The 72,089-nt window shown below is 41.5% G+C and overlaps 2 protein-coding genes and 1 long non-coding RNA gene across 6 annotated transcripts in view; all 3 read left to right on the forward strand.

Moving 5' to 3' along the window:
- Positions 1-17,741: 17,741 nt before the first annotated feature.
- LOC138952199 (ADAM 17-like protease) lies at positions 17,742-51,144 on the forward strand. Its single transcript, XM_070323806.1, has 12 exons — positions 17,742-17,900; positions 23,118-23,250; positions 25,795-25,928; positions 28,922-29,010; positions 29,669-29,778; positions 30,405-30,493; positions 35,932-36,053; positions 36,619-36,711; positions 44,545-44,625; positions 47,024-47,162; positions 48,022-48,132; positions 50,687-51,144. Exons 1-12 carry the CDS (start codon positions 17,849-17,851, stop codon positions 51,142-51,144), a joined length of 1,611 nt encoding a protein of 536 aa, XP_070179907.1. The 5' UTR covers positions 17,742-17,848.
- On the forward strand, positions 18,341-22,384 carry LOC138958395 (uncharacterized). Its single transcript, XR_011453390.1, has 2 exons — positions 18,341-18,722; positions 21,907-22,384. It is a non-coding gene; the product is annotated as an uncharacterized lncRNA (long non-coding RNA).
- A 1,786-nt stretch (positions 51,145-52,930) lies between the features above and the next one.
- Positions 52,931-72,089, forward strand: part of LOC138958381 (ADAM 17-like protease) — a 32,300-nt gene continuing 13,141 nt past the window's right edge. For all 4 annotated transcript variants that reach the window (XR_011453385.1, XM_070329514.1, XM_070329512.1 and 1 more), the window contains exons 1-10: positions 52,931-53,041; positions 57,335-57,404; positions 59,337-59,475; positions 60,511-60,612; positions 62,752-62,814; positions 64,030-64,124; positions 65,656-65,774; positions 68,995-69,073; positions 70,910-70,998; positions 71,622-71,684. Coding sequence is in view for 3 of the 4 variants with exons in the window: in XM_070329514.1 (XP_070185615.1) it covers positions 53,000-53,041; positions 57,335-57,404; positions 59,337-59,475; positions 60,511-60,612; positions 62,752-62,814; positions 64,030-64,124; positions 65,656-65,774; positions 68,995-69,073; positions 70,910-70,998; positions 71,622-71,684 (861 nt within the window). In the remaining variant the exon portion in view is untranslated. The remainder of the gene's footprint in view (positions 53,042-57,334; positions 57,405-59,336; positions 59,476-60,510; positions 60,613-62,751; positions 62,815-64,029; positions 64,125-65,655; positions 65,775-68,994; positions 69,074-70,909; positions 70,999-71,621; positions 71,685-72,089) is intronic.

Raw genomic sequence — 72,089 nt, forward strand, 5'->3', positions numbered from 1 at the left:
GTGCTAACACGCACCACGAACACCACGACTATGGTCCGGGCATTTCTTCTGACAGTTATGGCGTAGGTCAATTCCCAGAAGATTCTGTTGCTAGTGACGCAGGCCACATAGTCAGCCACTGGCGTTATTCTGAGTATGCAGGTTCTGTCCATGGATCACAGTTTCGCATTGAGGAGGAGGGGGAAGCCGACTCTGTCCATTTCGACTATCAGTGCGCCAAAGACCTCGAGAAGGATAGTCGTCGCTGCCGTAGCATCGATGCTCAAGGTGCTCAAGAGCACTCTGATGATAACAAGCAGCAACATGACCAGCACAAAAAAGGCGAGCCTCAGAATAAGGACCTTCAATCTGATGAACAGCATGTAATTACTTTATTTGGTTTCAAAAACGTCACTGAAAAGTTCAACCACGCGCGTTTTTAGATCCAGACACTAAAACCGTCGTATTTGCTCAAGCCTGCTACGCAGAAACACATCATTACCACAGTTGGAAGGCTTATTGATTGTTTTACAAGCTAGTAAAATTTCGTTGATTAGTCAAGGATATCTATGATTAGTCTGAGTGGATTTTGTGTATAAAAATTGTTATACGATAAGCTTAGTGTTATAATGATAGTTACGTTATTGCGTCATTTGTCAGCTACGGTGCTTCAGTTGGTCATCTTACAGTGTAGATCTAATCAGGCATGGGAATTGTCCGCCGAATGGCGGATTTCCGCCGAATTTTTATTTTGTTCCGCCGAAAAAGCAAAAGTGTCCGCCGAAAAAATAAAGGGGGGAGGCAAACAAATAAAGCACCGGTTACTTTTGCCTTTGCGCAAAAGCCCGCGAAAACTGTCCGTACTTTGTTCACGCACTGCTACCGCCCGCCTCAGTTACTTGAACTTTGAGTGAAACAGCTCGCTGTTGATTCGCGGGCACGCTATAGGATTCGTAGTGTACCTTTGTCTCTAAAAGTCACAAGGCTACAACGATCTGTGTGTGAGGCGAGATCAAAGGCAGGTCCATTGTGATAGCTGGATGGCCTTGTTTATAGACACTGACCTTCTTTCTAGGGGTCATTGACTCAGTTTTAGCTATGAGAGGTGGTTCCCCTTTCATATGAGAGAGGAAACACTTCCTGCACCCGGGTCAGTGACCGAGTTTAACCTATGGGGAGTTTAACCTATGGGGCGGTCTCTTTGATGTCTTGAGAGGAAACTTGGCCAGGGTAGTACATGCACCAGAACTGGTGGACACCATGAAATCGGAGATTGATCGGAGATTGATCAGAATGTACATGTACATGCTTTTACACGACTTTTTAAATTTTACTTCTAAAATTGTGACAGTAAAGTGAACATTTGAACTATGCCTCTCTCTATGGATTATATTATGAAGCTGTTGAAAACATGCAGAGATTGTACTCTCCAAGGAAAGATCGATGGGACGATCATTTGAAGGTGAGTGGGAAAACTTGTCTTAAGACCATTTAGGGTTGAAAACTCCACAGCGAATTGCTGATATAACGAACTAAAATTTATCTCCCTTGAGATTCGTTGTACCCGGACTTCACTGTATAATACATATATATGTATATAATTTTTTTTTCTTCAAAAAAGCAAAAATTGGTACTAAAAACTCTGATTCTAAAAACAGAATTTAATGGCAAACTTGGAGCTCAGATGACACCAGATTGCACCATCTGGGTTCTTTGGAGAATTTTTTTTCCGGGGGGGCATGCCCCCGGACCCCCCTAGTAAGGCTAGGCGCTTCGCGCCGTCGACTTGACGCTTCGCGTCTTCAGTTATACATTTTCCGCCTTTTTTACAATTTTCAATTCCCATGCCTGCTAATGACAACGAAAGATTTTTTCTAACAAAAACACCAATTGTTTTACGAAAAAGCCAGAAAGTGGTTTTCGTCTTTTTTGAAAACCAAGTGGTCGCTACTTGAGAATGAGTGAACTGTGCCTTGTCTGTTTTCCGGTCACCCTCAACATCCACGGTGTGTGTGTGTGAGTGTGTGTGTGCCCAAAACTGCGTAACCCCTAGGTGTAGGATATATTTGATTGCAGTTTTGTGTTTAGAAAAGAGCAAATTAATTTTTTACAGGAGGGTTTGCTTGTGACAGGATCTTAGATTTTTCTCCTTTTTTTGTGTGGCAATAACCCGTGATTAAATGAGACCAATTTTACATTTTAAATCCATCGAGGACAAATGACATCGACAAATGCTTCTGTAACATTTGAGAATAAAGTCTGAAGTAACACCATGCAACATTTCAAGGCTGCATCATGTTTCTGAACAAAGAAGATCTCACTGAAAGTTAACAACTGGCTGCAAAACTACAAAACTGAGAAAATCAGGAAAGAAATTTGAAAATGCATTTCATCAAATTTCAAAATATAACAATGACTGTAAAAGTGGTTTGAAAATAATGCTAGCATGGTCTTGGCACAATGGCACTTCTTCTATGGAAAAATAGGTCCAAGGACTTCTCTAGTACGTGTTTTGTGAATCGTTCTTTACTTAAAGTTCTCTTGTAATTACTTTTAAAATCCACTAAAGTGTGCCGTTTTAAATGCCCTGCCAGTACTCGGCAGCAAATACACGTTTTTGGCTCACGTAAGTGTAGCCTATGCGATCGTAACTTTGTCTGTATGTGCGTGCGTGCGTGCGTGCGTGCGTATGTGCGTGTGTATGTCTGTGGTAGAAACTCTAACATTTGAAGACGTCACTACATTGACGTCACATTATGACGTAAGAGGGTTAGACGTCACGCGAAGGAAGTACTGAAAGTCTCGGTCATTATTATTTTGAGCGCGCCGAGACTAGTTGGCAGTCGTGTCCTTGTAAGTAGGCTACATGCAGACAGACAGATCTAGATCTAGTGTCTCGCTTTCTTGCACAGTTTCACCTATGCTCTTTCTGTGTGTGTGTGTGTGTGACGGAGTGATTGAGTTTGTGTTACTGTTTGTCGATTTCTTACGTGAGCCTTGATGGCTTCGCCTCTTGTTACCGAGTTAAAACAATTGTCTCTTGATAAATATAATGTAATGTAGCTGTCTACAGTATGCTTCAGCATCATGGAAATGTCCGTGTCCTATCTCCTCTTTGCGAACACTTGACGTCGTAGGGCAACGTATTCTTTCTTGCGTCTCAGTGCCATTGTGGAGTTTCCTGACTCCCCGCGCCCGATGATTCCGCGGTCGTATTTCGTCAGAGTGTTTGATGTGATGAAGGTAATGTACCTGTGCATGTTGTTTCTCAAAGTGACCATCTAGTTAATTGCTCCTCCGTTGAAGACCGATACTGCCCTGGCCACACGGCCCTGCTCTCAAAGCGTGCAAACTGTCTTCAGACAACCCAGTCAGATGGTCGAATCGAGGAATTTCTAAGTGTTCTTATTCCCCGGAGAACCATCATCTGTAGCAGCTTTTCAGACGTAGTTACAGATCGGTAGATGGAGATCAGCTTGTTAACCACAGCTGTTTATAAGAATGTTTGAGATGGGTGGTCCGTTTATGGAGACTATGCCATGCCAGTCTACCGCTGGTAGCCTGGCGCTTCCTGCACTCGTCGTCGTACAGGAGCACCGACTGCCAGGAGAATCTTGCGCCGAGCTCGCCCACCATCTCCGTATAACCGAGGTAGGCTTCGTGGTCGAAGTCCGGTGAATTCATTAGTTTTGCCATTATTCTTGCATTTGCGACGATCCAGTGGCAGGGGGATACTTTGTCCAACTTTGGTTTGTTGGCCAGCTTGAGCGTGACACCTCCCCCGAGTGTCCCATCTTCCTCCACCGCCATAGAAGCCGGTACGAAGTCAACAATTCTTAAAAATGTCTCACCTAGTGAAGCGGTAGACTGTATGGCCATGTTGCCAAGAAGGCCCACTTGGTCGGCAGCACGCAACGGCCCTCCCCCGTACTTCTTTTGCAGGTCTGCCACTGCTGCTTTTAATTCCACTATGTGGCCTCTTTTTAACTTGAGGCTTTCCAGGTCCTTTTCTCCTGCATATTTCAAAGCACTGAGGGTTGTGAACTCCTCATTTTCCAGAACCTCAACCACAGGTTGGGGCAGATTCTTTGCCCATGAAGTAAAATTGAACTCCATTTTTGCAGAACTGAAAATCGCTGAACTTGCTTGCTGGCCGCTGCGCTGCTACTAATGACTTCGGTCCTCGCTCTCTCTCGGACTCCCTTATCTGTTACCATTGTTTCATTCCAGATGCTCTCCTTCACTCATCACCTCCCCCCTGCCCTCCAACCCTCTTCCATTCCCCGCATTCGTTCCCACGGGACTCTGCTATCACTTCCTCCTGCATTACCTCTACACCTCCTCTCGCCCCCCTTTTTTTTGCTGCATATCTGTCTCGTTTAAATAGAGTTTATGGTCGCTGACCGCTCCCTCTAAACTCACACGTTTGAGATGGGTGGTCCGTTTATGGAGACTATGCCACGGAGACTGCTCTATTAGGGCTATGGCCGCCTGGTCAAAGCACTAACTGTTCTCGCTCCTCGGTCGGACATTAACAACGATGGTGTCCTGCATCTTTGGACATGAAGTGAATAAGCCCTAGACTACTAGAATTGCTGAAATATCTTTGTCCCACTTCAATAAGATGTTGTTCTAGACAGCTCAGCAGTTGAAGTTCTAATGAATATTGCACATGTCTTCTGTCCGTCCAGAAGCTGTTCTGTTGGTTACTTATGCAAGGCAGACCTCATCGGCTTATTGAAATGGTTAATGCATATTAAGAATAATGACACAGGCTTCAGATGTGTTCAATCCTATCTTGTAAATGTGCCGCCCCGCACACCTTTTCTTGCTAACAAAATTGACCCACTGACCTTTATAGATCACTCATTATTACAGAAAGGTTTGTATACTAATATTTGCTGAAACTCAGATGTTTCAAATGGTATACAATACAGTGTCAGTTCTATCCTCTGCATGCCATGAACATGATCAAACAACCTTTATTTTAGGTATAATGACGTCAATCAGTCCATAGAAAAGCTTCAGTGTCCATATAATTATGTTGGCGAAAAAAACCTTTCCATGCGTTTTTTCGAAAATGTGACTCCATATACCGTGATTGTTTGTATACATATGTCAGATTCATCATTTATCTAAATTCTCAAACACAATAAAACACGATTTTGGTCAAATGTGTACCCCCGTGTCTGGCCTTAAGAAAAATCAAGCTTTTATAGTTAAAATGAACCTTATCTTCCCTTATTTCACGCAAAAGCCAGATGTGTAATCTGGCTTGAAGATAAAAGAAACTTTGACGCCCAGAACAAAGCAGCTGTAACACGAAGGCAACATAGGAGACTTATAAAGTAAAGAATGTTTCGCTATTACGCACAGGAGACGTTGAACCATAATTCTGACAGTAAACAATGACAAAAATCACAAACGTAAGAGTGAATAGTGGAAATAAAATGATGAATTCACAACAAAATGACACGAGACGAACTTTGGTCGAGTTGCCGATTGCAAAATGGGGAAACAGGTTATCTTCTGTACAGTGACGAATTTGTACAACTGCAAGGACGTTGACGTTCATATTGAATTTAAATGTGTAAGTGTATTTGCGTGAAGATCACAAAAACGACATTCATTCACAAACACGGTTGTGTAACGGGATGAGATTCTCCGTCTGTATCTCTCTCTCGCTCTCTCTCTCTCTCTCTCTCTCTCTCTCTCTCTCTCTCTCTCTCTCTCTCTCTCTCTCTCTCTCTCTCTCTCTCTCTCTCTCTCTCTCTCTCTCTCTCTCTCTCTCTCTCTTCAATTTCAGTCACAGAACACAAACAACACAAATTCTACACTGAGCAGAGAATGCATCTTCAGACAAATCTTCAGACAATTTCATTCAAATAAGAGTCATATAAAGCAATGTGTACATGTGTAGTTGTCAAGTACGGTATGGTGAATTCACACAGACAAATCTTGAAAATAAAACACACACACGATCATTCACTGTGTTTTTTTGGTGCTATTACTCACAGCCCTGCATACACAGACTGGCAGAGGCACACCCAGCGCCAAAACTACTCTAGGCGCACCTCAGGATGGGTGGGTGCTAACACGCACCACGAAGACCACGACTATGGTCCGGGCATTTCTTCTGACAGTTATTGCGTAGGTCAATTCTCAGAAGATTCTGTTGCTAGTGACGCAGGCCACATAGTCAGCCATTGGCGTTATTCTGAGTATGCAGGTTCTGTCAGTGGATCACAGTTTCGCATTGAGGAGGAGGGGGAAGCCGACTCTGTCCATTTCGACTATCAGTGCACCAAAGACCTCGAGGAGGATAGTCGTCGCTACCATAGCATCGATGCTCAAGGTGCTCAAGAGCACTCTGATGATAACAAGAAGCAACATGACCAGCACAAAAACGGCGAGCCTCAGAATAAGGACCTTCAATCTGATGAACAGCGTGTATGACGAAGGAAGTTTGTGTTGGTGAGTCAAGTTTATTGCATGGCTGAGTAAAGCACATCATTTTTATTGACACTGACTGACCTCAACTACAGTCTGTGATGACTTGGGCAGCTTAAACATAATCCAAACGTAGGGCAGACCTGATGCCATGGTTTTCTTTGACTTTTCGCCCCTCTCACCCTCCGCCCACACACATCGTCCTGGGTGCAATGAGTGGCAGTATGTACATAACTCGCCCATTGTCAGTAAGGAGCGACCATTTCGTGTTTTCTTGGTCCGGGGGCCCTGCAGCTAATACAAATAGATGTCAAGGATAAACTTTTATTTCCTCTGATATGGTCGGCCGTGAGCTAACTTCAGGACATCGATTTATGTCAATTCCTTGTTACTCCTAGTTCTGAGAGCAATAAATACTACCAAAAACGTCATCTCCGTTACTGTCCGGGCGTCCTTTTTAAGAAATTCGGCTTGTCGTTTATGCTGCCGCTGATTTCGTGTGTGTATCTGCATGTACCGCATTTACTGAAAAGTTGCTGAGCTGTATGATTTCTCTTTTACACCCAGCGTGTAAGGAAAATATTTAATACATTGACCTTTTTCCCGACAAACAGATAACTACAGCCTTTACTTGTATGTAGATTGGTGTTTTCCCTTTTTATATTCCTTTTAAAATTGATAAACATTTTTATACCCTTCTCGGAACGGCTTTCGCAATTCATGTCCACCCACAGGCGCCGGACTATTCTGAATATTAATCAATCAATCAATATGAGGCTTACTATCGCGCGTATTCCGTGGGTACAGTTCTAAGCGCAGGGACTTTTTTTATTTATTTTTTTTATGCAATTTATATCGCGCACATATTCAAGGCGCAGGGATTTATTTATGCCGTGTGGGGTGGAATTTTTTTTACACAATACATCGCGCATTCACATCGGCCAGCAGATCGCAGCCATTTCGGCGCATATCCTACTTTTCACGGCCTATTATTCCAAGTCACACGGGTATTTTGGTGGACATTTTTATCTATGTCTATACAATTTTGCCAGGAAAGACCCTTTTGTCAATCGTGGGATCTTTAACGTGCACACCCCAATGTAGTGTACACGAAGGGACCTCGGTTTTTCGTCTCATCCGAAAGACTAGCAATTGAACCCACCACCTCAGGTTAGGAAAGGGGGGAGAAAATTGCTAACGCCCTCACCCAGGGTCGAACTCACAACCTCTCGCTTCCGAGCGCAAGTGCGTTACCACTCGGCCACCCGGCCAGTCCATATAACAGCGACTGCTCAAAGACCAACAGCAGACAATTTTAATGATGAACTCGAACTGCCTGAATCTGTGTTGCCTTTCTCATTGCAACTCGGCTGCATGATCACATTCCTGTATTTGTCATGTAAATTCTTACAACCCCGGATACAAAAACAAAACCAGAAAATGACGCCACAGTTTAAACAAAAAAAGCATGGCTTTAATTTAAAGTAGCAGCATGAACACTAAATGTTTGTTATAATGCAGTAAAACTATTATATATATGATTATTCTTGTTCACCTATTTCGTCTCCTCTACCACTGCCGTGCGTGTATTGTATGTGCCTCTTGTTTTATGGACTGGGCAAAGGAGCTGCGCCTTCGGCTGTCAGTGTCAGGTTCCCAAAGGCCGAGGGGAAGTGTTTAACTAACCGTATCAAGCACACGCTTATCGTGCATTCCGAACGCGACGTGTAGGGGAGACCGGGGCTAGTCCGCCTACTTTTATGCTTTTGGTAGCATAACTGGCGAGTTTGATGAACTAGAAGACTGATTTTTGACTCACATGCGAAGCAAAAGTGAGTCTATGTACTCACCCGAGTCGTCCGTCCGTCCGTCCGTCCGTCCGGACGTCCGGACGTCCGGACGTCCGTCCGGCCGTCCGGAAAACTTTAACGTTGGATATTTCTTGGACACTATTCAGTCTATTAGTACCAAATTTGGCAAGATGGTGTATGATGACAAGGCCCCAAAAAACATACATAGCATCTTGACCTTGCTTCAAGGTCAAGGTCGCAGGGGCCATAAATGTTGTCTAAAAAACAGCTATTTTTCACATTTTTCACATTTTCTCTGAAGTTTTTGAGATTGAATACCTCACCTATATATGATATATAGGGCAAAGTAAGCCCCATCTTTTGATACCAGTTTGGTTTACCTTGCTTCAAGGTCAAGGTCACAGGAGCTCTTCAAAGTTGGATTGTATACATATTTTGAAGTGACCTTGACCCTGAACTATGGAAGATAACTGTTTCAAACTTAAAAATTATGTGGGGCACATGTTATGCTTTCATCATGAGACACATTTGGTCACATATGATCAAGGTCAAGGTCTCTTTGACCCTTATGAAATGTGACCAAAATAAGGTAGTGAACCACTAAAAGTGACCATATCTCATGGTAGAAAGAGCCAATAAGCACCATTGTACTTCCTATGTCTTGAATTAACAGCTTTGTGTTGCATGACCTTGGATGACCTTGACCTTGGGTCAAGGTCACATGTATTTTGGTAGGAAAAATGTGTAAAGCAGTTCTTAGTGTATGATGTCATTGCTAGGTTTAGGTCAAGCATGTGAGTCGTATGGGCTTTGCCCTTCTTGTTTTACATCAAGACAAATGTGTAGCTGATATCAATGTGCAGACAGTTTTTATGTGCGCATGAACATTTGTTGTACATACTGCTTTAAGTAGACCTACCCTAACGTAGGCGAACTTGCCCCAAGTCGGGGTAAGTCCGCCTACAGGGTGGGGCAAGTCCGCTGCTCTCATCCCATAGTAAGTACAAGACTAGTAGTGGGCAAGATTTAGTGGGAAAGCTTTTTTAATTCCCTTCAATATTTAGGTTCAAAAATGCCAATGACAAAATACGAAAAAATGTAACACAAAATTACGTTAGGGGAGACCGGGGCTAGTCCGCCTACTTTTATGCTACTTTTATGCTTTTGGTAGCATAACTGGCGAGTTTGATGAACTAGAAGACTGATTTTTGACTCACATGCGAAGCAAAAGTGAGTCTATGTACTCACCCGAGGCGTCCGTCCGGACGTCCGTCCGGAAAACTTTAACGTTGGATATTTCTTGGACACTATTCAGTCTATCAGTACCTTTCTTCTTCTTCTTCTTCTTCTGCGTTCGTGGGCTGAAACTCCCACGTTTTTACGTGTATGACCGTTTTTACCCCGCCATTTAGGCAGCCATACGCCGCTTTCGGAGGAAGCATGCTGGGTATTTTCGTGTTTCTATAACCCACCGAACTCTGACATGGATTACAGGATCTTTTCCGTGCGCACTTGGTCTTGTGCTTGCGTGTACACACGAAGGGGGATAAGCCACTAGCAGGTCTGCACATAAGTTGACCTGGGAGATCGGAAAAATCTCCACACTTAACCCACCAGGCGGCCGCGGCCGGGATTCGAACCCTCGACCTTCCGATTAAGAGGCCGACGTCTTACCACCACGCCACAGCGCCCGTCGTCTATCAGTACCAAATTTGGCAAGATGGTGTATGATGACAAGGCCCCAAAAAACATACATAGCATCTTGACCTTGCTTCAAGGTCAAGGACGCAGGGGCCATAAATGTTGTCTAAAAAACAGCTATTTTTCCCATTTTTCCCATTTTCTCTGAAGTTTTTGAGATTGAATACCTCACCTATATATGATATATAGGGCAAAGTAAGCCCCATCTTTTGATACCAGTTTGGTTTACCTTGCTTCAAGGTCAAGGTCACAGGAGCTCTTCAAAGTTGGATTGTATACATATTTTGAAGTGACCTTGACCCTGAACTATGGAAGATAACTGTTTCAAACTTAAACATTATGTGGGGCACATGTTATGCTTTTATCATGAGACACATTTGGTCACATATGATCAAGGTCAAGGTCACTTTGACCCTTATGAAATGTGACCAAAAAAAGGTAGTGAACCACTAAAAGTTCTTTCTTTCTTTATTTGGTGTTTAACGTCGTTTTCAACCACGAAGGTTATATCGCGACGAGGGAAAGGGGGGAGATGGGATAGGGGAAAGGGGGGGGAGATGGGATAGAGCCACTTGTTAAGTGTTTCTTGTTCACAAAAGCACTAATCAAAAAATTGCTCCAGGGGCTTGCAACGTAGTACAATATATGACCTTACTGGGAGAATGCAAGTTTCCAGTACAAAGGACTAAACATTTCTTACATACTGCTTGCCTAAAATCTTTACAAACATTGACTATATTCTATACAAGAACCACTTAACAAGGGTAAAAGGAGAAACAGAATCCGTTAGTCGCCTCATACGACATGCGGGGTGCAGAGAAATAAGGATGTGGAAAAGAAGACTTTTGGTAAGTGAAATAAAGGTGATGGATCCAGTCAGGTAGAAATAGGACAACAAGAAAAGAATTGGAAAACTGCAGGGAATAGTAGGGAGAGTTTTCTTGGAAGGAAATATAGGTGAAAGGACTGGTAAGGCAGAAATAAGACAAAAGAAGAGAAGAAACAGAACCGTTAGTCGCCTCTTACGACATGCTGGGTAGCATCGGGTAAATTCTTTCTAGTCCCAACCAATATGGGACTCCCCCTAACCCGCGGGGGGTACCACTAAAAGTGACCATATCTCATGGTAGAAAGAGCCAATAAGCACCATTGTACTTCCTATGTCTTGAATTAACAGCTTTGTGTTGCATGACATTGGATGACCTTGACCTTGGGTCAAGGTCACATGTATTTTGGTAGGAAAAATGTGTAAAGCAGTTCTTAGTGTATGATGTCATTGCTAGGTTTAGCTGAAGGTCAAGGTCATGTAAAGGTCAAGGTCAAGCATGTGAGTCGTATGGGCTTTGTCCTTCTTGTTTTATTTTACATCAAGACAAATGTGTAGCTGATATCAATGTGCAGACAGTTTTTATCACTCCGTAGACTCCTTCTCAGCGGTGTGTTGCGTGCCGCACGGGTGTTTGCACCCCGCACGCTGGAGCGGTAAGTTGAGTGGGGTTTGTGTCTCGATAAAACAGCTTCTTCTATAAACATTTCGTAACTTTGCACATTAAGATATGTCTTGTTAGATCTGTTAGTGTTTCTTCTACACGCCGATGTACTTTTTGGGTGCATATTTTGTATATTATAGCCGTGATTCTGTAAAATATCACGCCTGTAACTGCACAGAAGCAAATTTCGTAGCATTCGCAACAAATTACTGGTGTAAACTTTAATGTGAAGAACTGCCATCAGTTCCACAAAAACCTGAACCTTTCTGCAGTACTGAGGCCGAGTTTCAAGCTTCTAGGACCTTGCAGACAGCGAAAAGCATTCGGAGAATGAGAATTATCCTACAACTTCTGTGTTTGCCCCCCGAAGCTGCCGTGTTTCGCCCCCGCAGCTGCCGTGTTTGCCCACCGTTTGTGTTTGACCACCGACCCTGCACACTCATGTGCGAACATTGTGGAAGCACTTACAAACACCAGAGGACGCTGACACACCACATCAAAACCAAGCACATCGAATAAGGGGATGGAAAGAAGTTTGCTTGCAGTCAGTGCACGAAAAGGTACTCCAGAGAAGTTGATCTGAATGCCCACAACAACAAAATCCACTTAGGGCAAAAAACCCACACTTGTAAAAAATGTGGGAAAGGCTTTGCCTGCCATGGCGCTGCCTGCAAGTACTGTTTCCATGGTTCCTACAAAATAGCTCCAAGCCAATTAGAGGACATAAACATGAGTGTGCAGGGTCGGTGGTCAAACACAAACGGTGGGCAAACACGGCAGCTGCGGGGGCGAAACACGGCAGCTTCGGGGGGCAAACACAGAAGTTGTAGGATAATTCTCATTCTCCGAATGCTTTTCGCTGTCTGCAAGGTCCTAGAAGCTTGAAACTCGGCCTCAGTACTGCAGAAAGGTTCAGGTTTTTGTGGAACTGATGGCAGTTCTTCACATTAAAGTTTACACCAGTAATTTGTTGCGAATGCTACGAAATTTGCTTCTGTGCAGTTACAGGCGTGATATTTTACAGAATCACGGCTATAATATACAAAATATGCACCCAAAAAGTACATCGGCGTGTAGAAGAAACACTAACAGATCTAACAAGACATATCTTAATGTGCAAAGTTACGAAATGTTTATAGAAGAAGCTGTTTTATCGAGACACAAACCCCACTCAACTTACCGCTCCAGCGTGCGGGGTGCAAACACCCGTGCGGCACGCAACACACCGCTGCGAAGGAGTCTACGGAGTGTTTATGTGCGCATGAACATTGGTTGTACATACTGCTTACGGCGAACATGCCCCATGACAAATAGGCGGACTTGCCCCTGCACGGGCAGGCAACTCTAGTGCCAGATAACGAGCACAACATGGGAAGGAAGAAGCAAAACTTTCGTCAGAACTCGACCTTAATTAACGCACTTTCACTCGACACCAAGACTAAGTATTTGTTCTCAGAGGTAATGCATCAAAACCTAAGTCAACTCCGATGCATTCATGTTACAACAAGAAGAGCAAACGCTCGATCGAGTCACTTTCGCAGTTCTGAATATTATATGAGGCATCAGATGGACAGGAAGAAATTGCTATTCACAACACAATGAGTCACGTTCACATAAAATTTGAGCCCGGTCACTTTTATAGTTTCCGAGAAAAGCCCAACGTTAAGTTGTGTGTTGCCGAACAGAAAAGGCTAGTTATCTCCCTTGTTTTTCTGATAACGTTCGTAAAAGGCTACAGATGTAAATACTTTGATGTAAAGAATAATCCTACAAATTTCAATCACATCCGATGAACTTTGTCAAAGATATAAAATGTCTAATTTTTCCTTTGACGCTGACCTGTGACCTTGACAAAGGTCAACGAAACCATCGTTAAAGTGTAGAGGTCATTGGAGGTCACGACTAAACAAAATATGAGCCCGATCGCTTTGATAGTTTCCGAGAAAAGTCCAACGTTAAGGTGGTGTCTACGGACGGCCGGCCGGACGGCCGGCCGGACGGCCGGCCGGACAGACTAACACTGACCGATTACATAGAGTCACTTTTTCTCAAGTGACTCAAAAATGAAGAAAAACACTTTTTGTGATCTGTACTCACGATATATGGGCGCGCAACCTCTGAACTTCTGCAGGATATGGCGGGAAGAAGGGACACCACTCCCACATGGTGGGAATGACTAAAAGGTGGCAAACGTAAGACTGAATAAACAGACAAAGACGGATGTGCCCCGGGGGCGGACTAGCCCCGGTCTCCCCTACTGGAGTGACTGACAGGGGCTCAAATTCTCACTCCCTTACAAATAAGGGAGTCTGGACTTGACTGCGCCTGAACTGGGTTGGCGGTGTCAATGTTTTCATGCACACAAGACAGGCTTACTTGTTTGTTGATACACAGCGTGCTATCTGGGTCAGGTGTGTCGTCATTCATGCGTGGAGCAAGCTCTGCGGCATTCAGAGGGGCGAGCATTGACACAGTGGAATGTGGTGGGGTGGACAAGCTAGGGTCACTTGACGTGAACTGACATCAACATGGACGCTTTTTCTGGTTTGACCTAAATCAGACTTATTGAGCCGGTACACACTGGTTAATATTGTTTTCCTCGTTCTGATGGTTTGCATCAATTTGAGCTGTAAACTGAACATTGTTTCTGTTCATGCCTACCTTGGCACTGTGCTGTTCTGCTCTTCGTTGGCCTCTTCTTTGTTGGGCTGGTGGCTTGCGTCTCCATGCACAGCGAGAGAGAGAGAGAGAGGCAGAGAGAGAGACAGAGTGAGTGAGCGAGCGAGTGAACAAGAGAGAGATAGAGAGAGTCACACACACGGCACACACACACACACACACACGGTGACTGAAACAGACACACTAAAACAGACACGCACACACATACACTGACAGACATACATATTCACACACAAACCAGGAGTGAGAGCGAGAGAAAAAATGAGAAAGAGAGAGTCGTCAGTAAGTAGTGGTATTGACACGTAGCGATAATGACACGTAGCGCTAAAAGATGTAGTGCTGTCGACACGTAGTGATAATGAACGAATGATAGCGACTCATCGACAAATTATTTGTAGCACTAATCAACGTAGCGATAGCGGCACGTAGCACAAAAGCTTGAAAGTGAGTGAAGATAAGAGTTGAATTGAAAATTGTGCTATACTGTAACTGTGAATCTGACTCTGACGTTGGTGGCGGATAAACTTTGGAGTTATTCTGAAATACGTATTCCTTTACTGTTGCAATTGGGTTTTTTTAAACATGGGTATGTGCGTATGTATAACGTGTATTTAATCAATTTATTGGAAGTCTCAGGAGCTAACGTTTGAGGATTGGACTTTATAATCGTTTTTTTTACTTCTTTTTTATTTAATACATGGTTTTACATTTTGTGACTGCTTGAACACAAGCGTAAAAAGACAGTTTCATGCTGTTGTTGTTTGTTTGGTGATGACTTTTGTATTTGCCTTAAATGAAGAAATTTTGCTGGATTACATATCAGTATACTTGTTACTAGAGACGTGCCTGTGTTATGTTGGAATTACCGTCGATAAAATTAATTTGCTGAATCAGCTAAAAATGCCTTGGTAACTTGTAGACATTTTTTCTTGGTTTGTATGCATATTGGCAATTATTTTTACTGCTTCGTACCCTTTGTTTTCTGTGTGTATTACTATTATAATATTTTGTAAATGCCAACGACTCCACTGTTGTATTAACAGTGTTGCTATCATGTCTCATCAACTGAGTTGGATCACAATTAAAACTGTGTTCATACAAATGTGTGTGTGTGTGTGTGTGTGTATGTGTGTGTGTGTGTGTGTGTGTGCTGGCACGTTGACGTTCATTTTGAATTTCAGGGGTGGGACTTTTCACAACTTACGAATTCCGCTGGAGTAATCTATTTTTCTGCGTCCCATTTCATCACAGTATCTATAACTTGTTGACTGAATGATATGGAGAGAAGTGAAGATGGAACAGAACACTGGAGGCTTGAGAGTTAAATTGTGCTGACTGAAAACTCCTGATAACTAATAGTCATTTGTGCTTCAATGCATTGAATCATACTATTGCCAGTATTGGATTATGAATACATGGTTCATTACGTAAGTATGCACCATTACAATGTTACCATTGTTGTGTGAAATTTTTTTTGTATGGAGAATGTCTTTTTTTTTACCTTATCCAAACAAGTTGAATTGTAGTCTCTCAGAATGCACCAGATTGTACAGATTTTAATGTACCAAAACCGAACCCCCCTAGAAAAAAGGGATTTCCTCTTTTTTCATCACAAGAGAGTCCCACCCCTGAATTTAAATGTGTTGGTGATAATTGTGTGAAGCTCCAAAAACGACATTCATTCACAAACACGGTAGTACCTAACAAGAACGTATCTGGGGGTAGTGTTTGGATTTTCATCAACATAATTTTAAAACCACTGATACACGAGGGGTACATGGCACAAAATGGACAGAGTAATTCACTCACGAAACCATTGGAACCAAATGCAAAGAATGGTTTACTAAACACAGACACATACATTAGGCCAAACAAAAATATATGCTGGTTTAGGGTAACCCGACCGACCCTATTTTTTTCCGCCGACCCTTAAACTCTTCTTCATTTCTCAAAGAAACTAAACTTTTGGCACATTTTGCAAACCATACCGAGACTAAGGGAAGTAACCTCCTTTAAAATCGACTAAATTGAAAAATAACTTCTTTTTTGAAAAAGCCGACCGTCGACCCTATCTTTTTTGGTCACGTTACCCTAAACCAACATATATGTTTGTTTGGCCTTATCTATGAGAAATCGGGAGGTCGTGGGTTCGAACCCCGGCCGGGTCATACCTAAGACTTAAAAATTGGCAATCTAGTGGCTGCTCCGCCTGGCGTCTGGCATTATGGGGTTAGTGCTAGGACTGGTTGGTCCGGTGTCAGAATAATGTGACCGGGTGAGACATGAAGCCTGTGCTGCGACTTCTGTCTTGTGTGTGGCGCACGTTAAATGTCAAAGCAGCACCGCCCTGATATGGCCCTTCGTGGTCGGCTAGGCGTTAAGCAAAAAAAAACAAAAAAAAAAAAAAAATCTATGAGAAGGATTCTTACATGGCAGAAAAAAACCTTGGCTGGGCATGGGTGGCACCCCCTTACATCAATGTTTAATCAACAAAGTTATAGACTTATTAATACGATGATTCACTGAACTTCCAGAAAAAACCCACTACTGAATTGTTTCACTGAAAATCAAAAGTATGTAATGTTACCCTGAATTCATTAATATCAAACTTACGTCTAGCACAATGCGAAACCCGTTGGGTTTTAGGAAATCAAATTTGAAATCTGTCAATGTTAATTTGTTGTCACGGGCGAAGACGATGGTCAAGACGCGAAGCACAGAGAACCATTGGCATGGACACTGACTCACTATCGCACTTTTAATAACTGGAATAACTGATCTACAAATAATTATTATTATTAATCTTTCTTTTTATTTGAAAAATGAGGACAAAAGGACGGACTGACACGATTCAACTTTACGTGCAGAATAAGAGACGGTTTTAATGTACCACTCGGACCCCCGTGTCACCGCTGTGGCACTAAAAGTCCTCGGTCAAAATTACAGGTGGCCCATCACACCTAAACACACACGCATCTGGGTAGCAGAACTCTCCTTGCTGCTAGCTGACTGCTAGGAGATAGCGACCCGAATTTTCCAGCATTTGAATAGGCCTAATAAAGTAGGCTAATGAAAATTAAGACATCAACAACAACAAAAGTGATCAAATCATTTCAATGCTTTTTTAATCTCTCAGACGTCGGGACAGTTCCGCATAATAACTCTCACGTACTTTTTTTCGTCTATATTTAGTGCCCTTACGTCCCTTTGTTTCTTAGATTTGAAGGAGAGGTGTCACGACATGGCATCTGCACCCCTCTTTTTTTCTCGTCAGTATCTGAAATTGCTTAAAAGGACACTGCCTTTTTGTAAGTTGAACAATGTTGATTGCGATAAAATTATTTTGCCATATCCAAGGGCAATGATTGAATCCTTGCGTTGCATGTAGAACTTTTGCAACGCGCATGCGCGGCGCATCACGCAAAAAACAATTGCACAACCAAAAAAAGGTCCTTCAATTTACTGTCTTTATCATCTTGCAAACCTTACTATTCTATACTTCTACACATGTCATACAAGTAATATTCTGTCAGGTGATAAATGTGCCTACTTTTAAAGTGTATTGCGATTTTATTTGGGTTGATTTCTTGAACTGGGTTACATTACTTCGCCGCACAACTGTCCCGCGGTGATTTTGAATGATCTTGCCGGACTTCTGTGACGAAATTATGCTTAGTTACATTGTTTTTACTACTGATTTAGGCAAATGTTTTCAACGAGCTCTACTCCCTTAGCATCATGAGACTGGGTCGTGCATTTCTGTGCTTCTTGTTTGCTGTCAGTGGTTCAGGTGAGTAAATAAGTAAATTTTGTTCAAGTTTCATGTAACTTTGATTTATCGTCTGCTTCCATTCTTACAGAAAACCAGTGACTGGGGAGTTATCTTTCTGTTATGTGCTTGCTCATTCATGTTGGTTTGTTTTGTGTATTCTCAGTAACTGTTTAATGTTCATCTTCAGCAGTTTTATGGTGTTGACTCAGCCTTTTCTAAGCTTTTTCTGCAAACCGGGGAGCACCCCATACCATGATCATACCATGATACTCAGATACTGGCTAAACCGGCCATGATTGGTCGGTATTTTTGTTCGACAATCACGCATAAGCTTACATGACTTGAGAGAGAGAGAGAGAGAGAGAGAGTGAGAGACAAGACAACACAGATCAACACAAGACAAGACAAAATCTTTATTTCAGAGGGTAAAAGATGAGGACAATATGATTATGCTTTTTGACTCACATGCGAAGCAAAAGTGAGTCTATGTACTCACCCGAGTCGTCCGTCCGTCCGTCCCCCCCGTCCGTCCGTCCGGACGTCCGTCCGTCCGTCCGGAAAACTTTAACGTTGGATATTTCTTGGACACTATTCAGTCTATCAGTACCAAATTTGGCAAGATGGTGTATGATGACAAGGCCCCAAAAAACATACATAGCATCTTGACCTTGCTTCAAGGTCAAGGTCGCAGGGGCCATAAATGTTGTCTAAAAACAGCTATTTTTCACATTTTTCCCATTTTCTCTGAAGTTTTTGAGATTGAATACCTCACCTATATATGATATATAGGGCAAAGTAAGCCCCATCTTTTGATACCAGTTTGGTTTACCTTGCTTCAAGGTCAAGGTCACAGGAGCTCTTCAAAGTTGGATTGTATACATATTTTGAAGTGACCTTGACCCTGAACTATGGAAGATAACTGTTTCAAACTTAAAAATTATGTGGGACACATGTTATGCTTTCATCATGAGACACATTTGGTCACATATGATCAAGGTCAAGGTCACTTTGACCCTTATGAAATGTGACCAAAATAAGGTAGTGAACCACTAAAAGTGACCATATCTCATGGTAGAGCCAATAAGCACCATTGTACTTCCTATGTCTTGAATTAACAGCTTTGTGTTGCATGACCAAGGTCACATGTATTTTGGTAGGAAAAATGTGTAAAGCAGTTCTTAGTGTATGATGTCATTGCTAGGTTTAGTTATTTGACCTTGACCCTGAAGGTCAAGGTCATGTCAAGGTCAAGCATGTGAGTCGTATGGGCTTTGCCCTTCTTGTTTACATCCAGTCATCGCCTAGACGAGAGAGAGAAAGAGAGAGAGAGAGAGAGAGAGAGAGAGAGAGAAAGAGAGAGAGAGAGAGAGAGAGAGAGAGAGAGAGAGATTCAGATTCAGATTCAGAATCAAAACTTTAATACAAAGGGATGAAGGTTTTAAGCGATGCCTAATCTTCCAACCTGTCCCTTTTAGACATACATGACATTATACACTCTTCAAAAAAAGTTAAGGATCACTTTTTTACAAGCACGCCACACAAAACAGACAAGACCGAATTCTTTCATTTTTGAGTCACTTGAGAAAAAGTGACTCTATGTAATCGGTCAGTGTTAGTCTGTCCGGCCGGCCGTCCGGCCGGCCGTCCGTAGACACCACCTTAACGTTGGACTTTTCTCGGAAACTATCAAAGCGATCGGGCTCATATTTTGTTTAGTCGTGACCTCCAATGACCTCTACACTTTAACGATGGTTTCGTTGACCTTTGACCTTTTTCAAGGTCACAGGTCAGCGTCAAAGGAAAAATTAGACATTTTATATCTTTGACAAAGTTCATCGGATGTGATTGAAACTTTGTAGGATTATTCTTTACATCAAAGTATTTACATCTGTAGCCTTTTACGAACGTTATCAGAAAAACAAGGGAGATAACTAGCCTTTTCTGTTCGGCAACACACAACTTAACGTTGGGCTTTTCTCGGAAACTATAAAAGTGACCGGGCTCAAATTTTATGTGAACGTGACTCATTGTGTTGTGAATAGCAATTTCTTCCTGTCCATCTGATGCCTCATATAATATTCAGAACTGCGAAAGTGACTCGATCGAGCGTTTGCTCTTCTTGTTTAAAAATTATATAATTGAACAACCAAGGAGTAATGACAAACAAAGCAAAGATCGAACGCGGCAGCAACAATTTAGCTAGAGTGTGTCAAACGTGACAACCCTCGAAAATGGAATTCACAACAATGTGAATCAGTGTCAAAAACGCGTGTGCCCTCCGTTGTGTGCCAGGCATTCAACACATCGTTGGCGCATGGAGTGGATCAGGTTGCATATGAATGCTCTGGGAACTCCATTCCACTCTTGCTGGAGCCATTGCAGCAGTTGATCCAGATTGGCAGGAGGAGGATGATGTTGCTGTATCCGACGACAAAGCTCGTCCCACATGTGCTCTGTGGGGTTCAGGTCCGGGTTGTTGGCTGGCCACAGCATCCTGTTGACCCTGGCTTGCTGGATGAAGGTGTTTACAGCTGCAGAGCGGTGGGGAGGTGCGTTGTCATCCTGAAGAATCGCACGAGGGCCGATCACTTGGAGGACTGGAACGACCAGGGGTTGCAGGATCTCATTCTGGTAGCGGACACCGGTCAAGTTGCCCACTACATGGTACAGAGGTGTCCTTAGACGTGTGCTGATCCCTCCCCAGACCATCACAGAGCCTCCGCCAAAACGCTGTCGTTCCAGAACAGCGCCTTCTGCGAAGCGCTCTCCGCGACGCCTCCACACTCGGATGCGACCATCAGCAGGTTCCAAGCAACTCATCTGTAAACAACACCTGAGCCCACTGCTGACGTTGCCACCTCACATGTGAGTGCACCAGGCTCGGCGAGCTGCTCGGTGATTAGCAGTCAGGGTTGTTTAGTCCTCGGACTGGACGCCTTGCACGCAAGCCAAAGTTCGGATCGTCTGACCACTAACTACAGTGTTGGTGGTAGCTTGTAGGCGTTGCCTAATGTTGTTTGCCGTAGCCATTCTTTGTTGCATGGCCTGCCTCTGAATGAAGCGATCCTCTCTTTGTGTGGTGACTCTGGGCCGACCAGAACGTTGTCGCTCCTGCACTCTTCCAGTTGCGTGGAATCTTTGTTTTAGTCTGATGATGACAGAGGGAGCCACTGCAAGCCTCTGGACCACTTGCCTGGCAGCAACACCGTCTTGTAGCCATCCTATTGGCCTTCCTCTATCCAAATCGCTCAGTTTTCTTCGTGGGGGCATGTTGTAACTGTGCATAATTGTGTCAGCGTGTCAACCTTTAAGCACAAGCTGGTGAGCAAAGTTCATAGCCAGGACCCTGTTGTAGCACGTGCATCACAACCTTTTGCCCTGGCATGCGTTCCGCAAATTTCATGGGGCTATAATTTAAAAACACCCTTTTTCTTCCAAAATGCAGAAGCTTTTGAGAAGTCCCACAAAGGTAAATAACTCTGCCTGCCAAACAAAATTCTAGGTCACGACTCATTGTTCATTTGTTAATTCAAACACATTAATCTTTTAATTATTATGTCGATGTTTAATTTTTTGGCAATTTTTCATAATTAGATTCGTTTTTTAACCGATCCTTAACTTTTTTTGAAGAGTGTACATTACATTTATATATTTATATAACATGTTTTAAACAGCCAAACGAATAACTAATTAACTAAGAATTTGTAATCAGGTTAAAACTAACAAAAACACTATAGTCTATAGCTATAATAACGTGGTTCATGGATTAATAAAATGATGATTAAGATGTGATGCAGTAACCGAGTTATGATTTTTGAGTCACTTGAGAAAAAGTGACTCTATGTAATCGGTCAGTGTTAGTCTGTCCGGCCGGCCGGCCGGCCGGCCGGCCGTAGACACCACCTTAACGTTGGACTTTTCTCGGAAACTATCAAAGCGATCGGGCTCATATTTTGTTTAGTCGTGACCTCCAATGACCTCTACACTTTAACGATGGTTTCGTTGACCTTTGACCTTTTTCAAGTCCCGCAGTGGGGCACTGCGGTTATGAAATTAAAAGCCCCTCCTGTTTTTGGAACCGCAGGAGCTTTCTAGTTTGCTGTTAGGTAGATTTTTGGTTCCTCTTTCCTGTCATGCTCTCTTTTTCTTCATGAATTCTTTTCTTTTTTCTGCCTTCTTGCTCACTCACCTGTATTTTTTCCAAAAATCTCTTCTCTTGCCGCTTGTCTCGCGATTCATGTATAGTTTAATCTGTTAGTGTTCTGATGTAAGTCCAGCAGTAGATAGGTTAAGCCTATTTTAACATACTGGAAACTGGTAATCTTCCAGTAGGTATTAATTTAGTTTTACTAAAGCCTGCTGGGACACAAGTAATGGGTTAGTGCATTTGTAAACAGGAATCGCTTGACAAGTGGCCCCCTTCATCCCCCCCTTCCTCGTCCTGATATGGCTCTGCGTAGTCGGCTGGACGTTAAGCAACAAATAAACAAACAAACAAACAAACCTTTTTCAAGGTCACAGGTCAGCGTCAAAGGAAAAATTAGACATTTTATATCTTTGACAAAGTTCATCGGATGTGATTGAAACTTTGTAGGATTATTCTTTACATCAAAGTATTTACATCTGTAGCCTTTTACGAACGTTATCAGAAAAACAAGGGAGATAACTAGCCTTTTCTGTTCGGCAACACACAACTTAACGTTGGGCTTTTCTCGGAAACTATAAAAGTGACCGGGCTCAAATTTTATGTGAACGTGACTCATTGTGTTGTGAATAGCAATTTCTTCCTGTCCATCTGATGCCTCATATAATATTCAGAACTGCGAAAGTGACTCGATCGAGCGTTTGCTCTTCTTGTCAAGTGTAGGGAGAGAATTATTGTTGACAAAGATATTTTTGAACGTTTTTTTTAAAAGACGAAATGGTTTGGCATGTTTTAAAAGAGAGACAGAGACAGAGACACAGAGAGGGAGAGATTATACGTTATTTGCGTGTTTGACCAAATCATGACTTATATTTGACACAGATCGAAACAGCCAATGTTCCAGGAATGCGCGTCGAGGTGAAGGACTGTCAAGATTTGTTTCTAATGTACAATGTTATAATAATAATATTATTACGTCACATGGCTCAAATAAGGGAACTCCAGTGTTCAATACTATAGCTACATGCATAAAGCTTCTTTTCCAGCATGAACAAATTTGTCTGTTGAATTTCCAAAGCTCTACCTTTCAGCTGATCTTGACACAAATGTGCGATACTTTGAAACTTTGGAGTCAGATGACCTGCATGTTACGTCAATAACTAAAAGGAGTGCTGATGGAAAGCTCTCTCGTACCAAGCACATTCGCTTCAGAACGCTTGGCAGGTATGTGTGTCATATTCGTTTTTGGCTCATCTGAGTAATCAGTGAGTCACAGTAATGAGCAATATTCGTCTATGGACGGGCGGACAGCCAGCCGAGCGGCGTCCGTTCAGGAACAAAAACCTTAAGGTTGAGGTTTTCTCACTTGTTTACGAAGCTAGTGCTTTGAAACTTCGCAGTTTAAGGGTTTGATTGCCTCACGATATGATCCTAAATTGATTGACCTTTATCAAGTTTTAAGGTCACAGCGAGGTCGCCTTGGGATCGAAGAATGAAAAATTATCAATTTCTTACATGTTTTAGAAGTCAGGGCTATGCTATGAGTATGATCATTATATTTAGTCAAGTTTTGACTAAATATTTTAACATCGAGGGGGAATCGAAACGAGGGTCGTGGTGTATGTGCGTCTGTCTGTCTGTCTGTGTGTGTGTGTGTGTAGAGCGATTCAGACTAAACTACTGGACCGATCTTTATGAAATTTGACATGAGAGTTCCTGGGTATGAAATCCCCGAACGTTTTTTTCATTTTTTTGATAAATGTCTTTGATGACGTCATATCCGGCTTTTCGTGAAAGTTGAGGCGGCACTGTCACGCCCTCATTTTTCAACCAAATTGGTTCAAATTTTGGTGAAGTAATCTTCGACGAAGCCCGGACTTCGGTATTGCATTTCAGCTTGGTGGCTTAAAAATTAATTAATGACTTTGGTCATTAAAAATCTGAAAATTGTAAAAAAAAATTAAAATTTTCAAAACGATCCAAATTTACGTTTATCTTATTCTCCATCATTTGCTGATTCCAAAAACATATAAATATGTTATATTCGGATTAAAAACAAGCTCTGAAAATTAAATATATAAAAATTATTATCAAAATTAAATTGTCCAAATCAATTTCAAAACACTTTCATCTTATTCCTTGTCGGTTCCTGATTCCAAAAACATATAGATATGATATGTTTGGATTAAAAACACGCTCAGAAAGTTAAAACAAAGAGAGGTCAGAAAAGCGTGCTATCCTTCTTAGCGCAACTACTACCCCGCTCTTCTTGTCAATTTCACTGCCTTTGCCATGAGCGGTGGACTGACGATGCTACGAGTATACGGTCTTGCTGAAAAATGGCAGCTACTTGACTAAATATTGTATTTTCGCCTTACGCGACTTGTTTTCTTTTCTTGTTAACATTTTGAATGTGAGTGAAAAGCATATTTCAAAAACTGTGGAACGGATTTTTATGAAAATGTGTAGACAAATCTTTCCACGTATATTTACGCGAGCACATTATTCAGGTGTGCGTGCGTGCGTACGTGCGTGCGTGCGTGCGTGCGTATATTATCACATGGTCAGTATCGACAACACACACACAAAGTTTCCAGTCTGTAGGTTATATGGTCCGATTTTTTCCGTCTCTCCAAAATGTGTTCCAAATTACAACTCCGAAATTGTCAATGACACCAACGCTTTCATGTCCTCGCGATTGCCTTGAACCAAGCTGTAACTTTTTTCTTCAGATCACCGATTATCTGGGGGGTGACGGTGGTGTTGTGTTGTGTATACTCAGACATTCAAATAATCAAAAGGGTAAAAGTATGAAGGATTTAAATTAGGTAAGTATGGCTACCGCTCAATAATAAACCTCGTTCTGTTGATGAGTCGACCCCCGAATTTGGAAACTTTTTTTGAAATCGCACAAAAATCAGACTAATGTAATCTACAAAATTACGACTTTGTGGAAAGTCCATGCATAGGCTGAAGTTAATATATAAACCAAATATTAAGCAATAATATTTGGTTTACATAATATGTAGACGTTATTAGTATTGTGTGTAGCAGGGCCGGACTAGGTAAGTACTAGGGGGGGGGGGGTTACATATGGGGGTCCAGGGGGCGAAGCGCCTTGGTGGGGGTCCAGGGGGCGAAGCCCCTTGGTGAGGGTCCAGGGGGCGAAGCCCCCTTGGTGGGGGTTGCAAGCTGAACGTTTTTTGATGTTTCTGGAGGGAAAGGAAGCCTCTCCTTGAACGAAAAAGGTAAATTCGACAGCAAGCTGTATAGGCAATGAAGAAGAATTGAGATTGTAAGGACTCATACTTTCCATCACAAAAATCGTTGAAGAAAAATGTCTTGAGGGGGTGAGAGGTGCGATTTCTCCTCGGATTTCATGATGATCCAGATGCAACCCCCCCTCCCTCCCCCACAGAAAAAAAGCGTTTGGGAGGTACATGCTTAAGCCAGGGGGGGGGGGGGTGCGCAACCCCTGTAACCCCCCCCCCCCCCCCTAGTCCGGCCCTGTGTAGGTGGCACAGTTTGGAGGGTCACACGGTACTAGGCTAAAGCTTAAAACACAAAATGTCATAAAGGGTGGGTCAGGGTAAGTGTTAGAATGTTTTTGGCATGTCCTGATGTGAGTATGTGTTCGTCCGTCTGTCTGTCGGTCTAATTGTATGTTTGGCAGCGGTTTTAGATATCCAGTTCATCTTCAGAGGCTATAGAAGCCATACAACAAAATTTAGTCGTATTATTTTTGTTTCTCTTTCTTATTTGTAACAGAGAGTTCAACTTAGTGCTTTACCCGGGATCTTCCGTTCTAAGTTCGAAGTTCAGAGCAGTAACGGTTGACAAGCATGGAAAAAACGAGCCCTTTTATATCAACCGTAACGACTTCTACTCTGGCCACCTTGCAGGTTTGTTCCACAGTGTGAGAGAGTGAACCGATTTTTTTCAGCAGTAATTAGCATGTACTAGTTTACGTTTTCCCTCTGAAGAAATATATTCACTGTATGAATGTAGAAAGTGACAAGTCACAATACAGACAGTTATCGGTTTTTGACTCACATGCGAAGCAAAAGTGAGTCTATGTACTCACCCGAGTCGTCCGTCCGTCCGTCCCCCCCGCCCGGACGTCCGTCCGGAAAACTTTAACGTTGGATATTTCTTGGACACTATTCAGTCTATCAGTACCAAATTTGGCAAGATGGTGTATGATGACAAGGCCCCAAAAAACATACATGGCATCTTGACCTTGCTTCAAGGTCAAGGTCGCAGGGGCCATAAATGTTGTCTAAAAAACAGCTATTTTTCCTATTTTTGACTCACATGCGAAGCAAAAGTGAGTCTATGTACTCACCCGAGTCGTCCGTCCGTCCGTCCGGAAAACTTTAACGTTGGATATTTCTTGGACACTATTCAGTCTATCAGTACCAAATTTGGCAAGATGGTGTATGATGACAAGGCCCCAAAAAACATACATAGCATCTTGACCTTGCTTCAAGGTCAAGGTCGCAGGGGCCATAAATGTTGTCTAAAAAACAGCTATTTTTCACATTTTTCACATTTTCTCTAAAGTTTTTGAGATTGAATACCTCACCTATATATGATATATAGGGCAAAGTAAGCCCCATCTTTTGATACCAGTTTGGTTTACCTTGCTTCAAGGTCAAGGTCACAGGAGCTCTTCAAAGTTGGATTGTATACATATTTTGAAGTGACCTTGACCCTGAACTATGGAAGATAACAGTTTCAAACTTAAAAATTATGTGGGGCACATGTTATGCTTTCATCATGAGACACATTTGGTCACATATGATCAAGGTCAAGGTCACTTTGACCCTTATGAAATGTGACCAAAATAAGGTAGTGAACCACTAAAAGTGACCATATCTCATGGTAGAAAGAGCCAATAAGCACCATTGTACTTCCTATGTCTTGAATTAACAGCTTTGTGTTGCATGACCTTGGATGACCTTGACCTTGGGTCAAGGTCACATGTATTTTGGTAGGAAAAATGTGTAAAGCAGTTCTTAGTGTATGATGTCATTGCTAGGTTTAGGTCAAGCATGTGAGTCGTATGGGCTTTGCCCTTCTTGTATTGACTCACATGCGAAGCAAAAGTGAGTCTATGTACTCACCCGAGTCGTCCGTCCGTCCGTCCGGACGTCCGTCCGGACGTCCGTCCGTCCGTCCGGAAAACTTTAACGTTGGATATTTCTTGGACACAATTCAGTCTATCAGTACCAAATTTGGCAAGATGGTGTATGATGACAAGGCCCCAAAAAACATACATAGCATCTTGACCTTGCTTCAAGGTCAAGGTCGCAGGGACCATAAATGTTGCCTAAAAAACAGCTATTTTTCACATTTTTCCCATTTTCTCTGAAGTTTTTGAGATTCAATACCTCACCTATATATGATATATAGGGCAAAGTAAGCCCCATCTTTTGATACCAGTTTGGTTTACCTTGCTTCAAGGTCAAGGTCACAGGAGCTCTTCAAAGTTGGATTGTATACATATTTTGAAGTGACCTTGACCCTGAACTATGGAAGATAACTGTTTCAAACTTAAAAATTATGTGGGGCACATGTTATGCTTTCATCATGAGACACATTTGGTCACATATGATCAAGGTCAAGGTCACTTTGACCCTTATGAAATGTGACCAAAATAAGGTAGTGAACCACTAAAAGTGACCATATCTCATGGTAGAAAGAGCCAATAAGCACCATTGTACATCCTATGTCTTGAATTAACAGCTTTGTGTTGCATGACCTTGGATGACCTTGACCTTGGGTCAAGGTCACATGTATTTTGGTAGGAAAAATGTGTAAAGCATGTGAGTCGTATGGGCTTTGCCCTTCTTGTTCCCATTTTCTCTGAAGTTTTTGAGATTCAATACCTCACCTATATATGATATATAGGGCAAAGTAAGCCCCATCTTTTGATACCAGTTTGGTTTACCTTGCTTCAAGGTCAAGGTCACATGAGCTCTTCAAAGTTGGATTGTATACATATTTTGAAGTGACCTTGACCCTGAACTATGGAAGATAACTGTTTCAAATTTAAAAATTATGTGGGGCACATGTTATGCTTTCATCATGAGACACATTTGGTCACATATGATCAAGGTCAAGGTCACTTTGACCCTTATGAAATGTGACCAAAATAAGGTAGTGAACCACTAAAAGTGACCATATCTCATGGTAGAAAGAGCCAATAAGCACCATTGTACTTCCTATGTCTTGAATTAACAGCTTTGTGTTGCATGACCTTGGATGACCTTGGGTCAAGGTCACATATATTTTGGTAGGAAAAATGTGTAAAGCAGTTCTTAGTGTATGATGTCATTGCTAGGTTTAGTTATTTGACCTTGAAGGTCAAGGTCATGTAAAGGTCAAGGTCAAGCATGTGAGTCGTATGGGCTTTGCCCTTCTTGTTGTAATTGTACATATATTCGAAGTTTTATTTTTGTTGCACTCTGAATTTGCTATCGTTTTTGAAGACTCACCTTAGCACTGAGCGGTGTCCGTTTGGTGGGGGGGGGGGGGGGGGGTGCAAGTTTGTATATGTGGGATATTCTCAAGGTTTGATAACTAAGAAGAAAAGAGGGAAACTAGCTTCCATTAGGGGAGGGGGGGCCCAGGGGTCAGTTTCCTAGCCTTAATAGCACTGACCGGTGTCCGTCTGCTCAGTTGGAGGGGGGGGGGGGGGGGGTGCAAGTTTGTATATGTGGGATATTTTTAGGGTTTGATAACTAAGAAAAAAAGAGGGAAACTAGTTTCTACCAGGGGGGGGGGGGGGGGGGGGGTCAGTTTCTTAGTGGCATACGAATGGACTAAATGCTTTGACATCGCTTTACTTGTTTTTGTGTGTGTGTTTTCTTTATTTGTTTACGTTTTGCAGAAAACAGCTCTGTCGAGGTTACTGCCCATTTTGAAGAAGGAGTTCTGTCATCAAGTATACATTTCCACAATGACACATATGTGGTTGAGGTGAGGTTTTCTTTTCCTTATATAAGTGAAGTATAAGTCTAATTGATTATCAGTGTACGGCTGGCACACTTAACAGTTAACGTTCATGCTTTCTGAAAATGCTTCCAGGGTTTTATGACGTCCATACTTGATGGAAACCTGGTTCACCCTTATCAAATGTTAAAGCCATATGTACTCGATGACTATACACGCTAATTGCTTTACCAACAGCTGGAGACATGCTAAATTAAGTTCCCTGCAAAATATTGTGGTCTAGGACCCCTTCAATGTTGAGATATGTTAATTTTCATTTTGATCTGGATCGTCCTATTTATAGATTTGCCAACAGAGGTAGCGTTGACGCAAGGGAAATAACTCCGCGTCTTTGTTTACATCCAAAGTTTTTGAGACTCTAAAACAAGCTGTAATGCATGTATATGGTCCGCGCATGGCGACATATCGTCATTACATGGTCTTATGGTGCGTTTGACATCGATTATGGGCAAACTACACTTTGTAAACACGGGAGCGCGTACATATGCCTTTAAGGTCACAGCACGATGGAGTTTCACGGTTTGGGACAAAAAATGGAAAGTGTTCATAGTTAGAGCTAGAGGTTAGAAACTTCACGTCAATATTTCGTATACAATCTTGCTTTCTGTCTGTGTATGTGTTTTAGCCTGCCTGGAGGCATCGCAAACCATCAGAGAACTTCACCATGATTTCTTACAGAGGATCAGATGTTAACTGGGATGAAATTTTACCTTTTGACCCCAAAACAGGAAAGCGGTATGGTTTTATAAAGCGTCCTAACAATGTTTAAGTTTGACTTGTTTGAAGTCTGTTTGTACATTTAAGAATGTTTGGTTAACACCTACAGTATAACTCTCTTTACTCAGTGAACATCATCAAGAATGTTCCCTTTTGTGTTCAAACGTGGTTTTATATGTTCATGCTCAGACATAGGCTACTGGCAGAGGTTGGTTTAGTTTGAAATTTTTGTTGTGCATGTATGGCATTAGGGACCAATCTATTTGTGAAAATGACCCATTGCTTGTATAACTGATTGATCAAATGACTATTACATTTTATGATTTTATCATAAATTAATTTATGTTCTAAATATTTTTGGAGAAAGACCAGAGCGCAGATAATTAAAACAGACACTTCCTAGCCACTCGCATAAACACACTTCAAATGCACAACGTACACACATCTTATGTACACACCTTGTTCTCATCTCATGTTCAATACACATTCATAACACCTCAAATATGTTTCTGTCGCTGAATGTATTTTCAGCGACTGCTGTTTTGATATATTATATTTTACACTGTACAGCGAAGCTGACTATTGCTTCCATGATAAAACAGAATATGGATTTCTGAGTCTCCTCACGTTAATTGTCCTTGCAGAACCAAACTGAAGGATGGCATCCGACTGCCAGAGGGGAGTGCTTACAACACACAACAGGCTTACGGGCAAAATGCAACGTATGCGGGAGGTAGGTATAATATACCTTTCTTCACATTGAAGCATATCTACAGTTGTGGGAATTGTCATTTTAATTTTGAAGGGTACCATGACAAAAAGCGCTGTATTTCAGCAAATAATGGGTGAATCGCTTTGAAAGTTTGCATATGTTACGCAATGTCCTGGAAACCGTTTTAAAGCCCGTCATAGTATTGGTCACTTGTGTCCAAAAAAATCATGACTTTGCATGTCCACAGACAAATGATTGATACTGGTGCTGCAAAAGTTTCATTTGCGCGGTGTATTCACTTGCGTAAATGTGCTAGTCGTGCAAACACATGAAAAACAATTGGAACGTTCACGCTGTTTCGAACTAACAGCAGTTATCCGATATCGCTGCGGTCACGCTTGGCTGGGCATCGGTGTGGCACAGTAATCATCCTAAAAATAGCAAGCGTTTTTACAGGCCTAGCAAATTTACGTCATTGCTTATACGCAAATGAAACTTTGGCAGTATCTGTATCAATCGTTTGTCTAAAGACACGCGAAGTCATGAATTTGTTGGACAGAACTGAACAATTCAATGACAAGTTTTAAAACATTTTTTTCCGGATCATGGCATAACAGCAGTACACATACCTGTAACAATCCAATTTTACTCAAAGTACGTCTAGTCTGTTAGCAATATATTCTGAAAGTTTGAAAGCATTCCACCAAATCATTGCTGAAATACAGCGCTTTTTGTCATGAATACCCCTCAAAATGGACGCAAAAACGTCCGTTTGTGACCGCTCGTGCGATCGACACCTGCATCAGTCAGAATAGCATAGCACACGAAATCCACAAGCTAGCTAAACAAAACAACATGTTCTGGGTAGATAATTGACTGGACTTTCCTCTCGTACGTTATAAGTTGCAAAATTTTGCCTATTGTGAGTGTTCGTCGATTTTAATTGGTCCTTTCCATTTTTGTCTGGTCGATTTTGAGGGTTCCCTTATTTGAGCTGCGGTCACGTGATCCATGTAAAAGAAATCTTTAGTCCGAAAGGTGATCCAGATAGTCAAGTGAACGGCCTTAACTTTCATATGAAGTTTGAATGAAATGACAAGGGAATTAATGCTTTAATTTAATAGCGACATTTGTCGCAATACCTTTTTGGCGAAGTTTAGTTTGGCTTATTGCACTGCAGAGATTCAGAGTTAGTTAACTTTCAAACACAATTTATACTATGAGAAAGGCCGGTGTATCCGGACTTTAAACTGACATTTTATGTTTACATTTTGCCAGGGATGCTGATATTTGCTTCTAAGTTCTTACGGGTGGCACCCCTACTGGAGGACGCGGATATTTTGAATTTGGTCATAAATACGAATCAACAGGTGCGGCAGTATATTTGGTGGTAATACCGACAATATTACGGAAATCCCATCGAGAACTTTTTTTAAACCATATTTTTGCACAAATACTGATTCTAACGACGGAAGTGGATGACCAAAAAGGCATTTAATATGTACTCGCACTCAGTGAATTTGACGAAATAGTGGAATTTTCTTCTGCTTTGACGTTTTTATTTCAGTTGAGATTATCATCTTGCATACTGCTACACTTGCTGGATATACTCAATCCACTGGCAATCGACTCAGCTTCCTGGTTTTGTTTAAGTCAATATCGCTATCCGCTTTTCTTTTCGGGTTGACTCACTCTCTCTCCACCCCCCTCCATCTCTCTCTCTCTCTCTCTCTCTCTCTCTCTGTCTTTCTTTCTCTCTCTCTCTCCCTCTCTCTGTCTCTCTCTCTCTTTTTATCTCTCTCTCTCTCTTCCTCCCTCTTTCTCTCTCTCTGTCTCTCGCTCGCTCTGTCTCTCGCTCGGCTCGCTCTCTCTCTCTTCCTCCCTCTCTCTCTCTCTCTTTATATCTCTCTCTCTCTTCCTCCCTCTTTCTCTCTCTGTCTCGCTCGCTCTGTCTGTCTGTCTGTCTGTCTGTCTCTCTCTCTCTCTCTCTCTCTCTCTCTCTCTCTCTCTCTCTCTCTCTCTCTCTCTCTCTCATGTGAGCGCGCGTGTCAACTGCAGACATGTTTATTTGAAGAAAATGCCGCAATTTCCTGCTGCTTCAAAGCTCAGACACTCATGACAAAAGCACTAAAAGTCTCTCACTTTTAAACTGTCTGTTAAAAATCAGTTTTTTTAACAGAAACAAAAAATCCACATTGATACAAGAATGGAAAATAGTGAAAAATCTAAGTCAAGCGGATAGGAAACCGGTGATAAATTATGTAAACTATGTAATACGACTGTAATGCAGTTTGATGTCAAGTACATCTAACACAAATTAAGTAAAAATTTACTGCAAGAACATCTGATACCTGGAAAATGCTTGTCACTTGTGTCTGTAATACGACAATGGCCAGTACAGACCTGGTTACTGTACGAAATTTGCGTACAATCTTACGAAATTGAAGACCGCTGTACGATTATACGCCAGACATTAAAATCATACGCAAAAAAAAGAAAGAAAAAAAAATATTTAAAAAAAAAAAAATAAAAAAAAATTAAAAAATAAACAGTATATAAGTCTGAAGAGGACTGTGTGAGCCTAGAAAGCAATGTGTAAAGAGGACTGTATGAGACCAGAAAATACTGACCAGTGACAGAAATGAAGGGCTGACTCAATACTGCTGACAGCAGCTGATGCAAATTTTCCTCATAGGTCAAAAATAAAAATTATGTTTTTCTATCATTCGTTTTGTGTCACATTTTCAAATATCTAATAGTGTATGGGGTTTTTTTCTCAACAAAAATGTTTTAATTTACTTTCAGCACAAATTCTTTCTTACATGTATTTACAGTCTTTAAATAATGGGGTTTGAGGGGGGAATAAAGCACAGTGTGTACCTCGAGAATGAATTGTACACCTTAAAATTCTGATTGTACACATTTTTGACTCACATGCGAAGCAAAAGTGAGTCTATGTACTCACCCGAGTCGTCCATCCGGACGTCCGTCCGGACGTCCGTCCGGAAAACTTTAACGTTGGATATTTCTTGGACACTATTCAGTCTATCAGTACCAAATTTGGCAAGATGGTGTATGATGACAAGGCCCCAAAAAACATACATAGCATCTTGACCTTGCTTCAAGGTCAAGGTCGCAGGGGCCATAAATGTTGCCTAAAAAACAGCTATTTTTCACATTTTTCACATTTTCTCTGAAGTTTTTGAGATTCAATACCTCACCTATATATGATATATAGGGCAAAGTAAGCCCCATCTTTTGATACCAGTTTGGTTTACCTTGCTTCAAGGTCACAGGAGCTCTTCAAAGTTGGATTGTATACATATTTTGAAGTGACCTTGACCCTGAACTATGGAAGATAACTGTTTCAAACTTAAAAATTATGTGGGGCACATGTTATGCTTTCATCATGAGACACATTTGGTCACATATGATCAAGGTCAAGGTCACTTTGACCCTTATGAAATGTGACCAAAATAAGGTAGTGAACCACTAAAAGTGACCATATCTCATGGTAGAAAGAGCCAATAAGCACCATTGTACTTCCTATGTCTTGAATTAACAGCTTTGTGTTGCATGACCTTGGATGACCTTGGGTCAAGGTCACATGTATTTTGGTAGGAAAAATGTGTAAAGCAGTTCTTAGTGTATGATGTCATTGCTAGGTTTAGTTATTTGACCTTGACCCTGAAGGTCAAGGTCATGTAAAGGTCAAGGTCAAGCATGTGAGTCGTATGGGCTTTGCCCTTCTTGTTAGTCTCATTTTTACACCAGGAAATTTTAGTGGTAATCAGGTCTGCCAGTAGAAGAAAAATCAACCGGACAGAATTAACAGAACTAAACTAACGAAAAAACGACTATGTAACACGGTCTTTAGTATTAAGCAGGATGCTATAAGTCGGTCAAGGTTATGAGTCAGAGCCACAGCTAGTACCGTCCTTACTCCGGGGCTCGCCAGTTATTATTACGCTTTCAAGTTTCTCTTTGTGGGATGCTTCTCTCTCTCTCCCTCCCTCTCTCCCTCTCCCTCTCTCTCCCTCTCCCTCTCCCCCTCTCTCTCTCTTTATCTGTAGCCTACTCTGTGTGTGTGTGTGTGTGTGTGTGTGTGTGTGTGTGTGTGTGTTGCGGCCGGGTGGGGGCTGGTGAAGGGGGGGGGGGGACAAAAAGGAAAAACGGTACTAGATCACTACAATGCAACACATTCAATGAATGATAGTTTGCCACAATTGCATATTACCCAATATTGACGGACTGTGTGATGATATCTGCTGCTATGGTCTGTTGAGACAGTGATATCAAAATCGATTTTGATATCACTGTCGAAACAGACCAATAGCAGAAGATATCATCACACAGTCCGTCAATGTTAGCTATATTGCTATTTCTCTGGACATTTTGCATTCACTGTACAGAAATTACAAAAGCATTTGTTTCAATTTTGGCTATTCCATATCCCTCCCTCTGATTATTATTTCTTTTTGTTCACTCTTTTCTTGTACTTTCCAGTGTTTCCAAATGTCTTTTCTTTCAAAAAGTAATTAATTACTTGCTCAACTAAATTCTGGGATAATTACATTTCAATATTTATTTTTTAGTTTTTAAATTTATGTGTCTTTGTTTTTGAAGTGGGGAAGCAAAAAAGAGGTCGTCGATATCAAAACTGATATCGACAGAAATGTCGTCGATATCACTTTTGCAATGAGCTCAGTTTTGCCCAATTGACCAATGGAAATCTACGTAACATATGAAATAGCAATATATGTGTATACCGGCTTACATTCTTCTCGTCCTCTTTGTCTGCCGCAAGTCCTCTTTCGCCACAAAACGCTACAAGCTGGGCACAGATGAAAAATAGCGACACGTGCATTTTGCAGCCGAACTTCATGACGCGCGCGTAAAAGGGGAATCCCCGGGAGTTCTCATTGCTTGAGAAAATTATATAAAAATGAAAATGTAACGAAACGCGAAAATGTGGCAGTTTGTCAGTAGGCTTGATATTTATCACTCGTATCATAGGAGTATTTGAAGTGTCTTGCACAAGCAGCAAAAGTGCAGAAATGGCTATTTTGACCCATTTGACCAGATAGTACTGGCCAACCAGGTAATACTTTTACCCTTCGGAAAAAGGATGTCTTAGAGACTGTAATTAGACCTTTTATTTTATAAACGCTCCATTTGAAGTCCAAAATCACAAGTTTCTTTCAGTAAACCCTTATTTTGCAATAACTGTCGTCTGGTACAGCCAAAGGGAGATAGTTCACAAATCGAACATGGTTTTCAGATAGAGCACTTAAAAACCGTTACATCGATATATAATATGACGTGACGTTTGCATGTTATGAACATATACAACTTGTTTGAAATCAGAGGCAACATTCTCAATTATTTTAAGACAACTAGATATGAAAATGTGTACATAGCGACCTTCTTGTACATGAAAACGTTCTCTATATTTGTAGGCGATTCACGGCACAAGAGGGGAGCAGTTGAAAAAAACACCTGCCCACTGCTGGTCGTGGCTGATTACTATTTCTTTAAAAACATGGGTAACAACAAGCGTCAAATTTCAGCTTCATTTATTGTAAGTAAAGCCTTTCAAATTGCATGCACTTTTTTGTGGTTGTGTTTTTGTTATGTGTGTAAACATTTTGGTAACAAAAAGTGCGGACCAGAGCAGTTCAACTGTTTCAGAGCAAAATAGATGATTGCTTGAGACAGTAAAAATATCAGAGAAACCAAATGTGTGTGATTGAAAAAAAGCCTCCTCAGTCCTGTCATTTATGCCACAAGTTCTAGCATTTGGTCACGATACAGATTCAGAGAACACTCTTTGGAGACTTCAAAGCTTCAGCCGTTTAGGTAGGTTTTCCAAGACTTAGGTCGATATGCATATGTGTGGATAAACACCGTCTGTTTTAACAAGACTAAACACAGAAGTTTTATTTCCATGAACTGTGTGCTACAATCAAAACAAATTTGTTTTGCTCGTTTGCAGTAATGAGTTTCTGAAGCAGTTCCAATTTGACTAATTTGGTGGTTTGAGAGTATTTTTTTGTAGAGCAATGTATTGTGCTTGAATTCATGTACATCAAACAAGAAGTACCAACAAGTTTGTGGATAGAAATGCACCGGTACATTTGTTGCAGATTTCAACCATCCAGAAAGTCAACGTTCACTACAAAAGAACTGTCTTTGATGCTGACAATGGGTTTTATGACATGGGATTCCAAATTGATGAGGTATAGTTATTTCTTCCCTTTTGACACTGGGGCTTTGAAACTTTACACATTTCTAGGGTTTGATGACCTAGATATGACCCAAGTCCAGCTAACCCTTCTAAAACTTTCTAGAGCACAGTGGGGTGGAGTTCGGGTGCAAAATATGGAACATTTTCAATTTCTTCAACGTCATTGAAGCTTTAGCCTGGAAACTTTACATACGTCGAGGGTTTTATGACCTTTAAACATGACCTAAGTCTGGTTGACCGTTCAAATGTCAAGGACTTACAGTGGGGTTGAGTTAGGGTTATACAATGGATTTTTTGTGTCTCTTTTGAAACTACTGCTTTGAAACTGTTCATACTTCCAGAGTTTGACCTCCTGATATGACTTAAATGTGTTGACCCTCAACAAATTTCAAGGTCACAATGGGGTCAGGCTTAGGTAAAAAAATGAAAAACTAGTGTTTTCTTAATTTTTGATAATAGTAATAATAATAATAATAATTGTCAGTAAGTACTGGTGTCACATGACTGATGTGAACCAGTTGATTAGCTAATGGCGATGCGCTTAAATCTGTTAGCGCACTCTTGGAAGTTGGAGTGCGATAACTTTTCCACAGAGCGTATTCTTACGCCCTTTGCCAAAGCGAGACTGTACTCTCATCCTCAGAATTAATTTATGACATGTAGCTTATATTCTCCACTTTACCAAAAAATAACCATAAATTTCATGCGGCTCAAAGCAGAAGTGTTATTTTCTCTGACAGATCGCAGGCGCCTGTGCCACAGTGAATCCCACTGATCTAAAAATAGAAGCGGCTGTGTCTCTTCCACAATGGTCTCTTCTCGTTTTGACTTGCAAAGATCCTTCTCATATGCCGTGTTAGTGGCATGTAGCTTATTAACCACATTACCAAATGATGAGTTAGTATAAAATTCCCAGCGGCAAACACAAAACACGTGTTATTCAGATAACGTACCAGCTAGACCAGCATTTGGAAGTCGACTCTGTTATCAATCAATCAATCAATCAATATGAGGCTTATATCGCGCGTATTCCGTGGGTACAGTTCTAAGCGCAGGGATTTTTTATTTTTTTATTTTTTTTATGCAATTTATACTGTTCAAAAAAAGAAACGCATAGTTGCTACTTGCCAAATTTGTTTTATTTGTCGAAAAAATTAACAGAAAATCCAATATTTAGATTATTTGTTTGAAATTTGGTATGGACACAGTTGAATGCACACACAGTTCATTTGCATCTTCAAATCAATCAGTCAATCAATACGATTGGGTGCCGAGGCTGTCAAGTCAGTAGGGGGTGTGACTGCCTTGAGCAGCAACAACTGCCCGGCACCTTCTGGGCATGGACTGGATCAGATGCCGGATATCTTGCTGTGGGATGGTGTCCCACTCCTCCTGAAGTGCCTGCAATAGATCGCGGTGATTTGCCGGCGCTTCTTCTCGCCTGCGCACACGTCTGTCCAATTCATCCCAGAGGTGTTCTATCGGGTTCATGTCTGGCGACATGGATGGCCAGGGAAGCACCTGGACATGGTGGTCGGTGAGGAACTGGGTGGTGAGTCGTGCTGTGTGCGGGCGAGCGTTGTCCTGCTGGAATATGGCATCCTGGTCAGCCAGAAGAGGAAGGGCGTGTGGGCGCAGAATTTCCTCCACGTATCGCTGGGCAGTTATGCGCCCTTGGACGTGCACCAGGGTGCTCCTTCCAGCGGTATTGATCGCCCCCCACACCATGACGCCTCCACCACCATGAACGGGTGCCTCATCCACACAGTTGGGCGCGTAACGTTCGTTTACTCTCCGGTAGACCCTCCTCCGACCATCATGTCGCTGGAGCAGGAAGTAGGACTCGTCGCTGAACCACACATGTCTCCAGTGATTCCGGACGGTCCAGCGAAGGTGCTGGTTGCCCCACTGCACTCGGTTCTGGCGATGGCGGCGGGTGAGGACAGCTCCTCTGTGAGGTCTGCGAGCTCTCAAACCAGCTTCATGCAGGCGGTTCCGCACGGTCTGGTCCGATAATCGGTGTGGCCCGGGGAGAGCCTGGACAGAAGATGAGGCCGACAGGAAACGATTCCGGAGGTGGCGGAGCCGTATGAAGCGGTCGTGAGCAGCAGTTGTCGCTCCCGCAGTGGGGCACTGCGGTTATGAAATTAAAGGCCCCTCCTGTTTTTGGAACCGCAGGAGCTTTCTAGTTTGCTGTTAAGTAGATTTTTGGTTCCTCTTTCCTGTCATGCTCTCTTTTTCTTCATGAATTCTTTTCTTTTTTCTGCCTTCTTGCTCATTCACCTGTATTTTTTCCAAAAATCTCTTCTCTTGCCGCTTGTCTCGCGATTCATGTATAGTTTAATCTGTTAGTGTTCTGATGTAAGTCCAGCAGTAGATAGGTTAAGCCTATTTTAACATACTGGAAACTGGTAATCTTCCAGTAGGTATTAATTTAGTTTTACTAAAGCCTGCTGGGACACAAGTAATGGGTTAGTGCATTTGTAAACAGGAATCGCTTGACAAGTGGCCCCCTTCATCCCCCCCTTCCTCGTCCTGATATGGCTCTGCGTAGTCGGCTGGACGTTAAGCAACAAATAAACAAACAAACAAGCAGTTGTCGCCCTTGGTCTTCCCGCTCGTGGCAAGTCAGCAACGGAGCCAGTGGCTTGAAACCTGACCCACAGTCTACTGATGGTGCTCTGGGACACGTGGAAGTGCCTGGCAATTGCACTTTGACTTTGGCCTGCTTGTAAACGACCCAATGCAATTTGGCGGTCTTCTCTGCTCAATCGGGCCATCTTTCGTCGCTGAATTGTCGTCTGATTTCTTTGTGGCGAACAATCCGCTTTTATGGGTTTTGGAAGACATGGTGAGAGCTCAATATTCCCCGAGTTTCACGAGATTACACTGAAGCATGACGAGTGGTCATGCCAAATGAGCAATTTTGACATTGTAGCCACTGATAACGCATGCGTCACGTGCAGAGCTCACTTGTGGCAATGGACGAAAGGTCGACGACCAGATAAACATTTTCTGCAGTTTGGTGGATATCCTTGTAGCCATATAACTAAATTAACCAAATATTACAAGCTATGCGTTTCTTTTTTTGAACAGTATATATCGCACACATATTCAAGGCGCAGGGATTTATTTATGCTGTGTGAAATGGAATTTTTTTTACACAATACATCACGCATTCACATCGGCCAGCAGATCGCAGCCATTTCGGCGCATATCCTACTTTTCACGGCCTATTATTCCAAGTCACACGGGTATTTTGGTGGACATTTTTATCTATGCCAATACAATTTTGCCAGGAAAGACCCTTTTGTCAATCGTGGTATCTTTAACGTGCACACCCCAATGTAGTGTACACGAAGGGACCTCGGTTTTTCGTCTCATCCGAAAGACTAGCACTTGAACCCACCACCTAGGTTAGGAAAGGGGGGAGAAAATTGCTAACGCCCTGACCCAGGGTCGAACTCGCAACCTCTCGCTTCCGAGCGCTAGTGCGTTACCACTCGGCCACCCAGTCCTAATAGGTATAGTAGACTACACTGAAATACGACTGCATCAGTTCAGTAAATGAATGGTTTCCGAATTATTATTTCAAGGCAACAACAATCGGAATCGAAAACGTGTAGGGTTAAGAACGTTCTTACCATGTATAAAACTTATTACCAGCCTGCCTCATGCGTGCAGACGAGCAATTTTTGACTCACATGCGAAGCAAAAGTGAGTCTATGTACTCACCCGAGTCGTCCGTCCGTCCGTCCGGACGTCCGGACGTCCGGACGTCCGGACGTCCGTCCGTCCGTCCGTCCGTCCGGAAAACTTTAACGTTGGATATTTCTTGGACACTATTCAGTCTATCAGTACCAAATTTGGCAAGATGGTGTATGATGACAAGGCCCCAAAAAACATACATAGCATCTTGACCTTGCTTCAAGGTCAAGGTCGCAGGGGCCATAAATGTTGCCTAAAAAACAGCTATTTTTCACATTTTTCACATTTTCTCTGAAGTTTTTGAGATTGAATACCTCACCTATATATGATATATAGGGCAAAGTAAGCCCCATCTTTTGATACCAGTTTGGTTTACCTTGCTTCAAGGTCACAGGAGCTCTTCAAAGTTGGATTGTATACATATTTTGAAGTGACCTTGACCCTGAACTATGGAAGATAACTGTTTCAAACTTAAAAATTATGTGGGGCACATGTTATGCTTTCATCATGAGACACATTTGGTCACATATGATCAAGGTCAAGGTCACTTTGACCCTTATGAAATGTGACCAAAATAAGGTAGTGAACCACTAAAAGTGACCATATCTCATGGTAGAAAGAGCCAATAAGCACCATTGTACTTCCTATGTCTTGAATTAACAGCTTTGTGTTGCATGACCTTGGATGACCTTGACCTTGGGTCAATGTCACATGTATTTTGGTAGGAAAAATGTGTAAAGCAGTTCTTAGTGTATGATGTCATTGCTAGGTTTAGGTCAAGCATGTGAGTCGTATGGGCTTTGCCCTTCTTGTTGTTTTTAAAATGAGACTGCAGTGCAGTGGTTCGATTGCCCTAGCCCCCAAGCAGTGTTGGGCGAATGTGAACAAACAAACGATGGGGATATAATACGTGTAGAGTTCAGAGCATTCTTACCGTTCATATATAGTACCAGACTTCCCGATGAGTGACGATACAACACGAGAAACATACCACATTTACTTTGAAAATGTGCTAACCGTAGCGTTAAGACCGTTCTTACCATGTATAAAACTTATTACCAGCCTGCCCCATGCGTGCAGACGAGCAATTTTTGACTCACATGCGAAGCAAAAGTGAGTCTATGTACTCACCCGAGTCGTCCGTCCGTCCGTCCGGACGTCCGGACGTCCGGACGTCCGGACGTCCGTCCGTCCGTCCGTCCGTCCGGAAAACTTTAACGTTGGATATTTCTTGGACACTATTCAGTCTATCAGTACCAAATTTGGCAAGATGGTGTATGATGACAAGGCCCCAAAAAACATACATAGCATCTTGACCTTGCTTCAAGGTCAAGGTCGCAGGGGCCATAAATGTTGCCTAAAAAACAGCTATTTTTCACATTTTTCACATTTTCTCTGAAGTTTTTGAGATTGAATACCTCACCTATATATGATATATAGGGCAAAGTAAGCCCCATCTTTTGATACCAGTTTGGTTTACCTTGCTTCAAGGTCACAGGAGCTCTTCAAAGTTGGATTGTATACATATTTTGAAGTGACCTTGACCCTGAACTATGGAAGATAACTGTTTCAAACTTAAAAATTATGTGGGGCACATGTTATGCTTTCATCATGAGACACATTTGGTCACATATGATCAAGGTCAAGGTCACTTTGACCCTTATGAAATGTGACCAAAATAAGGTAGTGAACCACTAAAAGTGACCATATCTCATGGTAGAAAGAGCCAATAAGCACCATTGTACTTCCTATGTCTTGAATTAACAGCTTTGTGTTGCATGACCTTGGATGACCTTGACCTTGGGTCAATGTCACATGTATTTTGGTAGGAAAAATGTGTAAAGCAGTTCTTAGTGTATGATGTCATTGCTAGGTTTAGGTCAAGCATGTGAGTCGTATGGGCTTTGCCCTTCTTGTTGTTTTTAAAATGAGACTGCAGTGCAGTGGTTCGATTGCCCTAGCCCCCAAGCAGTGTTGGGCGAATGTGAACAAACAAACGATGGGGATATAATACGTGTAGAGTTCAGAGCATTCTTACCGTTCATATATAGTACCAGACTTCCCGATGAGTGACGATACAACACGAGAAACATACCACATTTACTTTGAAAATGTGCTAACCGTAGCCTTGGAGTCTTCTTCTTCTTCGTCTGCGTTCGTGGGCTGAAACTCCCACGTACACTCGTGTTTTTTGCACGAGTGGAATTTTACGTGTATGACCGTTTTTTACCCCGCCATTTAGGCAGTCATACGCCGTTTTCGGAAGAATCCTTGGAGTCAATTCAAGGGGCAACACTCTGCACAGTCAATCTGTCGAAGCTCGATGAAGGTTTCGAATCGCAAATAACTAAGAGCACAGTCCTTTCCGAATTTAAATGAGGTCTGTATGAAAGATCATCACTTTTTAGCTTTAAGCTACTCTGGAATTTACCAACAGAAATTAAAACAAGAGTTTGCGTGTGACGAAAGCACGACACACTTGAGACAGCCCACACAAAAGTAGATCTGACACAAACCTGACCACACAGTTATCCTTTCCAAATGCGTGTAGCAAAATGTGCGTTTTGAATCTTCTTTTTTCTCTGGCGGTCCTGACAATATCGTTATTGAAACAATCCCAGTGCACTAAGGGATTTATAGAGCAAATCTCGACAATAATGAATTTTCTCGATTTGCTCTATAAATCCCTTAGTGCACTGGGATGTCTCAATAACTTAAATAATAATAATAATAATAATAATAATAATAATAATAATAATAATAATAATAATAGAACATTCATACAGGGCTTCCCATAGCTTGAAGCGTTTTAACCCATAGTTCGAGTGGAGTAGAAAACATAAACGAAAATAAGTATTTTTTGAATATTTTTGAAGTTAGAGCTCTGAAACTGTCCACATATCCTTAGCGGATTATGACTTTATTCAGTTATTCTGCAGAAAAGACAAATCCTGGAGAAAAACTGTCTTTTCTGCAGCATTTCTGCGTAATGTCATCTTTCGCCGAAGGTGCGTTTTTTTCTGCAGCAAAACATTTTACTGCAGTAAAATTGAAATCAAGAATGCTGCAGTAAAACGGTGCTGTTGTTTTACTGCAGAAAACCTGTTTATATTTTTTCTGCAGCATTTTGTACTGGCTCTTGGCGGATTATGACATTATTCAGTTATTCTGGAGAAAAACCGAAATGCTGGAGAAAAACTGTCTTTTCTGCAGCATTTCTGCATAATGTCATCTTTCGCCGAAGCAACGTTTTTTTACTGCAGTAAAACAGTTTTTCTGAAGCATAATGTACTTGGTTTTCTGCAGCATTATTGCGATTAACTTTTTCTTCAGAATAGTCTGTGACATTTTTTCTGGAGAAAAACGAATGACCTTATAAAGTAGCGTTTGTATTCGTCGCCCCCTGGGATAGTATAATAGTTTGTTCCGCAGTGTACCAATCAGAATTCGTGTAGCATAAGGGCATTATATTCAACTTCACAATGGCGGCCGAAGGTGAACAATTTCTGAAGCAAATCGAACACGAAGTGAACTACTGCGTTCGTCTGGGAAAACTGTGACAATGTTGCTGACAGGTGCCATTGTTTAATTTGAAACTTTGAACTTTCGGCGGAAAGGAAGTCAGACAGACAAAATACAGTCGTGTCACGCACAACTATTGGTAATTCTGGATGAGTCCATCTCTCGACAGAGGGGGGGGCTCACGTGCTCCAACATTATAATGAGCCAGTACAAAATGCTGCAGAAAAAGTGTAAACAGGTTTTCTGCAGTAAAACGGTGCTGTTGTTTTACTGCAGAAAACCTGTTTACACTTTTTCTGCAGCATTCTTGATTTCAATTTTACTGCAGTGAAATGTTTTGCTCCAGATCAAAAACAAAACCGTTTTAAAAAAAGAGCTTAGAATGTGGCTACTAAATTGCATCTACTTTTATTTGCACAGTTTGTAACCTTGATTGAACTCCCTCATATCAATGTTATAAAGTAGCTCCAACTTTTTATTTATTTAAGTGACTACCTTCACCATAACGTACCATAACGAAGCAGAATCGGTCAAACGTTTGCTCTTTGTTTTAGTCAATCTGAGCAGCTGTATAACCAATAAATAATGCTTTCAGATGAAGATCTACGTCCAATTTACCAATAAACGAGGGCATTTCAACTCTGACATAAACTGGGGTTACAATCGGAAACTTTATGTAAGTAAAACACACCTACGTGTGTGTGTGTGTGTGTGTGTGTGTGTGTGTGTGTGTGTGTGTGTGTGTGTGTGTGTGTGTGTGTACGTTGTGTGTACGGTGTGTGTGTGTCCAGTGTAGTTTTCTTGTTTCACACAATGTATGTTTATGGAATAGCCCGTCAAATGTGCTGTTACGAAAATGTGTGACTTATTCTTACTTTTCTCTCGAATGTTCTACTGCTTAATTGTATTTATTCTTGATGTGGCGTTTTTGAGTCACTTGAGAAAAAGTGACTCTATGTAATCGGTCAGTGTTAGTCTGTCCGGCCGGCCGGCCGGCCGTCCGGCCGGCCGGCCGTCCGGCCGGCCGTCCGTAGACACCACCTTAACGTTGGACTTTTCTCGGAAACTATCAAAGCGATCGGGCTCATATTTTGTTTAGTCGTGACCTCCAATGACCTCTACACTTTAACGATGGTTTCGTTGACCTTTGACCTTTTTCAAGGTCACAGGTCAGCGTCAAAGGAAAAATTAGACATTTTATATCTTTGACAAAGTTCATCGGATGTGATTGAAACTTTGTAGGATTATTCTTTACATCAAAGTATTTACATCTGTAGCCTTTTACGAACGTTATCAGAAAAACAAGGGAGATAACTAGCCTTTTCTGTTCGGCAACACACAACTTAACGTTGGGCTTTTCTCGGAAACTATAAAAGTGACCGGGCTCAAATTTTATGTGAGCGTGACTCCCAGTGACCTCTACACTTTGACGTCTGCTTTGGTGACCTTTGACCTTTTTCAAGGTCACAGGTATGTCTTGAAGGAAAAAAATTGAAATATCATATCTCTGAAACTATTCATCGGATTTGATTCAAACTTTATAGGATTATTCTTTACATCAAATTATTTACATCTGTATTGTGTTGTGAATAGCAATTTCTTCCTGTCCATCTGATGCCTCATATAATATTCAGAACAGCGAAAGTGACTCGATCGAGCATTTGCTCTTCTTGTTTTGTTTTGTTTTTACATTTAGTCAAGTTTTGACTAAATGTTTTAACGTAGAGGGGGAATCGAGACGAGGGTCGTGGTGTATGTGCGTGCGTGCGTGTGTCTGTGTGTCTGTGTGTGTGTGTAGAGCGATTCAGACTAAACTACTGGGCCGATCTTTATGAAATTTGACATGAGAGTTCCTGGGTATGATATCCTCAGACGTTTTTTTCATTTTTTCGATAAATACCTTTGATGACGTCATATCCGGCTTTTTGTAAAAGTTGAGGCGGCACTGTCACACCCTCATTTTTCAATTAAATTGATTGAAATTTTGGCCAAGCAATCTTCGACAAAGGCCGGGGTTTGGTATTGCATTTCAGCTTGGTGGCTTAAAAACTAATGAGTGAGTTTGGTCATTAAAAATCGGAAACTTTTAATTTAAAATTATTTTTTTATTAAACGATCCAAAAACAATTTCATCTTATTCTTCGTCATTTTCTGATTCCAAAAACATATACATATGTTATATTTGGATTAAAAACAAGCTCTGAAAATTAAAAATATAAAAATTATGATCAAAATTAAATTTCCGAAATCGTTTTAAAAACTATTTCATCTTATTCCTTGTCGGTTCCTGATTCCAAAAACATATAGATATGATATGTTTGGATTAAAAACACGCTCAGAAAGTTAAAACGAAGAGAGGTACAGTAAAGCGTGCTATCATAGTGAAGCACAGCGCAACCGCTACCGCGCCAAACAGGCTCGTCACTTTCACTGCCTTTTGCACTAGCGGCGGACTACGTTCAGTTTCATTCTGAGTTCCACAGCTTGACTAAATGTAGTAATTTCGCCTTACGCGACTTGTTTTCTTCTCTTTTTACATTTAGTGAAGTTTTGACCAAATGTTTTAACATAGACAGGGAATCGAGACGAGGGTGGTGGTGTATGTGTACGTGTGTGTAGAGCAATTCAGAGAAAACTACTGGACCGATCTTCGTGAAATTTCACGATATGTCTAAATTTCAGCTCAGGAAATAGTTAATCGAAAGTTGTCCAGAAATTGAAATTGCAAAAATAGACACGAAAGTTCTTTTAATTGTATTCTTTCTTTCCAAAAATATATATATATATGTTATGTGTTTTGAATTGAAAATGCACTCAAAGTTAAAGAAAATCGGTTTTGACAAAAATTGGCTTAATCTTCACATGATTCTCGCAGACCAGTCAGTCACGCTCAGTTTGCAGGTTAATCCGCTTACAAGGACTTACTAGTCTCGGTGATGACTGGTCAGTTTCAGAGTCGATCTTTCAGGCCCACAGATTGACAAAATGGTTTGATATCGCTCTCAACGTTTTAAGTCTGAAACTTTCTTCGGTGCATGCATGATACATTTGTTTTTGCCTCGTCTATTCTTCAGGCTTTTAGTCGGTCTCCTACAAACAATCGATTCTGTTTGGCTCATTTATTCACGAGCTACGCAATGTCTGACAACGTTCTTGGTCTGGCCTTCATCGCACCAGAGAATTTGAACTCAGCTGGTGGGATATGCACAGTTGGTGAGTTTTGGGGAAGGAAATTAGGACCAACACTAAATACCATTACCAATCCATTGACCACCCATGCAATTAATCAACAACATGCCATCGCAGAACTCTTATTGGTGTCAGCAGAACTTGTAGTCTCGTTCATTTGTTGTTGGTTGTGTGGTGTGGTGTGTGTGTGTGTGTGTGTGTGTGTGTGTAAAAGGTGAAAGTACTAAAGGCGAAAAGGCTCGTTCAAGAACATTAACATTGACAAACTAATGAGTTGTGATTAAACTTGCGCTGATAAACATCAAATCAAAAATGTCTTTCCCAAATTCCACAGCTGGATATTTTAGTACAGTGCATCGTTGTTGTCAGTGTATTTAAATGACTTGAGAACTCGGTTTAGTTGGGAAAACTTTATAATACAAGGATGAACTTGTATCGCTATGCTTTTGCATAATTGAGAATGTATGACAGCATGTGAGCCGTGTCGATTTATGGCCAGATTTGGCATGAAAATTTCGGAATCTGCAACAAGATTGAACAGTTAGTATAGAAGATGAGTATTTCCCAATGACAGCACCAATACTGAAACGATTCTGAGAAAACAGGGTCTATAGTTTTCACAATGTCAAATGTTGATAAATCACTTTGAAAAGTATCACTTTACAGTAAGAAAGATGATGACGACGACAAAAGTACATTGCACATTGCCTCTATGGCATTCAAACGTATCTAAAAATGCTGACGACCCAAACACGTTTTTGGACCAAAATGTTGTGCTGCCTCTGGTTATTAAAGCATGACGAGGACTAAACGCATAGCCATGGCTTATATTGAAAGCATGTTTGTGTTTCCTTATTATTGCTATTGCACGTGACGTTTTCAGATACTCAGCTCGAAGGAGCTAAGGCCTACCCAAGAACTGGCTGGAGTTCAACTTTAAACTCGAGGGGCCTGCCAGTCCTTTCCCTGCAGCATGAGCTGGTGGTTACGCACGGTAAGTTGTTCTCTCATGTTCTTCTTCTTCTTCTTCAGCGTTCGACGATGGCTGTGTCTAGATTCTTTGGCCCGTGATGTTCATGAAGTGGGCTGTCATTTCCAGGTCCTGAGTGCTGCCCCATAGCTTGGTGTGCAGCGATGTCCCTGTGGGCCAGACATGTTTCCTCCCACTGCAGTGGAGTTGGCAGGTCTGCAGGAAGTGGTCCGGTGTCTGGTCCGCCTCTCCACAATGGCACAGGGCCGACTGTCTGATGCCGATCCTTTTTAGGTGGCTGTTTAGTCCACAGTGGCCTGTCCGGAGGCGGAAGACAATGGTCTGCTCGTGACGAGTGAGCTGATGATGGCATCTTCGTGTGGATTATATCCATTGTTTTTCTTTTTGAAGGTGGATTTTTGCCTGTTTCGGATTAGGGTCCTGGCTTCACTGCAAGTGAGATTAGAGGGTTGCTGCTCAGTTTTGCTGCCCTCCTTTGCCCAATTAGACGTCTTTATATACTGTCCTGGTGAAGCCCTTCAGGACAGCTTGACGTTTGAAGATGAGACATGGCTTTGTGAAACGTTAAAATGTCTGGATCTGGCAAGCCTTGACAATTGAATTTTGATTATGCTTGGAAGATTTCTTTTTGAAGCCAAAACTGTATATTTGACCTTCATAATGGTGTGAATGGCAGAACGTATTCAAATGCTGTTTTCACTGAGGTTCTTCTTTTGCATACTTCTTTTTCTAACACTCTAACACTGATTTTTTTGCTCTTTTTCATGTATTGTGATCCCGAAAGACAGAACTTGGTAAGTAAAGAAAAAAAAGACAACTTCATTCAGTCATTTGAACGTTATCTTTTGAAAGACCGCATAAGAAATTGTGTTTTACTATTGTGGCAGATTTGATTGAAACCGGGGGCTGCCAGGGGATTGTGCAGGATGTTTCTTATTTACTCGTGATGTTGTTTGTCTGACCTCGCGTTGTGTTTTGTTTTGAGTGTAAGAATGTTTCCCGTTTCCCTCTCTTATCCCCGATGCAGTAGTATCTAGTATTCAGCTCTCATACGGCCAACGGCCTCTCTCTTGCGAACGAATGTAGCCCACACCGTGGTTGTACAGTTTAAAACATCATTTTTATTCTACAAGTGCATGGAATCAAACATCGCCACTCTCTCACGCAGACTCGTTTTCTTTCTTCCCTCGTCACTTCACAATTATTTCTGTCGTGCCTCAGTACTGTCGCTGACTGTCGTTTAAACAAGGGGGGTGATTATCAGGTTCCCGATTGACAAGGAACTTATTCAGACTTAAAGTCTTTATAACAGAACTCCCGCTTGACAAGGAGCTATTCAGTGCATGAAATACTATCACTATCAGATTCCCGATTGGCAAGGAATTTATACAAACGTTATAACAGAACTCCCGATTGACAAGGAGCTATTTAGTGCATGAGATACTATCAGATTCCCCTTGACAAGGAATTTATACAAACGTTATAACAGAACTCCCGATTGACAAGGAGCTATTTAGTGTATACTGCAAGGTTCCTAGTTCACAAAGAATGATTAACAACAGATCTAAGCAATAAATCCTTACGGTTAGAAATGAAGGCCGGCTTCCGATTAACGAAGAAGTCGGCTAAGGTTTACTTTTCCCGGTTAACAAGGAATTTGGTTATAATTAAAAGACTCCCGATTAACAAAGAGTGCCGCGCACTTGAAATCCAAAACATTATATAGACCTCAAATCTTTGGACTATTTCGCATAATCATGCGCTACAGTGAACTCTGACCCTGAATCACTAACTTCCGGCAAATAATCCGGTTCTTCCTCAATTTATACTACTCTATTTTCCGCTAACCGTCGTTAAACAACCATGTCCGTAAGCGACTATTATCCTAAAGAAACTTATCATTTTATCAAACAACTCCCGCACATCGATACTAACAGATTAGCAGCTGGTCGTCTGCGATAAAGTCACGTCTGCTGGAAGCGTCAGTGCTAAGCTGTTCTAAAAGCTAGCATCGTGCGTCGTAAATTACGTCACATACAAGATGGCGTAAAGTGCATGCGTACCAATGAAGTCACTCAAACACGCGCACGCACACTGAACATTATTACGTGGGCTGTAAGGCTATTCCCTCACACTATCATTCAAAATTTGAGATATTTGCAAAGGAATTGGACATATCAACCGTAAGTAGAGCTCTGCCTGAAGTGAGAGTAGTCAAGTTTTGAGCGTTTAGGGGAAAACTGTGTTTGTGTGTTTGTACGTGCGTAAGTGCGTGTGTGTTTGTATTTACACTGAGAACATATTGGTATCGCAAATGTAGTGCTTCCTGGGTAGTACTTTAAATAACAAACTACAGCTGGTTCCTTGGTTTGTGTAATATGACTATCTGTATTATTTTGTACAATTGGTACGAAACCTGTCTCACCTTGGTATCTAACGTGACTGTCTGTGTGATGCTGTGCAAATGCTAAACCGCTCACCTTTTCCCCTTGCTTTCTAATGTAACTATCTGTATGAAATAATAAACCTCTCATCCCTTTCTCTTGGTTGATGGTAGTGTGGAGGTTCGGAAACTCTCGTTTTGTTTCTCTTCTCTTGATGTGTTACGGACTCACTCTGGACTTTGTTTCTCTTCTCTTGATGTGTTACGGACTCACTCTGGACTTTGTTTCTCTTCTCTTGATGTGTTACGGACTCACTCTGGACTTTGTTTCTCTTCTCTTGATGTGTTACGGACTCACTCTGGACTTTGTTTCTCTTCTCTTGATGTGTTACGGACTCACTCTGGACTTTGTTTCTCTTCTCTTGATGTGTTACGGACTCACTCTGGACTTTGTTTCTCTTCTCTTGATGTGTTACGGACTCACTCTGGACTTTGTTTCTCTTCTCTTGATGTGTTACGGACTCACTCTGGACTTTGTTTCTCTTCTCTTGATGTGTTACGGACTCACTCTGGACTTTGTTTCTCTTCTTTTGATGTGTTACGGACTCTGGACTTTGTTTCTCTTCTCTTGATGTGTTACGGACTCACTCTGGACTTTGTTTCTCTTCTCTTGATGTGTTACGGACTCACTCTGGACTTTGTTTCTCTTCTCTTGATGTGTTACGGACTCACTCTGGACTTTGTTTCTCTTCTCTTGATGTGTTACGGACTCACTCTGGACTTTGTTTCTCTTCTCTTGATGCGTTACGGACTCACTCTGGACTTTCACTCACGGACACAACAGCGGATGACATTGTGACAACAACAGCAGTATACTGGCATGACAAACTTTATTTCTGTGTCTCTCCATCTTCCCTCCTCCTCTTCACCAACCCGACCGAGGCCGGTGGCTACAAGCCACAACATACTGACAATGTTGAACTACATCTTGTCAGTCTGTGGAGCCGAGACACGAACTGAATACTTATGCTGGTACCGGGATGCTATTTATACTGTCCGCGCCGACTGCACTGGAAGCGCTCTCGAATACTCCCCGAACGGCTGTCTAGAACCGTATGCTGGCCAAATCTGTGTTTGTTTAGGATCTTTGACAGCTGATAACTTTACAAAAAATGCACACATTAGAAATCGGTTTGTTGCTATAAAACCAGCATGAAAAATACTTTTAAACCATGTTATAAAATATAACTTTGGAAGTCCAGATCAAAAAGTAATTATGATTCATTACTCAGAACACATGACCGCTTAACGATCGAAGCCCAGCAAAATAAAGATTGCTCAAATAAAACACTCCCTGTACCCAATACAATTCACTCACTTACAAAATGAACTCCTGAACTTTCCATCCATGTGTCATACTTGCGGTAAAATGGAATTTATGACAAGTTATGTGACGTAAAACCTGACAAAGAAACACAGGTCGTCGAAATGACGAGTGACGTCACGCGGCGAGACAACGGTCAAACTGAGGAAAACTTTGATTTACTTGATCCAAACATTTATTAATGCACTTTAACTCAAAAAGTATCTTAAGCAAGTTAAGGGAATAAGAAATGAAGTGCACTAAGTTAGATTTACGAAAAAGTTACAACCATGGAGATAACAAAGGAATTCCAGACGTCGCCTACTTGGCGCTAAAACTCAGATAGCGTCGAAGGTTTGGGTCGGAGCTGATCGAACATTAAAGCAATTTAAGGAACAACAGGGCCTTAAAAAGTACCTAAGCACGAACATACAGCAACATAATGTCCATATCCATTCTGATTCATTATTGACATCCAAAAGTAATATATAGCCCTAGATTACAGAAACAGTACGTGCAACTCAATCAATCTAAAAATAGATTTTAGGCGGAATAAAACATGGCCGCCGCTCAGATGTAAACAAGCTGTGTTTGGGCACTTGGCTGTAAGGGCACTAAACGTGCACATAATGTCACACTAGTAACAGACTAATTTCAGGCAAGTTGTTTGGCAGATTAAAAGCAGACAGTACAAAGAGCACATAACTTTTAAGTATGTTTCTCAGTGAAATTGGTGGAGCTGAACAAATTTCCGATGTTACGCCACTTTTCCGCTGTTACGTCACTTTTTCCGCAGCACCCGCCGTCGCCCTTGTCGTGGTAAGCTCCACCCATTTTTCGCATAAGCCCCTCCTACTTTCCGTCGGGCCGCCTACTTTCCGCTTGTTTCCCCTTCGTTTTGCTTTTTCCGCGGCATGCGCAATGAAGCGGAATTTGTTCCCAATACTCTGGAAAAATGTTTACTTTCTGTTTTAAATGACGATTGAAGAAACTGTACATTGAAACAGGAGAGAGTCCCTTTAAAGCAGATTCATGTTCTGGATTCAACAGGGCATAACTGGGGAGCAGAACATGACCCACCGAGTACGCCGGAGTGCAATCCCCAGACAGGAGGGCAGTACATCATGTGGGGATTTTCTGTCCCTGGCTATGAAGAAAACAACCAGGTGTGTTCAGCACTAAAACGTTAAGCGTTGAGAGGACAAAGAAGTTAAGTATTCTATTTCTATTGATATTTCGTTTAGACCCGGCTGATGGTATTCTGACGGTTATTTGTGCCAAAGAAGCAGTGAATTCAACTATGCAGTTATAAGTGCATAGCCATAGACACTAACACACAACCGCGCGTCTGCAATCATATTTGCGTGTGCGCATCCTGCCACTGCGAAAGGCGAATCGATCGAACATTATTTTGCTCTTCTAGTTCTGCACAAGCAATCGTTTGAATATAACTTCAAAGTGAGTCTAAGGTCACTGTTTTGTCTGGTAGATTTCGACTTTTCTAGCTCACCTGAGTAAGGCCAAAAAAAAAAATAGGTCTGTTTACGGTAACATAGGCCAAAAAAATAGGGTCGGTAGGTCGGGATTTTATTTTATTTTTTTTATTTTTTTTTCCAAAAAACCATATTTTTACGTTATTTTGCCAAAAAACCAAGAATTTTTTTTTTTTTTTTTTCCCCCAAATGCCAAAAAAAAGTCTAGGGTCGCGCGAAAAAACTAGGGTCGGTCGGGTTACCGTAAACAGACCTATTTTTTTTTTTTTGCCTAATCATTAAGTCTTAACAGTGTACCTCCGTATTGGCGGCCGGCCGGCAACAACAGACTTTAAGGTTGCGGTTTTCTCCGGCAGATGTTTTTCGAGCTACAACTTCCACATTTTACAAACTGGTAGGTTTTGATGATCTTCATACGTAACAAATGTTTGGTTCGTTTTGGCAAATGTCAGGGTCACAGGAGGAATGCAGGAGGAGATTTATCATCACTGAAAAAATCCACTGAGGTATCAAAGAAATAAGTCAATGACCTCATCAAGCTACGATGTCATTGTTTGATTTGAGGTCACAGCTTATTGTCAGGTATTTTTTGTCTGGGATAGACTTTTGGTGATGACATCATAAAATAGTGTCAGAAATGAGGTCACTCAAGTCTCTGGTAGGGGAGAGTTACTGATATCGTACCACTTAAGGACAAACAGCTCTATAACGCAACCATTTTATGCTGGGCACTTCAAATTGTCCATAAACACTCATTTCCTGTGCCTTCAACGTTCCGTATATTGTTTGCAATGAAAAAAACGCAAACTTGGTTTCAGTACGGATTTTAAAAAAATCATCCAAATGGTACGAATTACAAGACCAGTTCTGTAATGCGTACCTGTCAGTCACTTATAACGTACTGGGGGTACGATATTAGTGACCTTGTGGTACAATATCAATAACTCTTGAAGCAGCGTTGAAGCCCATTCCGTTTGCAATGGCTGCCAGACATTGTTTCATGTCCTCTGATGTCCAGTTCGAGTGGGAAAGCATTTTTCTGAAACAACTTCAGGCTTCAGACTTCTTAATAAGTACTCCTAAATGGAGCATTTGGCAATTAATAGGAGGTTGTGTCATCCTGCATATCGTACCAGAAGTTATTGTTATCGTACCAACGGGACTATATCAAGACTGGCAGGTACGATATGCGTGACTTCGGTAGGCTGGACAATAAGTAGATCTAGCCTTCCACATGTAAAGCAAAGGCCAATGTTTTGATCCAAATGCAGCCTACACTCAACAAGGTAATTTAATGTATAGTCAAGTTAATTTGTTCAGTGGTGTAGTCTTTGCATAGTCACACAAATTTGTCACTGCGAAAATAACATCAAAATGCGAACAAAGTGAATTTTTCTTTCTTGCTGGTGGTTTTCTCGCTAGCTGCCATGTTGACACCGGAAGAATGCTTCTTTCCTACGGGGTTCTCCCCACACTTCAGCAGGGGCTTCAGGCATTTGTCATTTCGCGGGAATCGGGGGTGGTACGTGATCAGTAGTAGTAGTCCAGTGGACGATACCTTCCGCCTGTGGTACGATATGGATAACAGGTACGCGATCACTAACTCTCCCCTACCCATGTTTTGTTTTGAACAGTTCAGTATCAATGGAGTCAGCTTGGCCGCAAGGGTCACAAAAGAGAAATACTATTGTTCTTGTTTTGTTTTTACTATTTTTTTTACAAATTTTGGAGGATATGTTGAATATGAGGCTAGTTTGGGAAGGGGGGGGGGGGGGGGGGGGGAGTTTGTGTCTGTCGGATATTCTTAGGATTGTAAAACTGTATATGGATTGATACATGTTACAAAAGGGTAAAGTTTTGGTCAATAAATAGGAAACCTTTGTTCTTTTTAGCATTATCTTATGAAGCTGGGTGGCCGAGTGGTAACGCACTTGCGCTCGGAAGCGAGAGGTTGCAAGTTCGACCCTGGGTCAGGGCGTTAGCAATTTTCTCCCCCCTTTCCTAACCTAGGTGGTGGGTTCAAGTGCTAGTCTTTCGCGGGATGAGACGAAAAACCGAGATCCCTTCGTGTACACTACATTGGGGTGTGCACGTTAAAGATTCCACGATTGACAAAAGGGTCTTTCCTGGCAAAATTGTCTTGGCATAGATAAAAATGTCCACCAAAATACCCGTGTGACTTGAAATAATAGGCCGTGAAAAGCAAGATATGCGCCGAAATGGCTGCGATCTGCTGGCCGATGTGAATGCGTGATGTATTGTGTAAAAAAAATCCATCTCACACGGCATAAATAAATCCCTGCGCCTTGAATATGTGCGCGATATAAATTGCATAAAAATAAAAATAAAAAATAAAAATAAATCCCTGCGCTTAGAACTGTACCCACGTATGCGCGATATAAGCCTCATATTGATATTGAAGCTAGAGCAGCAATTAATTGTATTGTTGATTCCTATTGTACATATGATTCAAGGTGAGTCCCATAAGCATTTGCTTTTCTTGTTGATATTCATAAATAAGTAGTGTAAGATTGAAAAATACATACACACTTTGAAAGATTCTTAGGGGCCAGAGCAACCCCAGCAAGGTTAGAAAGTGTGCAAGAATAAACTAAATGGAGTTGCACCTGTTTGGCTACATACATGTATACGCAAGCTATTACAAACTTGCACTATATTCTTCCCTTTGTTAGCTGGGGAAACTGTTCAGAGAAAGCTTCTATAGTAATGTTAAACGGCACAGTCCTTCCTTGTGAAAACAAATTTTCTCACTGTCTCTGGTCAGGATTTTTGACTCACATGCGAAGCAAAAGTGAGTCTATGTACTCACCCGAGTCGTCCGTCCGTCCGTCCCCCCCCCCCGTCCGGACGGATGTCCGTCCGGACGTCCGTCCGGAAAACTTTAACGTTGGATATTTCTTGGACACTATTCAGTCTATCAGTACCAAATTTGGCAAGATGGTGTATGATGACAAGGCCCCCAAAAACATACATAGCATCTTGACCTTGCTTCAAGGTCAAGGTCGCAGGGGCCATAAATGTTGTCTAAAAAACAGCTATTTTTCCCATTTTTCCCATTTTCTCTGAAGTTTTTGAGATTGAATACCTCACCTATATATGATATAGAGGGCAAAGTAAGCCCCATCTATTGATACCAGTTTGGTTTACCTTGCTTCAAGGTCAAGGTCACAGGAGCTCTTCAAAGTTGGATTGTATACATATTTTGAAGTGACCTTGACCCTGAACTATGGAAGATAACTGTTTCAAACTTAAAAATTATGTGGGGCACATGTTATGCTTTCATCATGAGACACATTTGGTCACATGATCAAGGTCAAGGTCACTTTGACCCTTATGAAATGTGACCAAAATAAGGTAGTGAACCACTAAAAGTGACCATATCTCATGGTAGAAAGAGCCAATAAGCACCATTGTACTTCCTATGTCTTGAATTAACAGCTTTGTGTTGCATGACCTTGGATGACCTCAAGGTCACATGTATTTTGGTAGGAAAAATGTGTAAAGCCGTTCTTAGTGTATGATGTCATTGCTAGGTTTAGTTATTTGACCTTGACCCTGAAGGTCAAGGTCATGTAAAGGTCAAGGTCAAGCATGTGAGTCGTATGGGCTTTGCCCTTCTTGTTTATAAAATGTTTTGACTTGCCTGAGTAAAATCAGGAGAGTCTTGATAATGCTAGGTGTTAGACTTCCCACTACATGTAGACGAAAACTTAAGTTGAAGTTGTCTCAGATGTTATTGGAGCTCAGCTTTGAAACTGTGCACTCATCTAGGGTTTAACATGACACACATTTGGCTGAATTTCGTCAAATTTCAAGGTATCAGCTGAGTCAAGTTCGGGTCAAAACATTGAAAAGTATTGAGCCGAATAGTTCACACGGGAATGACTGTGCGTTCAAGCGTTTTGGATTCTAGTTTTAATATTTAAGCGTATACCTCTTTTCCAGCATTTTTCTCCATGCAGCTTGCGTTGGGTGGCTCCAGTGCTCAGAGCAAAGTCGGGACTGTGTTTTCGCAGTAAGTAATTTAGATTGCTTCCTTTTTTGACTCCCAATGTTAGAAAAAAATTAAAGATGTAGTTTTCTCGGATTTTTACGAAGCTAGGGTCTGGTGACCTCTAGACACAATTAAAGCTTGGTTGACCTTTTTTAAAATTCAAAGTCAGAGCAGGGTCATGTTTTGGTGAAAACAAATACAAATTGTTAAAAATTCTATGAAGCTACAACTTTAAAACATCAAATTTATGGGGTTTTGTGATCTACAAACATGACGAAATAGTATTACATTGAAAATCTGTTCACATTTGAAAGTCACAGCAGGTCATGTTTGGGAATATTTTATTCAATGTTTTTGAAGATTGAACTTTGAAACTTTACGAACTTTTGGTATTTAATGACCTACATGTATAATGGAAGTCAGTGTGGTTGACCAGTGTCATTTTTAAAAGTCACGAAGGGGTCGTCGAGTTTGGGTGAAAACGATGAAACTTTGTCATTTTTGAAACGACACTTTTAAGGTTCACAGACTTCCTTGTCTTGGTGACCTTCAGATATGATGACAATTTGGTTGTAGTGCAGGTAAACAATGAGAAACAATCCTTTTCTTAAAGAACATGAATGCTCCTTTTTTAAATTTTATTTCTTTGACACTCGGCCAGTTAAAGCCTGTGATGACCCGCTATATAGATTATATTGCCCCATGTTGTTGGTTAAGGTCACATTGGTGCCACTTAGCGGCTGCACCCTATCACAGCGAGGGGGGGGGGGGGGGGTCGATAGGCCGTTAACTCTTTTTGTAAAGACAGTTGTTACTTTCTTGGGTTTGAAATTCATTTTTGAAAAAGTGTTGTGTTTATGTTCACAAGCTCACATAAAATCATTTATGCAACAAACTCAGACTCACACCAAATTTGTGATAGATAAAGGACGCTTTATTTTTTAAAGCGACTGAGGTCAGACTTGTATATATATACATTATAAAAATATAAGGTGGTCCCGCTGTACATGGTTCAAAAAATCACGCGGTTATATAAACCGTACTTCTCACATTCACCTGCTAGCGGGACCACCAAACACAAAAATCCCACAAAGCATTTAACTGGCCAAGTAGACCTAAAAAGGGGGATAACATCTCATTTTCACACTTTCTCATATATTTACATCAAGCAAATCAGTCATTCATTCTGACTAGAGATTCTCATATTATGCATCAATAAAGCCTCAATAAAATATCATTATGTACACAATATCAAAGGTGTGGGCGTTGACCGCCCACCTGTGAGCATTCAGAAAAAACTTAGAAAGAAAAATTGACTAGCATGGTATCAACAAAAATTCTCCTGGGCAAGCAAATTTCAGAAGACACAAAAATTGGCAAGATATCAAGCTCATTGGCAGTTGTAAAAAAGGTGGAGTATACAAGGGGGTGGATGGCGGGTCAGCGAAAATTCAGCTTTCTTTGTCCACTTTTGCAGGATGATTGAGGGCTATTTTTAGAACTACCCAACATCCTTTGCAATACCCACCCCCGAATACATCCGGGTTAACACAGAATAAAGTCGTCTGCTATTGTAGCAGACCGAGGTAAAAAGTAACTGTACACATTGTGTCATCATGTGTTGCATAAATTCCCTTTTTTGTCTCATAGTCTGATGTTTCTGTTGGTTGGTTGGGTGGTTGGTTTGTTGGTTTATGTGTTCGTTTTGTTATATTTGCAGTGCTGAAGACCGTGTCTTTAAAGCTGTTGAAAGTAGTGTTGTTCATTATATTTATAAACCGACTTCAATGGGAGTTTTTCTTGTTTTGTTTTTTTCTCTTCATAGTTTGCAGGATCTAGGACAATTATCCTATCATTTAGATACAGCCAGAATGTGTACCTTGGAAATGGTATTGCAATAGCATTTTTATTTCAACTATACCTCTAAAATAATGAATGCCTCAATGATTGCAGGCAAAAATGAACTGCAGGCTCTATGTGGTAATGGCATTGTCGAGGAAAAAGAAGAGTGTGACGTTGGCTTTGTCGAAAAGGACCAAGAAGAAAAATGCTGCGACGAGAACTGTCAGTTCAAACCAAATGTTACGTGCAGGTATGGGGTCGCGTGACACGCTCACTCGCTGCAGTTGTTAACTACCATCTTACAATAGTTCATACTTGAGCCACAGTCAAAATCACAAAATGCAAGAGGCAGGACTTGACTAGCTTCTTGTTTTTGACCGAAATTGGAACCAGATACTTGAATTGCACATTTCTATAGCCTAATCCACTTCAGATTCTGGACACCAGATATTCAAGATATAAAGAGCTTCTTGTGCTGGTTAAAACGACTAGACTTACAGAAAACAATGTTCTCATAGTTTCAGTACTGATGGCCTAATGGTGAAGCGTAGCTGAATTTCCGCGTACAAATTCACGTGAAACCATTTCATAATTCAGCAAAGCGAGCTTCTCTCTACAGTTTTGTGAAAGTTAACCATGTCACATTATACCATGTTGTTCCAGTATGACCTCAGGTCATAGTTTTCTGTTTTGTCATCTGCATGGTCCTATCAGTTGATCATAAAAATGATTATGAATGTAACAAATCATGAAAATTTATAATAATTTTCTTATTTATTCATACTTACCAACACAATGTTATTTTGCATATAATCCCTTAACTACCGAAAGGAAATCGAAAGTGAAACTAGAGTTATACCACAGAGTGGCCGCCCTTGCCGAATGTCGCTAGTAGCGCTTGGCGCCAAAACCAGCGTCATCCGGCCACGCGGGCACGCCATCTTCACTTCACCATTTAGCTGAATAGGCATGGGAAGAGGGGAGGAGGGAGGGAGCAATAAGAATAACATTGTGTTGGTAAGTATAAATAAATAAGAAAATTATTATACATTTTCATGATTAATTTAGATTTACCAAGCACAATGTTATTTTGCATAGAATACCACCGTGGAGGTTGGGATCTCTTGACCAACCACCCGAAAGGACTGTAACTTCATGTATGGTGTCAAGGTACAGGGGAACCAACGCTAGAATCGGGTACATTATCACTGGTAATCAGCACAGGTCAGCATACAGCTCGAATGCCATTGATGTCCAAATAAAATCATGTGTTGGTTGCATGCAGCGATTTCAACGCACCCTGTTGCAAGGACTGTATGGTAGCAAACAGCTCCATAGTGTGTGAGCAGAAGAATGAACTGACTTGTTCAGGAGGGGCCTTTTGCGAGTATCCTTTGAGATGAATTGGACACAGTGTTTGAGTTTAATACTGCATCGATGCTGAAATTATAGATACCACCATCTTCAATTTATTGTGATTGCCTTAAAGTAGTGCTGTTATGTCACATTGCCTACCCATCTAAAATGTTGACTCACCGGAACATTCACTAGTAGATTATTACATGTAGTCCTCAGCAGTGACAGTGTTCAGTAGACGAAATAAATCTGAGGGAGTCTCGGACATCTTGGAATCTAGACCTTTGAAAGACATTTCAAGGGTTTGGAATGGTCTATGGTCACACACACACACACACACTGAAATTATAGATACCACCATCTTCAATTTATCCCCGAGTACGCAGTACTAGGGTCCTGCAGACTTTAATTGTGTGTCTGTCTGTTCGTCTCGACTTAACAGCTTATTGCTGGGAAACTACTGGGTGCAGTTCGTTCAAAAGTTGATACACTAACTTGATGATAGGTCCGATTGATCGTATTAAAACTTCATAATATTACCTGGGACCTAAATGCGAAATAAATCACAAAAGCCACTCTTAACGGGGGGAGGTTTTTGCGGTGGGAGGCTGGTCGCTTTGCGAACAGCCTGAACTAAAGGGAAGACTTGGGCGGCGAACACGTCATGCAGTGACGAGAAAAGCATGATTTCAGTGCAAGCCAGACAACGGGTCTCGGCAAAGAAATTACAATGCAGGGTTTGGTCTCGGTGAAAGAGAGACAGAGAGCACGAGAGAGTCTAGATGGCCAAAGTGATCCGGGTTCGATTCATTTTGTGCATATGTGTTAGTGTTACTGTTTGTGTGTATGTGTGTGTGTGTGTGTGTGCATGAGTCTGTACTCGTGTGTGTGTGTGTGTGTGTGTGTGTGTGTGTGTGTGTAAGAAAGAAAGAGAGAGAGGGAGGGAGTGAGGGAGAGAGAGAGTGTGTGTGTGTGTGTGTGTGTGTGTCTGAAGAGTACTCGGGTCCAGCGCGAGCGTTTTTTATTGACTCACATGCGAAGCAAAAGTGAGTCTATGTACTCACCCGAGTCGTCCGTCCGTCCGTCCGTCCGGACGTCCGTCCGGACGTCCGTCCGGACGTCCGTCCGTCCGGAAAACTTTAACGTTGGATATTTCTTGGACACTATTCAGTCTATCAGTACCAAATTTGGCAAGATGGTGTATGATGACAAGGCCCCAAAAAACATACATAGCATCTTGACCTTGCTTCAAGGTCAAGGTCGCAGGGGCCATAAATGTTGCCTAAAAAACAGCTATTTTTCACATTTTTCCCATTTTCTCTGAAGTTTTTGAGATTCAATACCTCACCTATATATGATATATAGGGCAAAGTAAGCCCCATCTTTTGATACCAGTTTGGTTTACCTTGCTTCAAGGTCAAGGTCACAGGAGCTCTTCAAAGTTGGATTGTATACATATTTTGAAGTGACCTTGACCCTGAACTATGGAAGATAACTGTTTCAAACTTAAAAATTATGTGGGGCACATGTTATGTTTTCATCATGAGACACATTTGGTCACATATGATCAAGGTCAAGGTCACTTTGACCCTTATAAAATGTGACCAAAATAAGGTAGTGAACCACTAAAAGTGACCATATCTCATGGTAGAAAGAGCCAATAAGCACCATTGTACTTCCTATGTCTTGAATTAACAGCTTTGTGTTGCATGACCTTGGATGACCTTGACCTTGGGTCAAGGTCACATGTATTTTGGTAGGAAAAATGTGTAAAGCATGTGAGTCGTATGGGCTTTGCCCTTCTTGTTGTGATTGCCTTAAAGTAATGCTGTTATGTCACATTGCCTACCCATCTAAAATGTTGACTCACCGGAACATTCACTAGTAGATTATTACATGTAGTACTCAGCAGTGACAGTGTTCAGTAGACGAAATAAATCTGAGGGAGTCTCGGACATCTTGGAATCTAGACCTTTGAAAGACATTTCAAGGGTTTGGAATGGTCTATGGTCACACACACACACACACACACACACACACACACGGACACACACGAAGCAACATAGGGCATCATTTATCAATTGTGTGTTAATAGCTCCTGCTGTGCTGTCGTGAAGTAAGACAGCAAAAGAGAAGTGTATGATGTTAGATGCCTTAACTCCAGGTCCAGCGGGAGAAATCTTGACTGTCCTCCACCTTCATACCTTCCTGATAACACGTCCTGTGTCGACTTGTAAGTTTCTGTTTTTTTGTTTTTTACATTTAGTCAATATTTGACTTTTACGTTTAGTAAATATTTGACTGAATATATTTCGGTAGACTAAGACACAAGACGAGGCCAGTGCCTGTACATGTCTAGGTCTGTGGTATGTTTGTGCATGTGTGTGAGTGTAATTGAGTGGGTGCTTGGGTCCTAATTTCAGGCGATTTACGTCTTGTATGTAGGCATAATATCTGGTAAGTTTCAAAGAAATCCACCTGTTCATCGCTGAAATACAGCGTTATGGTACCCTTCAAAATGAACACGAAGACCTCCCGTTTTAGGCTGCACACAAAAATCTTAGCTTAGCAGTTGAAGATCATCTTTGCTGCACATGCGATCGCTACCTGTATCATAAGGAATGGACCAGCTTGACAAAAACAACATATTCTCGGAAGATAATTGGTTTTACTTTCTCCTCGTATGTAAAAATTGCAAAGTTTTGCCTTTTATGATTTTTCGTCGATTTTAATTGGTACCTTACGTTTTCGTCAGGTCGGTTTTAGGGGTACCCTATTTGAGCGGCGGTCACGTGACCCTGTTAAAGAAATCTTTGATCCGAAAGGTGTGCCAGATAGTCCAGTGGACTGCCTGAAATTACATAAAAAGTCAAATGACACTGGAATTAATTCTTTCATTCGGGACCGAAATTTGTCGCAATAATGTTTTGCTAAGTTTAGTATCCAGTAGGCCTATATCCAGTTTGTTCAATCTTTTAGGCCGACAGATTGACTCAATATTTTGAAATCGCCATTATGCTTGAATCCAGTAGACTTGTATTACTGTTTTCATTGGAGCTTAGACTATAGTAATTCATACATGTATACCCTTTATGTTTTAACTCTAGACTGAGTTATCCTTGATTTACTTTGAAATGAGTTAAATGATGAATGGTCACGGTGGTGTATGTTTTTAGTATGAAATGTTAGTGTATTTAGTGCAGTGCACTCACAACCACTAAGAGTACTGTCCAGCTCTGTTCATAGTTTGGTCTAGTAAGGCAAAAATACATTCACACGTGCTCCTGTCCACGTGTTTCCGACACACCTCTCGCTGGTGATTGGCCCTTCCAGTGTTTGTCAGAGTAAAGGCAAAAGCATTCAATCTTTCATAACCCATACAAGGTCGTCAGTTTTTCTTCTCGGAATTCGTCTATTGAAGATGTGTTTTTCGATTCGTGTGTGACAGAGGCAAATGCCAGGGAGGACGGTGCCTGAATTTTTGCCAACTTCGTGGTATCAAAGAAAAGAAGACCCTGAAGCCATGTCTCTGTAGCCAGAACAGTATGTTTTCCTTTTCAACTCTAGTGACTGAGTGTGATGAATGAGTGTTTGTTCACTTGACGTGAGATCACATTTCTCGGTGCTGGTTTGACAAAAAGTTGCATCATGCATTTAATTGCAGTTATTTAACAAAAAAATTGAATCATGTGTCCAGTATTCAGCAAGTCAGTTGTTTAAAAGGAGCATAATGGACCCAAAAACTGTCTCTAATCGCGTCAAAAGCTAAACAGTGCGGGGTTGGGGTTCTATGTGACCGGATATACACGTAAAACCCCATCCGTGCAACGAATAAGAGTTTACGTGGGAGTTTAAGCCCATGAACGCAGAAGAAGTAAAAGTTTCAAATGTGCATAACAGAGCGCTAAAACACTTATTTTAAGGTGTTTCCGGTATGGTTGAAACTTCTCCCTTCATGGGCGGAAACTCTCACATACATTCATATTTATTGCACGAGTGGGTTTTAACGTGTATTTAGGCAGCCATACGCCGTTTTCTTGTTTCTATATATATAACCCACGGAACTCAACATGGAATACAGGATATTTTTGTTGCGTACTTAGTCTTGTGCTTGCTTATACAAACTAGCCATAAGCAGGTCTGCACATATGTTAACCTGGGAGATTCACTTACTAATTATTAGTCTTGATATAAATTCTCCAATTATCACTGTACAAGTCAAGTCTAGATTGTGCCCAGGGATGTCGTTAGGCGTCGGACATCGGACATTTATTGATGAAAATCCCCAAATGTCCGATTCACATTGCCGCATGTCGATCAGATGTCCTATCGTTTTAGCCTGAGCGTGGTCATTGTCCGATATGTACTCAATTCCTTCGGACAGCGCGATATTCGTTAATTTTCATTTCAAGATACAAATCTTCCAAAAGACCGAACGCTCTCGTGTTCAGCTGTTCAGTGCCGCGTGCGGATCTTTTCTTTTGTCGGGAATTCCCGAACCGTTTGCGGTATGCGCCGTTTGGGTATTTATAACCGTCTCGGTGCAGCGCACTGATCTAAAAATAGTGGATTATTTTTAGAATAGATCAATGCATGCTACAGGAGTGCGGGAGACAACTCCAGCGGCTCTGAAGTTGTTCATGTTGGTTTCTTTTTTGTGGAGACTTTGAAACAAAACAAATACAACATTATACGCACACTGTGTTGATGTATTTACTATATTATGTGTGTGTTCTACAGCGCGCGCGCGTGGGTGTGTATGTGTGTGCGTGTGTGTGTGGGCGCATGACTTTGGAACAATTCCATGGAATGTTATAAGTGTTTGGCGCAAATTCATAATGTCCTATTAAACTTTCTGAAAGCGGTCAAATGTCCTATTGATGCTGAAGAACTCAGGACATTTGTCCTATAGGTATAACTTTGTAGCAACATCCCTGTGTGCCTTATGAGGCAGTAAAGAACTGATGTAAAACTGCCCATCTCTTGAACGGAAACATCATTCTTAGACTGTTGAGTTTGAACTGTTGCATATTTCTGGTTTCTAATGACGGAGAAACTGTTACGATGTTTGCAGCGACAGCCATGTGTCGTCGATGCTGCTTGGAAGAGAAGGGAGACGACAAAGGGGAATGTTTTCCCACTTCAGTGGTACAAGAGAATGAGCGCACCTGTCAAATAGGAAAATGCGACAAGGTGATATTTCATTCAATTTGAGAGTGCACCTAGCAGCCCTGCATAAATCAGGGTTGTAGTTTCATGATAAAAAGTCATCGTGCAGTTTTTGTGTGGAGTTGAATTGAGATATGTTTACTCTTCGGTTTAAAACAGACGTCTTTGTCATGTTATGTAATGAAGGCAATGCCTATACATTAAAATGTGTTTCTGAGCACATATTTAGGTTTGTAGTTTTACGATAAAAATTCATTGCGCATTTTTTCTTGGCAAGTTTAAAACTACAGTAAGCCGCCTCCCGTAAACCTTCACAGATACTGTCAGGCTTTTACACACAGTACAAACACCCTTTCAGTTACACACTCATCGCTGTTGAACATCCTAGGTGCCCTCCGTAAAGAGCGAGCATTTTCAAAGAATTTATTTTTGTGTGGTTTATCTTACCCCTGAGCCATCGCGAACCCGTGTGATCCAGTTTTCTTTTTTCACACAGCAGTCGTCAGTTTGTGATTTCAATGTGACTCGCTGTAAGCTCATCTACAATAGCACGTCATTGTGTACCTCTGAATCTAAACGCAACAAACGGCTGCGATTCACACGAACTAGAGCGATGACAGTTGACTGTTCAGAGGAACGGGCGCTAGGCAGAACCGTCGTCTGCTACGAGAAAGACGGTTTGCGTGACACGTTTCCGGGCTTTTCCTTTTTTCAAACTTTCAAAACTTCGAATTGTACTGATCTTGTCTTGATGAAAAAAAAAATCTTTCATGATTTAAGAATGTTTGTGTAACAAGCTGTCAATTTATTATCTAGATTTTAAAAGTTAGTTCTAGCGCGCGCCAAAACTTGGAGGACTGGGTGGCCGAGTGGTAACGCACTTGCGCTCGGAAGCGAGAGGTTGCGAGTTCGACCCTGGGTCAGGGCGTTAGCAATTTTCTCCCCCCTTTCCTAACCTAGGTGGTGGGTTCAAGTGCTAGTCTTTCGGATGAGACGAAAAACCGAGGTCCCTTCGTGTACACTACATTGGGGTGTGCACGTTAAAGATCCCACGATTGACAAAAGGGTCTTTCCTGGCAAAATTGTATAGGCATAGATAAAAAATGTCCACCAAAATACCCGTGTGACTTGGAATAATAGGCCGTGAAAAGTAGGATATGCGCCGAAATGGCTGCGATCTGCTGGTCGATGTGAATGCGTGATGTATTGTGTAAAAAATTCCATCTCACACGGCATAAATAGATCCCTGCGCCTTGAGTCCGAGTCTGGAGATATGCGCGCGATATAAGACTTCATATAACATATAACAAAACGAGGCGCCTGATTTGCTGATCAGAGGGTCCACGAAAATAAATTCTTTGAAAATTGCTCGCTCTTTATGGAGGGCACCTAGGATGTTCTCAAGCGGTGAGTGTTTTAACGAAAGGGTGTTTGTACTGTGTGTAAAAGCCTGACAGTATCTGTGATGGTTTACGCGTCGGGAGGCTTACTGTGCCTTTAATTGAGATATGAAAGTGGTAAAAATGGTTTAAATGGTATATTTTAGTATTGCGCAGGCAAGTCTATCGCGCGTTTTTCTTGTTCTTCCTCGGTAGAATCTTTCTTCTTCGTTTCATTTGACCCATATTTTATTATAGAACCATTATAACAATGCAATCGCTTTGCAGAAACATAGAGGAAAGTAATTCCAGTTACCTCCCACAGCCACTTGCTTCCGTCGTCCCCTATTCCCAGACATGATGAAAATGTTTCTGATTTCGTTAGATTTCAAAGTGAGGTCAAGTTCGGGTAAAAAAAAGAAAGTCGCGTAAAGCGATATCACAAGATTCAGTGAATCTGCCGTCCTGAAGATTTAAGGCGAACACTGAGGACCATATAGCATCGAGACTAATAAAGTCCAGGGTTGGCCGAAATCTTTCGACCGAGACAACGCTGGTTAAGTGGTCTTGGTTACTTAATGAACCTAATTTACATAAATGTCTTTGTTCCTGGGTACAATGGTAACTCAAACACAACATATGTATAACGTTTGGGATTAAGAAAATAAGAAGAATGCAATGCGATCATTTTTGACTCACATGCGAAGCAAAAGTGAGTCTATGTACTCACCCGAGTCGTCCGGCCAGCCGGCCGTCCGGAAAACTTTAACGTTGGATATTTCTTGGACACTATTCAGTCTATCAGTACCAAATTTGGCAAGATGGTGTATGATGACAAGGCCCCAAAAAACATACATAGCATCTTGACCTTGCTTCAAGGTCAAGGTCGCATGGGCCATAAATGTTGTCTAAAAAACAGCTATTTTTCACATTTTTCCCATTTTCTCTGAAGTTTTTGAGATTGAATACCTCACCTATATATGATATATAGGGCAAAGTAAGCCCCATCTTTTGATACCAGTTTGGTTTACCTTGCTTCAAGGTCAAGGTCACAGGAGCTCTTCAAAGTTGGATTGTATACATATTTTGAAGTGACCTTGACCCTGAACTATGGAAGATAACTGTTTCAAACTTACAAAATTATGTGGGGCACATGTTATGCTTTCATCATGAGACACATTTGGTCACATATGATCAAGGTCAAGGTCACTTTGACCCTAATGAAATGTGACCAAAATAAGGTAGTGAACCACTAAAAGTGACCATATCTCATGGTAGAAAGAGCCAATAAGCACCATTGTACTTCCTATGTCTTGAATTAACAGCTTTGTGTTGCATGACCTTGGATGACCTTGACCTTGGGTCAAGGTCACATGTATTTTGGTAGGAAAAATGTGTAAAGCAGAAGGTCAAGCATGTGAGTCGTATGGGCTTTGCTCTTCTTGTTTGAATATTTTGATGCAAATTCACGTAGAATTTCAATCAACAAATTAGTACATTAATTGTTGTTTTCAAGATGAAATGCTCTGCTCTCCCATTGTCAGACCGGGTCAAATATTGTTTGACAAAAATGTCAATGAATTTGATTGAAAAATGTGATTGCCACAGTGTGGAATCAAATTGTTTTCTTTAACAGGCGGATTTGTTATCAAATAAAGGTATTAAAACGTCATCTGGATAGTTTCAAATGAAAGATTTGTCCAGAAGGTTCCTGTAAAATACTCTACACACACGCACGCGTACACACACACACACAAACGCATGCCCACACACAAACGCACGCCCACACACAAACGCACGCACGCGCGTGCACACCGAAGGGAAGTTGATCGAGCATTTGCTCTTCTTGTTTCATCATGGAACAGGGAGAGTGTGTCAAGGTTGTCCAGCAGTTGTCACATCGCATCTTCCTATTCATCCAGCGTTTGAATACAGATCAGCTAGGTAAGTTTTACAGCATCATACATACGAGGGCTGTTCTATTATTAATTAGAATCCAGGCTCCTGGCAGGTTATTTGTGTTGTAATTGTTTAGTGTGTGTGTGTGTGTGAGTGTGTTTGATGGACTATCTGCTATTCAGTGTAACGCTCCTTTATAATAGAGAAAAACATTACAGATAGGGCTGAAATTACAAGGAGTAAATGAGATGTAATGGCAAAAGAGAATCATTTTTGACTCACATGCGAAGCAAAAGTGAGTCTATGTACTCACCCGAGTCGGCCGGCCGGAAAATTTTAACGTTGGATATTTCTTGGACACTATTCAGTCTATCAGTACCAAATTTGGCAAGATGGTGTATGATGACAAGGCCCCAAAAAACATATATGGACAAGATTCATAAAGCGCGACTACCGTTCCCAAGACCCAGGATGTGTAACAAAGATGCTACGGGACCTAAATCTACCATCTCTACAAGAGCGCAGAAAACAACAGCGACTCACCACTCTCTTCAAAATCATTGAGGGACATACCCCAGCAATACCTCCAGAAAACTTCCTGAAACCAATAGATAAAGAGAAGAGGAAAATACGGGCCAACACCTTTCCCGATTGCGTAGCAAGTAACATCGTCACCAAGTACTCTTACAACAACACCCGTGGCTACATCATTCCAGACGCCAGCACAGAGCAGTATCGACGCTCCTTTTTCGTGCAGACGGTGGCTGAGTGGAATGCACTAGACGAGCAGGTGGTCCAGGCAAAATCTGTTGCTGCTTTCTCAACAGCAATAAGCAGAGGTGCCACAAGCGGCCCTCTGCTCTAAAATCTAGAGAATCACTTTTAAACCAGCTTTTAAACATTTTAAATTAGGGAAGCTAAAATAAGAGGACTGGGGTCGGCGTGTATGTTGGGTGCTTTACGTCCCTCGTTACCCCCCAGCTCCTCAAACACCCAAACAATGATAGGAAATTGTATAGGTTATGGGGTGTCCCAAACTAGGGGTTACTTGAAGTAACATGTTAGATGTTTTTATGAGGACACACAGAAATTGATAGGTCCTTAGTTTGTTTTTAACGTATAGGCGGTGCGCTCTCACCCCCGTCGCGCAAATAACCTAAAAAGGTTCCAAGCGGCGTAAAATTCCTGATTCCTGATTCCTGATATATAGCATCTTAACCTTGCTTCAAGGTCAAGGTCGCAGGGGCCAAAACATTTTCTCTGAAGTTTTTGAGATTGAATACCTCACCTATATATGATATATAGGGCAAAGTAAGCCCCATCTTTTGATACCAGTTTGGTTTACCTTGCTTCAAGGTCAAGGTCACAGGAGCTCTTCAAAGTTGGATTGTATACATATTTTGAAGTGACCTTGACCCTGAACTATAGAAGATAACTGTTTCAAACTTAAAAATTATGTGGGGCACATGTTATGCTTTCATCATGAGACACATTTGGTCACATATGATCTTAGTGTATGATGTCATTGCTAGGTTTAGTTATTTGACCTTGACCCTGAAGGTCAAGGTCATGTCAAGGTCAAGCATGTGAGTCGTATGGGCTTTGCCCTTCTTGTTGAAACATAGTCGGCTACGCATTAGCTGTTAGAGGGAATATTACAAAAAGCATTTAATTCTCGGGGTTGAAAGATAGTCATTGAAATGCATTAGATGTTCTGGGGAATTTTTGTTCTCTCATTTTTGACAGTATATAACTTCATTGCGCTAGCTGGTTTTATTAGTATTACCTGTTGTGTTTGTTTGTAAAGCATGTTATCACTTTATCTTATTTTGTCAGATTAGGTGGATAGGATGTGTTTATCCACACATATGTGTTTTTCAGTGGAGTTCATGAAATCCAACATAGTGGGCACAGTCATCATTCTGTCCCTGGTCGTCTGGATTCCTGTCAGCTGCATTGTCAGTTGTGCGGTCAGTGCGCTGTTTTTCTAGGACTCCATTTTCTTTCACCTGAGTAATCAGGAGTCTTTGTAATGGGTAGTGTGGAGGCTGGATGACGGGCTGACTGTAGACAAAATACGTTGAAGTTATCTCGCATGTATAGAAGCTTAAGTTTTGAAACTGTAAACCCTTCCAGGGCTGGATGATCTCCAAACATGACGTAAATCTGGTTGATCTTCGTCACATTTCAAGGTGGCAAAGGAGTCATGTTCGGGTCAAAACATGGAAAATCATCAATTTCTTGTACGTTTTTGAAGCCCACATTTTGTAATTCTCCAAGCTGCTATGGTTTGATAACCTCCAGATATAACCAAAACCCGCTTGACCCTGTATAGTCAGATTTCAAGGTCAGAGTGAGGTCGTTTATAAATGACAGCTCAATAGTGATTAGTCACTTCACGTGGATTTGTCAGACTACCGGAAAGTAAGAATGGACAGGTCTCACGTGGTGATGATTTACGTACATTAGTATTTCAGAGTTTGATTTAGAACCTATCACTGCTTATATGACAACCAATTTGTTTCTGCTTCATGTCGTCTATCCATCTATATGTTTGTTTGTCTGACAGTTTAAACTTACTGCCTTGTTTCAGGATAAACGGAAACGGAAACAACGTGACAAATTTCGTGAGCGGCTGCGGAAGGCCAACCAAGAGGTGAGTGCTTGGAACAGAATGCTGTGACTGGATGTGATGTGAGGCCTATCCACAGTGGGGTACACACATCCAGCTACATTAGAACAGTTGAATAATCTGCAATCAATTTGATTTTACATTTGAGATGAAACCTGGCGTTCACTGAGAATAGTCCTCTTTTCAAATGATATGTGCCTTTTGCCCATGTGATCATTTGATAGCTCCCTTTGCCATTGCATCGGGAAGCAGAGAGAGTTAAATGTTACAGATAGCTGGCACATCTGAACAAACAACTCTCCCTCTCTCTTCATGCTGATTCTCTTGGAAACAAGTAAATAATTCTGTGATAATATTTCATCATTGCTTGATATTCATAATGCATTTTGAAATGTCTTTTTGAGTCACTTGAGAAAAAGTGACTCTATG

This window comes from Littorina saxatilis, linkage group LG2 (genome assembly GCF_037325665.1).
Source record: "Littorina saxatilis isolate snail1 linkage group LG2, US_GU_Lsax_2.0, whole genome shotgun sequence".
Classification (NCBI taxonomy): domain Eukaryota; kingdom Metazoa; phylum Mollusca; class Gastropoda; order Littorinimorpha; family Littorinidae; genus Littorina; species Littorina saxatilis.

Bases quoted from the DNA above. Each gene is read 5' to 3' on its own strand.
- LOC138952199 (XM_070323806.1), top strand. From the start codon at position 17,849: ATGAGACTGGGTCGTGCATTTCTGTGCTTCTTGTTTGCTGTCAGTGGT. The intron at 17,901-23,117 runs GTGAGTAAATAA...TCTACCTTTCAG, and splicing joins GTTTGCTGTCAGTGGTTCAG to CTGATCTTGACACAAATGTG. The intron at 48,133-50,686 runs GTAAGTTGTTCT...GGTTGATGGTAG, and splicing joins TGAGCTGGTGGTTACGCACG to TGTGGAGGTTCGGAAACTCT.